Genomic DNA, 68,045 nt, shown 5'->3' on the forward strand with positions numbered 1-68,045 from the left:
CAGTTAATAACCCACCATGAGGCCCAGGTCGGATATTGGGAGCATTCAGTCGTGAAGCTCAGCTTCCACAGAGCACAGCACCGTCTGGGATGACAGGGCGGACGTCGCCCTCACTGAGTTCCTGTTCCTTCACAGCTGGGCACCTGCAAACGCTTCCCTGCCCCCTGCCTCACGCAGCAGACGGAGCATCCCTGTCAAAGAGTGTCAACAGCTGTGGCATCAGAGGCCCACCTCTGCCTCATCTGCCACCACCTACGAGTCAGCGCTGCTGACGCTGGCTCCTGTCCACGTGCCCGTCTGGTGACGTCAGCTACCATGTAGTCCCTGCTATTAATAATTAGGGGCCAATTAACACAGATGAGCCCATTGCAGCGCGTCACTCACACGCAGGCAGGCATGGAAGCACTGGGGACAGACTGGCAGGGGCAGGAGTGTCCACTGCCCAAGGGGTCCTGTCCCGGGGCAGGGGGTGTGTTGGCTGGGAGCCCCAGGTTGGCAGGAAGGCCCCTGCACCAAGGCCTCCTGATTCCTTGGGGTTCCTTCCTCATCTCCAGTCACAGCTGGCCTGCCGGGCGCCGCCTTCTCTGCTACCACCGCAGCGGCTGGCGGCCATGCTCCAGCTCAGTGGCCACGTGGCGGTCGTGCAGTTCCTTCAGACGCAGCAGCAGCTCCTCCAGGTTTTCCCCGGTGGCCGCCGACAGGGCGATGGCCTCCTGGCCCAGGCGGGCCTGCAGCTGGGGCAGCCGGGCCCTGGCCTGCGGGAGGTCGATCTTGTTTGCCACGACAGCGTAGGGTCTCTTGGACAGGCCTTCGTCGTATTGCTCCAGCTCATACCTCAGGTCATCCAGCTGAGTCCAGGGCTCTGGCACCGAGAGGTCTACCAGGAACAAGAGGAAGGGGCAGCGCTCGACGTGCCTGAGGAAGGCCAGGCCCAGGCCCCGGTTTTGGTGGGCACCCCGGATGATGCCGGGGATGTCAGCCACTGTGGAGGAGACAAGCAGACAGTCAGGAGGGGAGCCCGGGGCCTCTGAGCACTGAGACTTTCCTTCCAAGGAATATCTCATGAGGGAAGTCGTTCAATTTTCCGCCTTGCTGATTCACCAGGCCGATTCCATCTGAAGCAATGCAGCTTGCAGTCTTGCTAATGCTTTGAAATATTTGGGTGACTGGCATGACGACAGATCAGTCTAATAAGAACTACTTAACACATTCCAATCTCTCTGGCTTCAAAAGTGATTCAAAAAAGGGGAAAACGGCTTCCTGTAATCTATTAATAATTTGATTACTGATAGAAATTATGATAGAGCCCTCTGCAAATATAAAGTGCTATACAAACCACGTTGCCAGCAGGCTTACTATTTTTAATGGGTACATTATCTTCTGGAAAAAGTTTTCTCCTCTCAAAATGGTACAGGAAAAGCTTTTAAAATCACATGTAGTCCACATGACTGATGCTGCCGAATTCCCCGTAGATGGAAGAGAAGAATAGAGGCGGTGAAAAGGAGTAATTTCCTCAGGTTTGAAATTTAAACTCAAATTCCTGAACTGCCACTAACAGATGCCTGGGGGAGGGGGTGGGAAGCAAATCTAAACTGATTTTGATAAAGAACTATAATTTTTAAATGAACAAAAAACAAGTATGCATGTAAGTTACATAAGCATGGCTCTGAACTCCACCATCACCCACTCCTCTGAGAGGTCCTACCTGCTATCTGCTGGTGGTCTTCATAGTGAACAATCCCCACATGGGGGTTCAGGGTTGTGAATGGGTAGGAGGCCACAGCAGGCCTTGCATTTGAAATGGCCCGGAGAAGCGAGGACTTCCCTGCATTGGGGAATCCAACCTGGAAGACAGTGAAAACTATCACCACAGAGTCTATAACTGGCTGGGGTCAGGGTGTCTCAGGTGCGGAACAGGGGACAAGCAAGAGCAGGGCTCCTGATGAAGCCAAGAGGATCTGACAGGAGGAAGCGGGTTGCCTGGCCACCACGATGCACAGACACCCACCAGTCCAGCGTGTGCCACTGTCTTGAGCTCTAGGAAGAGGACGCGCTCCTGGCCTGGCTGTCCGGGGGTGCAAGTCGTGGGCGCACGGTTGTCGTTAGCCAGGAAGAAGCGGTTACCCTTTCCCCCTGACCCGCCCACTGCTGCGATGAACTCGTCTCCTGGGCGCGAGAGGTCAGCCAGGACTTCATTTCCCTCCTTCACCAAAGTGCCCACGGGGACCTGAAACACAACAAAGCGCTTTTAGGGGCTGGGAGGGAGCGGGGGCAGGAGGAGAACGGGACAACAGACGATGAGATGGCTGGATGGCATCACCGACTCGATGGACACGAGTTTGAGTAAACTCCGGGAGTCGGTGATGGACAGGGAGGCCTGGCGTGCTGCGAATCATGGGGTTGCAAAGAGTCGGACACTACTGAGCGACTGAACTGAGCTGAACTGAAGAGAAGGGGGTACTTCCAAGCTCCCAGAGGGAGCAGGGCCCGCAGGGGTCTGCGGGGCAGGCTGCACAATGGCTTCTCCCATTAGCACTTCTGTTGCATCAGGGTGAGCAGAGCATCTGCAAATGAGAGCGATGCTGAGGGCATGAACCCACAGCTCACATGGAGATGCCCCAGTGGGGTAGGGCAGGGGAGGCTGTGGGGCTGCGGATAGGGACTGTGGACCTCTGGGTCCCCTCGCTGGAAGACAGAATCGTCTCGTGACTGTGAACAGGTCACAGGTGCACATGGTATGAAATCGGCCAAAAAAAAAAGGAAATCAACAGAGTCCCCGTCTGGGGTTGCTCCATGGAAGACGGGCCCCTCTGGACCCCTTGAAGAACCTGGGAACCCGACGGCCCACAGGGTGGACAGGGGACTCTGTGCCTGGCCTACCCGAATGTAGAGGATGGAGCCATTCCGCCCAAAGCAGTTCTTCCTGCCGCCATCCTCGCCGTCAAACCCCTGGTACCGCGAGAGGACAGAGGACAGAGACTTGACATGCTGGTCAACTGGAAGTCAAAGCGGGAAGCGTCACCGCCCTTTGTGTTAAAGGCAGACCTGTCTCATTTCATCAAGTTTCTCTTGTTCAGATTAAGAATGCAGATGGGATAAGTTATGGCAAAAGTTACCAAACAAGCAATGAGACTTTTTGAAAAAGCTAAATTCTTATTTTCTTTTAAAAAATACTACAGTTTCCCCAAAATTCACAACTACCCATAATATCATTGTGAGTTTGAAAATAGCTGTACTTTATTATTATGTTGTAAATGGCTACTAACTCTAAGTGGACTAGTTAGCTAGGCCTTTGTGCTCCATGTGTGTAGGGGTGATCAACACCCTTTCAGCACTTGACTGAGATAGTAACAGTAACAGATTTAACCCTTGGACATATGGTACCAGAATGTGAGATTCCCTGATAGTCTTTATGTTCCTGAAATGTTAAAAAAACAACAAACCATCAAAGCTGGTTTGAAAGCTGGTTTGGGGTGAAATATCTAAATGTGAGCATCCACATAATTTAATAAAATGATGTCCACACATCGGTTTTGAATTCAAATTCCTGTTAGGGCAAGAAGGTGCAAACTCCCCATCCAGAGATAGCAGACACAGTGAACTCCCCCAGCTGCCCAAGGGCACCTGCCTCTCAGGATGACATGGCCCCCGTTGCCTCCATCACCGCCATCAGGGCCTCCAAACTCCTTCCGGGGTTCGCTGTGAAAGCAGCTCACCCCATTGCCTCCGCGTCCCCCTCGGACAAGCACTCGGCGATGATCCACAAAATGCCGTTTCTGCAGAGAGCACAGGGTGCCCTGATTGGTATTAACTCCGCAGTCCTTGCAAGGACCAAGTAGCCATTTGAAAGGTACCTTTTCTACCTAGGAAGAGCTTTAAAATTAGATGCTAATGATACTAACATTGCTAATCTCTCCTAAAATGCAAATATAAGAAAGAGTTACCAGAAGTCACTGCTATTTATAGGCAAATGGAAATCAAGGACGCAGATGTAAAGAGTGGTCAGCGTGGAATACACACCCCAGAAACAAACGCGACACTAACCACCTAAACACAGCACAGCATAGGAGACACTCCTTAAATAAAGTGTCTTCCTAGATTTTTTCAAATAGAAACACACTACTGAAATAACAGACCTTTACTAATGAAGTTTCTGTTTTTCAGCACAAGACACTGAGAGGGACACTCCCTGGACCACTGCCAGGCTTCCCGCTAAGACCAGAAGTCTTCTCTGGCCAACTGAGTAGGTCCACATTTTTAAACGTGGTGATGCAAACAGAGCTCTAATCTGTGAGCAAGTTCTTCTCCAGGTCCCCAAGGAAGCTACAACCGACCTAAAGAATTAGACTAACCAACCAGGCTAATGTTTAATAAATGTTCACTTGCACAAGATGTCCAGTTGCCCGAGGTGCCAGGGTGCAAGTTGGGGCTACCACCCCAGCCCAGCTGCCCTGTCCCAAGAAGCCTGCCTGCTTCCCACAGGAGCGCACAAGCAGATGTGGCCACCCACACAGTCCCTCCGTGGGGACCAAGGCATCTGCATTTTCATAAGCAGATCTTTTTTTAAAAAAGGAAAACACACAAATATGTTATGATGCTCTGGCACCACCACATGGAAAAACCATGAATTACTATTCAAAAACACAATGCATAATTTTGAACATGATGGAAAGCAACCTGATGGGAAAAAAGCACAACTGATGAGCACTGTACAGAAGATAAAACTCAGAGTCAATGTTTACATTCTAGGGAGGAGACATAACCAATGAAAACCTGATACATCTGAGGACACTTGCTGACTGCCAAAGTAATTTTTCCATAGGAAGTACTCTGCCCTAATGAGCCTCATGTGGAACCCTCTACCTAGGAGAAAACAAAGTGGTCTTAAACATGTACGTTCTTCACTTTGATTAAAGATCATTCATATTTTAAGTAGGTATAGAAGAACAAAAAAGTGTGAGACTTTGAGAACTATAAAACTAAACGTCTATGCGTCCCCCTCCAATGATATAAATTAAGACCTATTCACACATATTTCAGAATATGAAAGTGAAAAGTGAAAGTGCTAGTCACACAGTTGTGTCTGACTCTCTGTGACCCCATGGACTGTAGCCTGCCAGGTTCTCCTGTCCATGGAATTCTCCAGGCAAGAATACTGGAGTGGGTAGCCGTTCTCTTCTCCACGGATTTAAGAATATATATAATACTTATCTCAGACACATAGGCTAGTGATACAGGGGTCTGGGCGCCCTCCGGGTGAAGGGAGAGAACACCCAGAAGGGTCATCACTTCTAGCACACTGGGCACCACCTTGGGGCTGCCACAGTTTTGGCCAGCAAGGTACTTGGTATCCACAGGCCTTCATCTCACGTCCTCATTTCAAGGATAAATGAAGACACGGTAATGGGAGCTCAAAACTACACCCTGTGACTTCCGATGAGGAAACTGGAGGCAAATCCCTTCAGGGTTTCTAGAAGTCTCACCAGTTTTTTCTCCGAGAGTGGCTGCTTCCTGGGGGGTTCCTGGTGCTTGCTGCAGTCTGCACAGCTGACTGAGAGCAGCCTGGGAGAAGTGCGCAGCAGAAGGCGGTGGCTGGGTCCAGGAACCATGCGGGCTGCCAGCGTCCAGCACCCCACACCCTCCAACACCGCCTGGGGTCTCACTGAGAAAAGCCTCGAAGGTATCATGACTCCTTAACAAAAGGCAAACTGGCAAAATAAGACAGCTGGTTTAAACCTGAACATGAAACTAAAGAAGTGGGGGCGCCTGGGCCAGAAAAATCCTGATATATGTTTCTGAAATAAATGAGCGCACGAAAGAAGTTCTCACCTCACTCGCTACTTTCCACCCCAGTCAGGCCCTCTTAGCCCATATGCCACTTGGAAGGAGCTGCCCGGAAGCCTAGTGGTTAGAATTCTGGGCTCTTACTGCCAGAAGCCTAGGTTCACTTTGTGGCCGGCGAACTGAGAGCCCGTAAGTCTCGAGGCCAAAAAACGCTCCCCAAACAAACCCATTTGTTTCTTACAACCCTATGAGGGGTAACACCACATGTTGGATTTTTCCCATTTGCTTTTCGAGACTCTTTTCCCACCCTGCTGTTTCAAGAGAATACCCTGCAGGACCACCCTCATTGCCTTGCTGTTGGGCAGAGACTGGAGAGAGTAGCAGAACAGCTGGATACTGATTGAAGGCTGCACCGACAGCCAAGGAGCCCATGTTATGCTCCTCTGTCCTGGTCCTTCTCCTTACCCTGCGGGTGTCCAGGAGCCGAAGCAACTCCACTGTCACCAGCTCCAGATAAAAACACCAACTCTGCTGTTTCCCTGAATGCTCCCCTTCAAATGGGGGCCTTTACACCCTCCTTAAATTGTCCTCAAGAGACTGTGCCAGGATTTCGGACTCCTACATTTTGCACGCCCATTTTATTTTCTTTTTCATTTATTTTTATTAGTTGGAGACTAATTACTTTACAATATTGTAGTGGTTTTTTGTCATACATTGACATGAATCAGCCGTGGATTTACATGTATTCCCCATCCCGATCCTCCCCTCCCACCTCCCTCTCTACCCGATCCCTCTGGGTCTTCCCAGTGCACCATGCACGCCCATTTTAAAGCAGTGAAGGCTGAGACTCAAGAGAAGCTGTCATTTACCCACGTCACATAGTGTCCTCGCTGCACCAGTGATTCACAGCAGTGTTCTTCAAATGCGGGACACACACGCGACCACCGTCCAGTGCACCAAGGCAAGGGTCATTTTTAAAGAATCAATATCGTGTTCCTTAACTCTGAACGTTTCCTTTGCTAAAATCTATCTGCCTGAGAACTATTTTAAAAGCGTCTTCTCCTTTCCGCTGGTGTCTCGAGAAGGGTCCTCCACAGAAGGAAGCCCCCTCCTGATAGGCCGGCGAGCAAGACGGACCGGGGTGCCCGACCAGGACAAGTCTGGGAAGTCCAGCCTGCCCCGAGCTGCCCTCAGAGCAGGACGCTGCTTCTGCAGAACTGTTTACCACGTGTGTTCACGCTTACACTGTTCTGTACGACCGCGCCACCCCAAGTACAGAACACCACCCGTGAGGACCTCGGCCCGAGGGCGTCTCCGGGCTGCCGGAGCGCGCCCACGCGGGCTGAACGGAAGCAGCCAGCCCGTACCGGGGACTCGAGGGCGCGCTCGGTCCCACGCCCGCCCCCTACCCTCTCCCACGAGTACCCGGACGCTACCCACACTCACCACCCCGGGTGGGCACGTCACTTCCGGTGCCGCCTCCAGGGGTCACTTCCGGGACCGGCCCCGCCTGCGCAGGGTTCCCCAGCGCGCATGTGCGGGAGGGGGAAGGGCTACGGGCGTCCGGACGGAGCCGACGAGGGTTTCCAGCGAGTGGGCGGGCGTTTCCTTTGAACCCCGGGACTCCGAGATCCCGGGCCGGGCAACCCTCTCCCACCGCGGCTTCCGGCTCCCCATCACCTCACTAAAACTCAGTCTTCAGGTCGATTCTCGAAGAGCCAGTTTATTAATCACACCAAAGGCATAAAACAACTTAAGACGCCAAAGTCCGACTGAAGAGAGAAACGGCGGATGAGGACGGTTGTCCCAGGACGGCCTGTGCTCGCGAACGAGACGGGGCTATCTGCCCGGTCACGGCCGGACGGTCAGACGCCCACTTCTGGCTCCGAGGCTAAGCGGCCGCCGGCGCTCAGCGACCGCCGAGGCGAGGCTCCGGCTGGGCGCGGGAGAGATGCTCGGCCGGCCGGGCCGGGCCGGGCCGGGCCGGAGGTGCAGAGTCCAGACGCGGCCGGGGCGGAATCACCGCCCGGCCTCCCGCACCTCAGCCGGGAGACCAGGAGGCACCGACCACGCCGCGCGGACGACTCGCTTCGGCCTGAGCTTCCGCAGACAGAAGAGACACAAGAGAGTGACGAGCCGCTGGCATCACTCCCCATATTACATAAAAATGGACGGCACGTTAAATAAACATTTTGTTATTAATCATTAAATATATTAACACCAACAATCATGTATAAATTAGGAAATAAATGTACAAACTATTTCACAAAGTGCTTTTTAAAATATATACAACAACATTCAAGAAATTCTTAATGTAAGACATTTCAGATTGAAGTTTTGGGATAAGTTTTTTTCAAGTGTCCTTTTCCTTCAAAAGTATTAATACAGCACTTAAAAAAAAACACACACACGAAAGGCATATTCCCATATTGGCAAAGAATAAAAATAAACTATTTTCACAGTTCTCTGAAATGTTTTAACATTTTCAACGGGAAATTTTAATCCCCGATTGAGTCTGCAAATTACCTCTATGAAAATTGTCAGGAAAGAACAGAACAAAATGAAGGGAAATGACTCCCTAAATTGAAATTGCTAATGTCTGTGTCATTTAGCAATTAAGGGCTCTCACTTCAGTAATTTAATATAGAGGTGTATTTTTTAAGCCCTTACTAGTGTCAAGGGTTTCTAAAACCCGAAAGTCTACAAAATAAACACATATCCCACTGTCCGTGTGATTCTGTCTCCACAGAAGAGGGCAGAATGTCCTACAACAGGACTTCTACTGGATCCCAGCTGTCCCTTCAATGAGCCCTGGTGCTTCATCTGTAAAACAGCAACAGTAACTGTCTCCATGTTCCCAGTGGGGACGGAATTCATTCCGCTAGAAACACATTAAAAATGTCTTGTAGACTGCAAAGCATCCAATTATGGATAAGATACTACTTTAAAATTTTAAAACATAAGACTTCACTAAAACATCACCTTCAGTAGACTTGAGATATCAAGAATTGGATTTTTTTTTTTCTTGGTTCTTGGAAATATGTCAGCATTTACCCAAAGATGTTTTTAAAGGGGCCATAATAAATATGGGTATTATTATCCAAGTAAAGGTTGATAAAATGTCTGTATGACTTACCAGTGAAATGTAGAATTTTTCCTTTGACTTGACTTTTCCACATGAGCTATCTTTAACATTTGTGCAGAATTTAAATGGCATCTAATGTCCTAGGAATGTAAAAATGACTCAAATTTCTCTACGTAAGAGCTTTCCTTCTCTTTAAGAAGAACACAGTAAAATCAGTGGTGTTCTCTTTAAAAATAAAATGTGAATTTCAGATATTCCTAAATGAAAAGGAATGCTTGCTTGGAGATTTGAATAAGCAGGTCCCAGAAGAAGTAGTATAAAATAACTTGTCAACTCTTTGGAGAATTTGGTGTCACTATTTTAAATTATGAATTTAGAATTGAGCATATTACACATTAAAATTCCAGAAACAGCCATCTGATAAACAAGGGTCAAACCCAAAGTAATTCCAGAGGACTACCCTCTCCTTCCTTCAGTAATACAGCTTTCCCTGGGTGAGGCTGATCACAGTTGCCTTCTTGGATTCCTACTTATTTGGAACAAAGTCATTGATCCCTCTTTACTTTGTAATACAAAAATGTGTAACTTTTTGGATAAACAGAACCTGTGAGAGACACAGGTAAGGAGCCAGCTCTGGAAATAAAGGTTCACAGCCTCTCCAAGTGAAGCTTATTTATCCTTTCCATTGGGTAACAGAGACTGATGCAAACCACAGAAAATGCCTCCCCTACCTCCCCCGCATTGAGGCCCAGGAAGAGGCTGCCAGCCAGGGGCAGTGCAGCCAGTGAGAGACAAGTTTAAGACCCCCAGTACAAGCATGAGATGAGAATCAGACCTCAGGTCTGTTCATAACAGCACGCGGACTGTGGCCTCTGGTAGGTCTGTCCCATCACTGGGCACAGAAGACTCCAATGACAAAAGGACCCCTAAAGCTAGCTAGAAACATGGAGGGGGGGACAAAAAGGGACAACCTCTCCGTTGTATGAACATACAATACTATACACAGCACCAAATATGTCACACCATCAAAGCGCCATCTGGCACCAGCGTGCACGCTCGGTGTCCTACCCCGCATGAAATGTGCGCGCTTCACAAGCAGACGCTGCGTGAGGCAAGGGGCAGCCTACAGGTCACAGCCCCTCAGAACTGTCACTGGCCTGTCCATCCTGGGCGGACATGCCGCCTCAGGATTCCTCACAGATGTGGGTCCTTCACTGCTGGTAATTTCCGTACTGGCCCTGCAAGAGAGCAAGACACAGATTATACTCCAACAGGTCTGCGTGAGAGGGTCCACACCTGAGGATGAGACAGATCCCACCCCAGCCCACACCCAGGATGAGAGGTGAACGGGGCATGGTTGGCCAGCGACCAAATGCCTCAGCCTGTTTCCATGAGGCAGGTGGATAGCTGATGTTCTGGAAGCCACCATCCAGGCTGAGATGACTGACTTAGGTCAGTGTATGGAAGAGGCTGGTTCATGTGGTCACACAGTAGCTGACCACGCTGCACCTGGGCCAGGTACCCCCGACACATCCCCACCGGACCCTGCTGTGAGCAGGTTTGGGACGGGCTCCCCAGGCACACTCCCCTTGGCACCACTTCCCACACGCTCACTGGAATGTTCCAAAAGCCAATAAGGTTTGCTCCCCTAATGACTCTGCCCTGGGCTTGTTTACTTCCTGTTGAAAACTCATTCTCTACATATAACTGACTCATTCTGTATCTCTCTTTAGGGAGCAGGGTGAGAAGTATTTAAATAATGAAATACAGGACCTTACCTATTCAGGTACCAAGAGAAAAACATTCCTAATCCACACAGTGCCTTAAGGTTTTATTAGCCATGTAAACGGTCGTTAGTGCCTCTGACCTACCACATAGTCACTGATGGATAGTCACCTCTTGCCCGGGACCGTCCTCCAAGGAGACTCCAGAGTGCCCAGGACCCGTCTCCTCCCGCCTACTGCCTTGCTCCTGCCCTAGACAGGTCCGACTGTGACAGGCAAGATGCAAGCTCTACAATCTGCCCAGGTGCCATAACCTGCAGGCACGCCACAGACACTGACGCTGCCAGGCATGAGGGAAACATCCGAGGTGTGAACGGACGAGACTCCAGGTGAGTTTAGGACACAAAGAGCCAGCTGTGTCTGACCGAAGTGGCAATTTTTAAAATCCTTACAGGCTCAGAGAATTCATGTTCTGGAGGAACCTGGGGAGCCAGCCTGTCCCACTTTATTATTCCTCGTGGCCACAGGGGAAACTTTTGTCACATGTGATGCACAAGGCGGGGCGCGGGTCTGGAAACGGGCAGAAGGCTTGCCTGCTCGTAGCCATAAGGCCGCTGCTGCTGGGCGGACGGGCCCGTCTGAGATGCTCGGTAGCTTCCATACTGCTGGCCTTGTCCCTGCTGGTAGCTGGAGTACTGTGAGGGGGCGCCCTGGGCAGGCCCTGGAACACAGCAGGATCCATGAGATCACCCTCCCAACGCCCTCTCCCACAGGTCCTCCCAAGCCCCTGAGACATGCATTCGTGCTAATTCAGTCATGTCTGACTCTTTGCAACCCCATGGAATGTAGCCCGCCAGGCTCCTCTGTTCATGGGATTCTCCAGGCAAGAATATTGGAGTGGGTTGCCATGTCCTCTTCCAAGGAATCTCCCCGACCCAGGGATCCAACCTGCATCTACTGTGGCTCCTGCATTACCGGTGGATTCTTTACAGCTGAGCCACTGGGGAAGCCCCTGAGACAGCGGCACCCATTTTTCCTCCACATTAAACCTGAGCAGTGAAAGCACCACGGCTGGCGGCCATCCCTGCTACACCCCCATGGCTCCAGCTATGCCGCTCTCAGACCTGCTTCCTGGGACCAGTTTACATAGTCACAGTTATCACTGTAAACACGAGTTAAATGCACAGCAAATGGCGAAAATACATGCAAGACAGTGATGGTGCCTTGAAGCCTAAGTGGACAGTGTAGGTGGAATTGACAAAGGCTGAGGGGTTTTTCCAAAACCAGCTGCTTCAAGGGCTGGGACAGGGGAAATGCTATGGTCCCAGAAAGAAGCACATGCCCAAAGCCAAAAGCAGGCACGTCCAAGGGCCATAGGCACCAACCCAAGCTCCCGAGAGGCAGGGCTGAGACAGCTTGAACCGTAAAATAAAGAAGCTTGGATCATAACCCAATGTGTAACATCAGTACCTGTGAGCACCTACCAATAGAAATATATGATCAATAACTAAGTGAACAGGGGAGAAGACACCTATCTTCCCTGGAGAGACTTCCTGGACAATCTATGTGGATGATACCTCCTCAGGTGGGGATGGACCCACTGACACTACAGTCTGGAGGTGGGGATGGAGGGAGTTGGGCAGTGGGAAGGCCTGGCAGGTGCCATGAACCACATGACCACGGTCAGCCTCAGTAGAGGCAAGTCACACCCATGGGAGGGGATACGAAGACACTTCCCCACCATGGTCTTCTTTTCAGAATCCAGACAAAGCCAGCCTGATGAAGGGTCTACAGAATGTCTGCCTAGCCCTCTTCAAAGTGCCAACATCAGGAAAGACAAGGCAAGTCTGAGCAACTTGCAACCCAAGGAGCTGTAGGACCCCGGACAGCCCAGGACAGGAAAGGACATGAGGTAGGCCAAAGAGATCTGAAGAAACTGGGTTCAGTCCACGGCCATGCCCCAGCGCTGGTTTCTTAGCTGTGACCATGGGGTGCTAGGAACAGGAGAGGTTAGCCACGGGGAACCATCAGCTCTCCCCACAGCTTTTCTGGAAACCTATAGCTGTTCCAAAATAAGAAGTGTGCAGGCACCCATTGAATGACCACATTCCTGCAACCCCCCCCCCCCCCCCCCGCCCACCTTACCGTAGCCTTGCTGTTGTCCGGGGTAGCTCTGCTGGTTGGGGTACTGCTGTTGGGAGTACGTCTGCTGCTGGGCCGTGCCCTGCTGGTACCCTGTCTGCTGCTGGCTGTACTGTGAGTTTCCTGCAGAGGGAAGTAGACGTGAGCTTGTTTCCAGAGAGCAATGGCAGCTCCGTTGTCCCCCAAGATATGGGCTGCTTTGGGTTCTATAGATTGACTCTACTGTTCCAGTGCCTTTTCTTTTCCACAACAATACAAATTACTTTATTACACTTCTCTCTTACTAACTGATAGAAATACAAAAATACAGCCAAAATAAAAAGATTATTGCTGTTAAAACAAAGCCCGATACCAGGGCTTTGAGGTCCTGATCCTGGGGACTGGTGGCCTTATTTGGAAAGAGGGTCTTTGCAGATGTAATTGTTAACGGGAGGCCATACTGGATTAGACTGGGCCCTAATCCAGTGTCTTTATAAGAAGGAGATCTGGACACACACACAGGGAAAGGCTGTGTGACTTCCACAGTTCAAAGGGACCCCATACGTTTCAGTGCACTTTCGTTTTACAGGCAAATGTGCAAGCCAGTTCAGACCTGTAATGTGTTTTTCCTCTGACTTCATGGATGAAAAGATGCAGAAATTTACCTCTGTATTCTTCATCTATATGTGGGTATAGTCCCAGAGATGTTTTAGGTTCGTTTTTTCTTTTTTTTTCCCAAAGAAAATGCCTTAATTCTCATTTTCAAAAATCTTACCTAGCCAGCCAGCACCCATGCTAAAAGCCTCATTTTTGGAAGAAAGCTCATAGTAAAATTTGAGAGAGTGGTAAGCATATTAACAAATAGTTATCAAGGGTTAAGAGCGAATGTAAACAACTATTTAAAAATCCTACACCTACAATGGAAAAGAACCTAAAAAAAGTACATATGTAAATATATGTATGTATATATATATATATATATATATATATATATATGTAACTGAGTCACTTTGCTGTACACCTGAAACACGACACTGTCAATCAACTATATTTAAATAAAATTTTAAAAATCAATAAAAATTAAAAATATTTCTACAAAGTCTTCCTAACGCAGGTCATAAGAGTTTTAGATTGGTGCAGAGATTAAATGCCATTCAGTTTTCATAGTGCCTTTATACAAAGACCAATTTAAGCCTAGTTTCATTGTTTTCTTTCAAATAGGGCTTTGCTCTTCGACACCACAGTGCCTGCCCTTTAACTTACAGTATATCGGGTCTGACTTTGCATAAGACCCCACCCTCTAGCAGGAGCAGCTGGAGGCACGGGGCCCAGGAGTGTTTACTCCTCTGTGGCATCAGAGAGCCAGTGAACAGTCTGCCCAGAAAGGAGAGCTGTTTGTTGTTTTGTTGTTGTTCTTTAATCAAAACATATTCTGGAAGTAAGAGACAGAGGCACTGTCACAAGAGGCCAGGTTATGAACAATGGAATCCAAACAACCCATTTTTCTACATTATTTTTCCAGTTGTAAATAACTTTCCTCTTCTAGGAGTTATAAATTGTAAGTATTTAAAAACTGGGATCCTAATAATGTACATAAAACCCCACTAGGAAGTCCATTTCCAGCTGCACACAAAGAAAAGGAACATGCTCTGTAATATGGGCAAACTTTTCTCCAAGGTGGGCTCTGAGGAGCCTGCCGGGTCTTTTAAAAAAACTATTTGTTTATTATTTGGCTGAGCCAGCTCTTAGCTGTGCTGCGGCACGTGGGATCTTTAGTTGTGGCAGGTGAGATCTAGTCTCTTGACCAGGGATCGAACCCAGGTCTCCTGCACTGGGAGTGCGGAGTCTTAGGCACTGAACCACCAGGGAAGTCCCTCCTGGGTCTTTCTGATTGATCACCATCTAAGGAAACACTTTGACCCCTGCTCCCTCCTCACAACCATGGCCGGTCCCAGCAATAATGACCAACGGGACAGCCGATGGCCAAGGAGGTGTCAGCAACTGGTGGAGATGAGGGTTCACTGTCCTTGTGTCTCCTGAGACTTGGCAGGTTTCTCCAGGGCTGCAGAGTTTTGGGGCCCATCTGCACATTCTCATGTCTTACAGTCCCTCTTCTCCTCCTGTGGTAACAGGTAAAGAGGCTAATTTACAACAGCAGCCACTGAGGCCTGGACACAGCAAGTGTGCAGTGAGTAAGAATACAGCGCAGATCTCATGCACCCAGAAAAACCTTCCCTTGACCCAGGGCCAAACCCCAGCAGAAGATGGGCTGGTTTGGACAACTCTGAAACAAGAGGCAGGACTCTTTGAACATGCCTGAGGGATCCTCAAGAGGGTCTTATGGGAGCAGCAGAGCCAGGGAGCCCAGATTCTGCCCTTCCTAGAACAACCCGGGGCTTTCCCTCCACTGGGGCAGAGACGACAACTTCCCTCGTTTTTCTGCTCCTTTTCATTTGTTTCTATCTTTAAGACTATTGCGACAGTCTATGATGTGGCCATGAAAAAACGAAACACTCATTGGTGAAAGAGGAGGCTGGTGTTATTAATGTGGCAGGAATGTGGCCACAAAACAAAGGAACAAACCCATGATGGTGACTTGTCTATAAAACCTTGTCGTCAAGCACAGATGAGCCTTGGGGCCTGAGTGGCGGCTGTCTGGGGCAGAGCCACCCTGCTGTCCCGAATGCCCACCCACAGTTACCACTGCCATCGGGAGAAACTGAGAATCGACCCGAGGACTGGGGGTTGGGGGCAGATCTGCACAGCCACAGGGCTAGCGCTTTGATTTCCAACAACAGCCAATAATGTTTAATATTTCGAAGTTTGACTTCTAAATGGACAGATACATTGATGCAATTTGAAATCTAAAACCAAACCCAGTCCACCATGGAGAGGTCCAGGGCCCGCCTGCACCACCCACCTGGCCTGGCCTTATCACCCCTAAGTCACTTCCATCACTGTCCCCAGTATTTCTTGTCTGTTTTTGGTGGGTGGGTGTGCTCTTAGCACTCGTTGTTTTGCACAGAAGGCAGCATCCAGACACCCTGGTGCTGCATACCTGGTGTGACCCGGGGGACCTGCCACAGCAGTGCTCTGGACATGTCACAATGGACACTGGCTGTGTCCAGCCTCTGCTCCTGCAAACCTCATGGAGAGGAAATGCCCGTGGGACGCCAGGGTTTCCATGGAGGGCTCTGCAGTGGCCCTGACAGCAACCCTGTCCCACCCAGCTGAGTTTGCTGTGCCCAGGGCCACTTCTCGGCACCTCTCACTCCAGGGAACCTGCAGGGCACCTGCTTCCCGTGAACAATACCAGGACCAGCCACCCGTGTCTCTTAAGGTTCCTTATTCCCTTGGGGGACAAAGCTAGTTATGGCAAAGTCCTTTACGTTGGTTTCAAGCCACCCCTTATTGCCCCCGCCCAACACCCCTGCCTTTTTCAGGGCACAGACCACTCCTCTGAAAGAGACACCCCCACCTCCCAACCTAAAAAAGACCAGGCAGGCCACCCACCAAGGCGTGGCCAGTACCGTGTGTGGTCCTGTGCGGGGGTCACTAACCAGGTGGAACAAAACGTTTCCAGATGCAGGAGGAAACCATGCCGTCTGCCACACCTGCCCTAAAAGAAGTCACTGGATGTTTTAGCAAAGTCCTCATCAATTACGGAGGGTGAGCGCTTGTAACCCAAAGCGAGGGTACAAACTGCACTTGAGGCTTTGACAAGCCTGCCCTGGTGAGCAGCGTGGAAGGTGGGCAGGGGCTCCTCCTGAGGAGGAGGCTGAGCCCAGATTTCCCAGAGAGGGATGGGAGACAGGGAGGCAGTGTTCCTGGGGACAGATGGTCAGTTTAGGAAGACGAAGGCTCTGGAGATGACGCTGTGACATCACAGCGTGCACTAGTGCCACTGAAGTATGCACTTAACAATGGCTAAAACGGTAACGTTATGTGTTTCTACAATTAAAAAAAGGTCACCCCCAAAGTCACATTTTCTAGTCACTCATTCCATTTGTATCGTCTGTCTTTTCGTTCCTGGGCCACTGGCAGCCCTGATGTTGTCCCCACTCCTGACCACCAGACTGGGGGCCCTGGATCACATCGCCCATGAGCTTATTACTGGCCCCTCTCCTCTCAGGGCTTCCTGGGGGCAGCAGGAAGTCCTTTCCAGGGCCAGCTGACACCCAATCAATTTGGCGACATCACCTTGGCGACTTTATCAGCACCCGCCCCGTTTCTGCAGGCCCTGTGCACACTGGGCCTGGAGCTCACAGCCAGCTGCCTTACCACCCTCGTAGTAGTGCTGCGTGGAGTCCTCAAATGACCGGTCGTAGGTCTGCTCTGTGTAGGACGCCGGCTGGTAGGCATAGTCGCCGTGTCCTGCAAGGAAACGGGACGCCTAGCAGTCAGCGGAGGTCCTGGCTTCCCAAACCCGGGAAAGACCACATGGACTCAGCCATCAGGTAAGGATAGCCTGCCACTGGATGTGGGTCCCGTGTCCTAGACGGAGCCTGTGGGGGCGCTTCCTGCTGTCTCGCAGCCGAGGTTCCTTTAAAGTGCAGATGGCCACCTGCTCCTGGGGCCAAAAGCCAAGGCTTACAGGGCATACTTGGTGCCCCATGTCCGACACACATGTGTCCATTAGCTCTTAATGTCACTATGTGGTCACCATCCCGCCACCGGCTCCCATCGGAGTGCATGACACCTCTGGTCTTGGCCACCTCCCCACTGCCTGACATGGTCACACATCCCTGCATGGGGTCCTCCCCAAATCCCACCCGTCCTCTGTAGTCACTTTAAGCCATCTCCACAAACCCTGATTTTAAAGATGCCGGAACAGTGACATGGAAAAGGAAAATAACCTGCAGAAGTTGTAACTGAGCAGCTGGGAGGTGGGTGTTACAGGATATACAGTTGGCTCAGGTTTGTCACGTTCCTGAAGGCACTTCACCACGAGCTCGTGTCCATCCTTTGGACATTTATGTCCATCCATTCAGAGGACTGTGCCCCCAGCCCCAGGGAGCCCAGTGCCAGAAGCTTCTCTCAACAGAGGCCAGCACCTACCCTCAAAGGGAACTCTGGGTGCTTTGCTGGCAGGGGCGCTGGGGCTAAACTGTGAACAGCTGGGAAGTGGGGACAGATGCCAAGGAAGTGGGCCTCACCATCGGGGTAGTACTGCTGGCTCATGGGCTCCGAAGCGGCCTGGCCGTGGCCGTACTGCTCACCACCATAGTACTCCTCCTGTCCCAGGTACTGCTGGGACGAGCCTGGGGGAACAGTGCTGACATCACCTTCCCGAGCCCCAGAACCTCCCAGATGGTCCCACTCAGAGGACACCCCACCAGGCCCACCCAGGGGACACGGGGCCCTGCCACATGTCCAGCCCGCAGGAGCCGGGCTTCCCACAACAGCCCTCCCCCCACCGGTTCCCTGTACCGAGGGCGGCCTCACCTTGCTGGGAGGGCCGGTAGGGCGCCATGGGCCGCTGCCCCATCACGCCGCCCCCCTGCCCGCTCTGGCCCATCATGGCCATGGACTGGCCCTGGTAGTGCTGGCTCCCGCCCTGCGCCGCGCTGTAGTGAGACGAGGCTGCCTGCTGGTGCATCATGGACACTGGGGGACACGACAGACCCCAGTAACCCAAGCAGTTCCTGGGTGGTGCATCCTCCATCCCCAGACCAGCCTGCACCCTCACCCCAGGCTGAAGCTTCCACAAGGCCTCCCCCTCAGCGGGCCACGTCACCCTTCCTGCCAAACTGCCTTTGGACAACTCATAAAATGTGAAACGCAGCCCCCACTCTGGTCCCAGAGAAACCTGTTGCCCTGCCCTCCCCAGACTGTAGCCTCAAAAGGGGCTCCCCTTGCCTGTTCTTTCCTGTCCCCCTGCTCGGGACCCTCCAGGCAGCACTGTCCAGCACAAGGTATGTGAGCCACATCACAGAATGAAAAGAAACAGGTGAAAATCTATTTCAGCAACATTTTATTTGACTCAATATATCCCAAATAGGTTGTTTTCAGTATGTAATTAACAAGAAGCAAGGAGAAATTTCATACCCTCTGTTTCTGCTCTAAGCTTTCAAACTCACGGGGCACCCCAGTTTGGACGCAATGCTTCCTGAGTGCTCAAGGCTCCAAGCTGCCCAGTGGGACTCCCACCACCCCTCAGCATGCCCTGCGTGCCTCCTGCCTGTGGGAGCCCTACCCTGTCCTCCCAGCGCAGGGTGGGGCATGCCACCACCCTTCAGAGCCTCCCCTGAAGCTGTCGTGGGAGCAGCCAAGCCCCCCACCCACCCGGCCTGTACCCACCAGCCCCGCCCCTCAGGAAGCTGCCAGAGGAGGGGGCCATGGGCATAGTGGGGCGGTACCTGGGTTGGACTGCATGTTGATGTTGGCCCGGGACACATAGTTGCTGATGGCGCCCTGGCTCTGCAGGGGTACACTCTGCGAGGCAGGGCCTGAGTGGCTGTAGCCGGGCCCTGAGCCGTGGCCGCTGCCCGACATACTCATAGAGGTGGTAGGCAGCGTGCTCTGCGCTGTCTGCTGCAGGGACACGTGGTTCGGACCTGTGGGGGGTGAGGGGGTGTGAAACCCACAGAAGACCGGCTCTGAAGAACCCCCCGCCTCCCCGCCGAGCTTCCTTCAGGTGACTGTGCAGGGGTGAGGCTGACCGTGGTCAAGGACGCAACCAGTGAAAGAAATGGCCTGCTTCCCATCACGTTAATCAACCGTCCCAATGGCTGCTACCAACTCAACCCAAGAACAGGACACCTGTGCACTCAGGTGACCAGGTGACGCATGCTGATTTGCAGGGTCACAGCCAATCTGGGGCTGGAACAAGGGCCCTACCCCTCCCTGTGTCACCCGCGCACGTGTGCCTGCAGCAGGGCCTCTGGGAAGAGGGCGTCTCCACCGCAGCACCAGCCACTCGGGAGCCTAGTCGGTGACCCGGTTGTTTCCCGGAACCAACCCGAGCCCGACGCGCCGGGGCTGCTCACCGTTGCCGATTTGGGCCTGCATGAGGGAGGACGGTGGCAGGCCGGCCCCGATGGCATCGCTGAGGCTACCCTGCGAGTGCAGGCCCTGGGCCGAGCCACTCTGGGACAGCCCTCCCGGGCCCAGCGTCATACTCTGCGTTGGCGGCTGTGGCAACAGGAAGGTCACCGGGAGGAGGGTTAACACAGAGAACGGCCTCTAGACCGTCTCATCCAGGGACTCAGCCACCCCAAGACCTGGAGCCACATTTGCTGGCTGCCTGGCAAACGTCTCTAAGACAGACCACCGCTCTCATACAGCTGGACAGCTCAGATCCAAGTGTTCCCCCAGGTTATCAACACACACTTTGAGGTTCAAAGCTGGGCCCCCCTTTCCTGGGACTCAGGGAGTTGCTTCACCAGCCCCAGCTGCGTCCACGTCACCTTCTCCACCCCCTTCCCCGCCCGCCTTGGTCTCCGCTGGCCGGGGCCTCTGTGCCTGGTAGCCCCGAGCCCTTGCACAGCCTGTCCTGTGCTACAGTCAGGCTCCAGGTGCCCTGCTCCTCCTCCACTCCCAGCCCCATCTCTGATCACAGGACTAAAGATGGAGCTTCCAAGTGACCCCCACCCACCCGGGCACCCTCATCTCCCAGATCTGAACCAGACAGCCATGCAGCTTTGGACCAATGGTATCTATACCTCCCCCCCTGCCCCCCACTCCAGCCTTGGTGGGCACTCACGGCGGGCAGCAAGGACTGCATGTTCTGGTTGGAGTCTGCGATTGTGGCCAGGTAGACCAGGTTCCGGTGTAGGATCTGCTGGTATCTGCAGGCGGGGGCGTAGGTGAGGGGAGGAGCCTGCCCAGCCCTACAGCCAAGCCCTGGGGTGGGGCGAACGGGCAGGTGGCACAGCGCTCTGCAACCCAGAAAGGGCTGGGGGTGGGGAGGGATACCCCAACCTGGGACCACTGAGTCTGTTCAGAGGACGGAGGTGGGGGTGGGTCAGAGGGACTTGGGGGCCAGGGAGATGCAGGAGGGGCTGCCAGGGAGTGAGCCTCATCAGTGGAGCCTGGCACTGGGCTCACTTGATACCCCAGCCCTCGAAGAGGCAACAGCATCTATGACAGCAGCTTGTTAGCCCACTCTACACCCAGCCCTGGGCCCCACAGCGGTCCCTTCTCCCCTACACTTGCATTTCCCTCCAAACCCGCCCACCTCTCTGTGGGGAGCCACCTAAGCAGCTTAGCTGACCCTGCAGCCCCACTCGCTCAGGCCACCAAGCCCCAGAGGCGGCTGGGAGGGGTGCAGGCAGTGCGGCCACTCACTGGGTGCACTCAGCCGTCTTGCCCTTGCTCTGATAGTCCAGGATGCACTGGATCAGGTGGTGGTTCTCATCCAGCATCTGAAGGAGAAGCAGACGTGAGTGTGGGAACATAGTGTGTTTTCGGTTGGTCTTCGAGGGGGCTCAAGGGCACCATCCCACAGCTCATGAGGCCCAGTGGTGCCATCAGCAGAGCTGCCCCCTCACAGCCTGAGCCAGCAGGGCCCAGCACTTTCCACATCCCTGGGCCAAGCCCGCAGCCCTGCAGGGCCAGGGTCCATTACACCCAGCCCCACCCAGACAGGTCCCAGGTTCTCTGCAGAGGAAAACCCACAGCCTGCAGGACCTGCTTTCCAGGGTCCTTGAGGGTGGATCGGAGTCTGGAGAGCATGAGACCTGCAAGTAACAGCCATGTGGTGGGGAGGCCTAGGGGAGGCATTCTCCAGAATGGCCACTGGGGGACAGCACCTGGGGTGGCCCTGGAGACCAGGAGACGGACAGAGGCTGCAGAAAAGGTCACCACGTGGGAGTATGGGAGAGGCTCCCAGAGACCAGCCAGGAGGCCCTGCGTAGACACTTCCCATCCGGACGTGGGGTGGAGATGAGGGCCTTGCCCTACCCGCTCAGCCCCTGAGCCTTTGGGCTTGGCTTCTCTTGCTTGGTTTTTTTAGTTACAGCCTCTTCCTCTTTGCTGGGCTGTTTTCCTCACGCTGGAGATGATGCTCCAAGTTCTGCCATTCCCATGCCGGTGGCGAAGTGGACCGAGATAGGGAGCCACAAGGGGGCGCTGCGGGCCGGGGCTGCCTGCAGAGTCCAGCACAGGCAGGCTATTAGACCCACGGGGACTGGGCATCCCAGCCATTTGCCCAGGAAGTCTTTCCCAGATTAATTAAGAAAGGAAAACAACCACAGAAGGCCGTGTCCTCTCCCTCTCAGAGCCGCCCCTAAAAGGCTCCACAGGCTCTACCTCCTAGGCTCATGTTGCCAGGCCAGAATCCTCTCCCAAGGTCACATGCTTCACATGAACCATAAGTCCATTTCAGCATCCTTCCTATCTGCTCAGAAAAGGGGGGATGCTAAGTGCTCAATGTTGGGATAACTTAAGCAATGACAGAAAGACCATAGGATGAGACGTTAACCAGCTGTTAACGAACATTTTTGTAGTTCTAATAGCTACGAGAAAATGTTACACTGTTAGGATTTTTTATTTTATTTTTTGTTAGGATTTTTTAAAAACAAGGTACTATCTCACTTCATGGAAAGCAGAAGGGGAAAACGTAGCAGCAGTGGCAGATTTTATTTTCTTGGGCTCTAAAATCACTGCACACGGTGACTGCAGCCATGAAATGAAAAGACACTTTGCTCCTCGGAAGGAAAACTGACAAACCTAGACAGTGCATTAAAAAGCAGAGACATCACTTTGCTGACAAAGGTCCGTATAGTCAAAAGTATGGTTTTCCAGTAGTCATGTATGGATGTGAGAGTTAGACCATAAAGAGCGCCAAAGAACTGATGCTTTCTAACTGTGGTGCTGGAAAAGACTCATGAGAGTCCCTGTGACAGCAGGGAGATCAAACCAGTCAATCTGAAAGGAAATCAACCCTGAATATTCATTGGAAAGACTGCTGCTGAAGCTGAAGCTCCTATGCTTTGGTCACTTGATGCGAAGAGCTGACTCACTGGAAAAGACCCTGATACTGGCAAAGACTGAAGTCAAAAGAAGAGGGAGGCAGAGGATGAGATGGTTAGATAGCATCACCAACTCAATGGATATAAGTTTGAGCAAACTCCGGGATAGTGAAGGACAGGAAAGCCTGGTGCATTGCAGTCCACGGGGTTGCAAAGAAATGAGCTTCTTAACGGGGGCTGACTTCTGTTGTTGCGTCTCACAGGCTTAGCAGCTCCATCTTCCTGGATCAGGGATCAAACCCATGTCTCCTGCATTGGCAGGTGGATTCTTAGCCAGTGGCCCACCTGGGAAATCACTGAAGGAGACTTTCTGAGGAGAATAATCAGACCCTGGGAGAGACTTCCTGAGGTGGGTGACCCAGTTCTGACTGAGACGTTCTGAGGAGGGATGACCTGATCCTGAGGTGGATGACACTCCTGAGGGGAGATGGCCCAATCCTAAGGGAGACTTCCTGGAGAGGAACGCCCCAAATCAGACAGAGATTGCCTACGGAGGGACAGCCTGATCCATGGAAAGGATTTCTGAGGAGGGATTATCCAACTCCCAGGGAGACTTTCTGAAGAGAATAACCTGCTCTGAGGGAGATTTTGGAGAAGGAACGACCTGATCCTCAGGGAGACTTTGTGAGCAGGGATGACCTAACCCTGAGGGAGACTATCTGAGGACGAGTGTCAGGATCCTGAGGGAGACAGTCTCAAGAGGGATGACCCGATCCTCAGGGAGAATTTCAGAGGAGGGATGATCTGATTCAGGAGACTTTCTGATGAGGATAATCAGACCCAGGGAGAGACTTCCTGAGGCGGGATGACTCAGTTCTGACAGAGATCTTCTGAGGAGGAAAGACCTGATCTTTGAAACACTTCCTGTGGAGCGACGACCTGATCTTGGGTGAGCCTTTGGAGGAGAGACGATCTGATCCTTAGGGAGACTTGGAAGAGGAATGACCTGATCCTGTGGGAGACTTTGTGAGGAGGGATGACTGGATCCAGAGGGAGACCTTCTGGATGAGAAATGAGCCAATGGGGAGTCTTTCAAAGGAGGGGTGACTCAATCCTGAGGGAAGCACTCTCAGGAGGGATTAGCCCACCTGAAGGGAGACTTCCTGAGGGACATTATCTGAGGGAGCTTATGAGTCCTAAGAGACTCTATCAGAGGAAGAATGACCTGATCCTGAGGTATACTTTGTGAGACGGATTACCTGATCCTCAGGGAGACTTTCTAAAGAGAAGACCAATTGCCTGGGAAACTTATAGAGGTGATGACCTAATCCTGACAGTGACTGCCAGAGGAGTGACTACCTGGTCCTGAGGGGTGTCTTCTCAGGAGAGATAACTGGATCCTGAAAGGGCACTTCTGAGAAGAAATGAGGCAATCCCAAAATATCCTGGGGAGCAACAACCCGATCCCAAGGGAGACTTAACATACTTTCTTAACACAAAAAGGAAAAAGCATCTTCCACACTAATTGAGTGCAATGTGTCTGTGTTACTTGTATCCGACTCTTTGAGATCCCATGGACTGTAGCCCACCAGGCTCCTCTGTCCACAGGATTCTCCAGGCAAGAATACTGACGTGGATTGCCAGTCCCTCCTCCAGGGGATCTTCCTGACCCAGGAATTGAATCCAGGTCTCCTGCATTGCAGGTGGATTCTTTACCATCTGAGTCACCAGAGAAGCCCTATTGAGTGCAACTGACCCATAATCTTCAAAACGTCAAAGTTTTAAAGACGAAGATGGAAGACGAATTCCTTACTGGGAAACTGAATATACATGACTTGGGATTTTCTTTTTCTATGAAGCACATTTTTGGCATAAATGGGGAATTAGAATTAGGTCTACAGACCAGATAATAGTCCCGTGTCCATGTCCGTGCCCACATTCCCATCTCTGTTCTGTGGTTATGTCTTGTCTTTAGGAAAGTGATGCTTGGACATTTGGGAGTAAAAGTCAGTTTGCAAATCTCAAACAATTCTGGCAAAAATAATATTTATACACAGGGCAGGGGGGCAGAGAGAGGACGAGAGAGCAAATGAGGCAACATGTTAACTTGGGGAAATCAGGGGGAAGAGAATATGGGAATTCTTTTAAAGGTTCATGTCTCACACACCTTTTTTCAGGAATCTGTAAAATGACGTGGTCCCATAAAACAAGGGAGCAAATGGCAAAAGGGGAAAACCTCAGACCAACAAAGAGGCCTAAAGAATGGGGACCATGATGGAGGGAAACCTGGAGAGGCCCAAGAAGAGTAGCACTGAGACCATGAACCTGACAGATTACTTGAGCTGAGGCTTCCATGACTGGGAGAAAGTCTAGATAAAGTAGTGAGAAATGATTTAAAAGAGAGATTGCCAACTCCAGGGGAAAAAAAAAAGACTGGACAGGAAAAATGATCACACACAAGATCATGCATAGAACAATATTTACACTATCACAACCAGAGGCGGATCAACCACCAGGGGGCCATCCAGGGGCAATTGGAGCACTTGTGTGTGGTGGAAGAGGGAGCACGAAAACAAGCCATGAACCCCTTTGCCATCATCTTCATGTGAGAGCAAATGTTAGGGACTCAATATCTGCTGTCCCCCTAAAACTCCTGTGTTGAAGCCCTAACTCCCAATGTGATGGCGTCTGGAGGCAGTACCTTTGGGAGGTGTTCAGGTTTGGATAAAGTAATGAGGGCAGAGCCCCCATCATGAGATCACTGCCCTGGCGAGAAGAAAACACCAGAGCTTCCTCTGGGATGAAGACAGCAAGAAGGTGGCCGTCCACAAACCAGGGGGCAGGTCCTCGCTGGGAACCAAATCTGCCACCACCTTGGTCTCAGACTTTCAGCCTCCCGGCGATGAGTGGACTGAGTCAACAGACAATGCTTAAAGCTAAAATCATTCAAGAAGCAGCCACTTGGTTTAGCAATGGTGAGGGCAAGTGGTGCTGCTGGGAGGTGGAAACCAGCATGGGGGTGGAAGAATGACCCTGAATTTCTAATACAAGCCTCACAGCATGATTTGATTCTTTATGTGCAGGTGTGGTTTTAATGAGTGTAAAATCTAACCTTAAAACAAGAGGTAAATGACCAGAGGGAAACCCTGGCTCACTCCAGATTGAAGATTAGAGATTTTATTTCCTACGAAAGTCACTCAGTCGTGTCCGACTCTTTATGACCCCATGGACTACACAGTTCATGGAATTCTCCAGGCCAGAATACTGGAGTGGGAAGCCTTTCCCTTCTCCAGGGGATCTTTCCAACCCAGGGATCTAACCCAGGTCTCCCAAATTGCAGGCGGATTCTTTACCAGCTGAGCCACAAGGGAAGCCCAAGAATACTGGAGTGGGTAGCCTATCCCTTCTCCAGCAGAACTTCCCAACCCAGGAATCGAACTGCGGTCTCCTGCATTGCAGGTGGATTCTTTACCAACTGAATATCAGGGAAGCCCTGATATTTTCTGATGGACTGGAAATCCATCGGGGTCTCCCTGCGAAGGTTCATATCCTGCTAACTGCATGGTGGTTATCTGTGAGTCAGTTCCTTCTTATTTCCTATATGTGTTTATTAAAATTTCTAAGAGAGGCATTTGTTACTGTTATCATTTAAAAGATGATTCTATTATCTTTAAGCTTCTTTTTTTTAATCTTTTAAATTTTCATTTGTCTTAAAAAATTGTTTTTATTTTATATTGGAGTATAAATGATTTACAATGTTGTGTAAAAGGTGATTTTAAAGAGTCTGGGACTGCCGGGGCTGGATGGGCCCAGGGGTTCACTTGTTCTTTTTCCTACCAGTGTGTGCATGCTAAGTTGCTTCAGTTGTGTCTGACTCTTTGCGACCCTATGGACTGTTGCCCCCCCCAGGCTTCTCAGTCCATGGAATTCTCCAGGCAAGAATATTGGAATGGGTTGCCATTTCCTCCTTTGGGGGATCTTCCTGACCAGGGATCAAACGCTTGTCTCAGGCATCTCCTGCAATGGCAGGGGCATTCTTTACCACTAGTGCCACCTGGGAAGCCCCTTTCTCTACCTAGCATGTGTCTAAAAAGTGTGTATCCTTAATACAAAGTTGAAAAATAAAGACAACACTTACACTGACAGGGGGATTAACAATCAATTTCACATATTTATTGCTGTCTTCTGAGCTTTCTCACAGGAGATTCTGTGTCTTCCTGCACCAGAGGGCATGCCCCTTGCTCTCTGCCCTCTTGGGAAGCCTCGTATTCATAGGTTCAGGGGATGGTGCAGGTGATATCACAGAGAAAGGAGTTGGAGAACTGTGTAGTATAAGAGCTGAAACTCAAGTGCCAGGTGTGGACCAGGGTCTCTGGAGGTGAGAATCCTGGGGTAGACAGTAGAGAAGGTGGCAACACCATTTGAAGAAGCTGGCGCTTAGCATTGAAGGCCACGACTGCCAAGTTGATGGTGAGATCCCATCTCTGATGGCCTATCCTAGACCCAGGCAAGTGTGACAAGGAGGTGGCCAGACCCCACCCTTGCTTGCGATGGAGTGGGCAGGAGGGGGCTGGAGTCAGGGCGAGTCGGCCACGGGCACATATCTGCTTGGTGCCACAGGGCGGCTATGTGTCAACTGTGATCTTGACAGCAGGGATCCAGGAGCACTCAGCAGTGATGTCTGAGCCATGGTTGGATAGCGGACCAGGAACACACAGGTGGAGATGAAGGTAGGGCAGCCCGAGTGGCAGGGGTGGCCTAGGCAAAGGTGTGGTAGAGCAGGGCACATCCGAAAGCAGAGACAGAAGTTTCAGGAACGTGGATAAGATGATGCGGTGGAGACGGAGAACCGTGGAGCGGCTGGGGGAGAGGGAGGCTTGTGCCCAGCAGAGGGTGACCCGCTGAACCGCAGCCTGGAGGGACTGCAAAGGCCAACGGGACCAAGGTCATGGGACACAGGGCACAGCCGTTACCTGCTGCGTGTCACAAACGTCCCCATGCCCCGTGGTGAAAACAGCAGCTTCTTAGAGCTCATGATTCTGGGCCGTCAGGGCGGTCTGCCACAGGTCTCTCCTGGCCTCGGCTCTGGCATTGGTGGGGCCTCCTTGGCACTTGGTCACCCTGGTGGTCTCAGGCCCCAGTGGGCAGCCGGAGAGCACAGGTCTCATTAGGCCTCTGTTGTGCCGGCCGCTGTTTCAGCGGTCAGAGCCCCATGAAGCAAAGCCCGGGGTGGCCGTGGGGCAGGGGGAACACAGGCTCAGAGCTGGGGTGGCCCCATTCAGCTGTTGTTTCTGCGACAATCCACCACAGGCTTTACCAGGGACTGGGCCTGGCTTCGAGGGAGGTGATGACCGACCTGGCACTCTGCTGCCCATGGGCCTGCCTGGAGGTGAGGACACAGGTGATGAGGCAGGGCCGGGCTCAGGGGGCCACTGACGCCACACATGGGGTCCTGACGGGTGGGTGAGGGATTGAGGATATCTGAAATTTGGGAAGGGGAGGGACTAGGGGCCCTAGAGCCCACAAGAGAGCAGGGTATAGGGACTGGAGCCATCAGAGAACCCTGGAATAGGGGCCACAGAGGGAACTGGAGGCCCTGAAACTTGCTGCCAAGGGGGGATCGGGTCACCCCACAATGGGCAGAAAGACCCTTCACAATGTCCTTGTGGCTGTTCTTGTAATTAACAAAGGCTGTACCCTCAATGTGACTTAGCAGCAGCAGCAGTACCCTCGAAATGGGAAAAAATTCACGGATGTGCTGAAGTCCAGGGGGAGGGTAGGTCTCCCACCTCCCACCCTTGGCTGCCACTCCAGCCAACCTCAGCTGGTTTTGGAGGCATCTCCCCGTCCCCGCTGTGCACACATGGGGAACATTTCCGTCCCGCTGGTCTCCCACCATCCCTGTCTCAGAGACTGTCCCGTATCAGCCACAAAGGTCCCCCCTCGTTGTTTCCTAAGCACCAGAGAATTCCACAGAACACACGGTACTCAGGGGCTTCTGTGGCTACAATAGAGACTGCAGAGCATGCCTCCACATGTGGGGTCAACTCCATGTGAGATAATTCCTGGGAGCCACCTGAGCTGTGGGAGGGACGACTGGAGAGCTGGGTAAGCGTCCCCAGGTGGCCGACCCTCCTCCCACCATGGTTCTCAGGGCAAACGTTTTGCTAATCCATCAGGGTTCCTTCCTGCCAGCACACAGGCAGCTGCCCCGCAACCACCCTGGAGGATAACTAGGGGCCCCAGGCCAGAGACCCGGCTGATGGATGCTGACAGGACCCCTTCCAACAAACATCTGCCTGATGGGACAATCTGTGAATCAGATGTGTGGGTTTCAAAAAACCCCATCCTTACTCCTATGGTGTCCTTGGGAGGGGCTGGCCCGGCTCTGTGATCCTCCCTCTGTGGCTGACAAGTGTGTTCAGACTCTAAGGATATGGTAAGGCAAATTAACATGGTTGTGGTTGTTCAGTTACTCAGTTGTGTCAAATTCTTCGCAACCCCATGGACTGTGGCATGCCAGGTTTTCTTGTCCTTCACCATCTCCCGGAGTTTGCCCAAACTCATGTCCATTGAGTCGATGATGACATCCAATCACCTCATCCTGTCATCCCCTTCTTCTCCTGCCTTCTATCTTTCCCAGCATTAGGGTCTTTTCCAGTGAGTTGGCTCTTCACCTTAGGTGGCTAAAGTACTGGAGCTTCACCTTCAGCATCAATCCTTCCAAAGAATATTCAGAGTTGATAACCTTTAGGATTGACTGCATTGATTTTCTTGATGTCCAAGGGACTCCCAAGAGTCTTCTCCAGACTACAATTTGAAAGCAGCAATTCTTCAGTGCTCAGCCTTCTTTAAGTCCAACTCTCACATACATGACTACTGGAAAAACCATAGCTTTGATTATACTGATCTTTATTGGCAAAGTAATATTTCTGCTTTTTAATATACTGTCCAGGTTTGTCATAGCTTTTCTTCCAAGAAGCAAGCATCTTTTTACTTCATGGCTGCAGTGACTTCACTGTCCGCAGTGATTTTGGAGCCCAAGTAAATAAAGTCTGTCACTGTTTCCACTGTTTTCCCATCTATTTGCCATGAAGTGATGGGATGAATGCCATGATCTCAGTTTTTGGAGTGCTGAGTTTTAAGCCAGCTTTTTTACTCTCCTTTCACCTTCATCAAGAGGCTCTTTAGTTCCTTTTCACTTTCTGCCATAAGGCTGGTATCATCTGCATATTTGAGGTTATTGATATTTTTCCCGGAAGTCTTGATTCCAGCTTGTGCTTTATCCAGCTCATCATTTCTCATGATGTACTCTGCATATAAGTTAAATAAGCAGGGTGACAATACACAGCCTTGATGTATTCCTTTCCCAATTTGGAACCAGTCTGTTGTTCTATGTCCAGTTCTAACTGTTGCTTCTTGTCTTGCATACAGATTTCTCAGGAGGCAGGTAAGGTGGTCTGGTATTCCCATCTCTTTAAGAATTTTCCAGTTTGTTGTGATCCATGTTAATGTGCAAGCAGCTGCAAACATATGCCCATCCTCCTCAAGGACGTGGGGCCCCCACATTATTCAGTCACTGCCACTCTGCCCCTGTGAGTCTGGCTCCCTTCCCTCTTCACAGGACCCTGGACTCCTGCGATTTGGGATCACCTGCCCTTCAGAATCTACTCTTCACTTTTGCTCAATGTCAATACTACCATCAAAAGGCAGAGACCATCACTTACTTACAAGGTGGCTTGCCTTCCTGTACCAGGTGATCACGGGTTACCACAAGTGCAGATGAAAGGATCCAACCATGTCATCTTCCTTAAAACAAGGAACCCAGGGCCTGGGGGTGGAAGTGGGGGTGGGGGGTGCTGGGCTGTGAGCTGTCATAGCTCCACCCTCACTGCTGACCCCATGGCCCACTGCCCATCCATCCACCAGCCCTGCAGTCCCAGCACAATCACCCATCTGCTCAGGAGCTGTGCTGGCCAAGGGGATAGGGGCCACATTTCAGGAGCCTCGCCTGCATAAGCATCCAGCACTTTTGCCCTGGGGCCTTCTGACTCCTGTCATGTTCATGCAGCACGGCACACAGTCATGGTGCCCGCCAGAGATCAGGCAGTCCAGACTGGCCTGACATTGCTCACATCCTGCCACTTGGGGATATCAGCGCTAGGTCCCCTCACTGCAGGGGTGGGAGGGCAGCTTCGACTCAAAGCCTGGGGACCGCATGGATGCTGTCATTCAACTCCCAGCACAGGGCCCACCGGCCCAGGCAGCGGGCTGGGGCAGAGGGCCGGGGCCACGAGCAGGGCACAGTGGGGACACCTACGAGTGAGTGTCAGAGGGCCCCTGGCTGCCTCCCCCTCCTTCCACCTCCAGAGACAGCCCTGAGGAGGCATGCTTGCCGAGGGGTCGGGGGTGGGGCCTGTACTTTAGCCAGAGGCTTCCATCCTCCACCAGGGGGCTCCCAGGACAACATCTGGGTTGAGGCAGTGCCTGGGCAGAAGGGCAGAGGCCAGGCGGTGGCTGTTCCCTCCCTGAAAACACCCACAGGGGATGCACTCAGAGCCTCCACAGGGCAGGTTCAAGTGCGCTCAGGGGCAGCACCCTGCCTCCCCACCCAGGGCTGGTCCCAGAGACCACAGTGAAGGGGCACCACCACTCCCACCCCGGGAGACCCTTCCCAGGCCTCTGCTCACTGGGGAGAAAGTGCTTTCAGTAATTACTGCCTGAGATGATCAGTAGCAAAGTTCACAGGAGGCTCCGAGTCCCCAGGGCCTTCTCAGTTGTGAATTTTAAAATGGCCAATTTACCTCCCCCATGAATAGCCTACATTTTTAAGGCAAGTTTCAGGTCTGAGAGAGTACAGGGCACCCCCCCACAATGGGTCACCACTTACCCCCGTGCCCCCACCCTGCCCCTGGGCACAGAGGTCCTTGCAGCCGGGCAGCCACCCTGCTGGTCTCTCTCCCATGCCTGACCCACATCAGCAAACACGCCAGCTGCCTACCCCTCCATGAGCTCCCACGGAGCCTGTCCCGTCTGCACAAGGTGTTGGGTGCAGAGGGACAAGACGCAACCCCCGCTCTTCAGCTGAGGAAACAAGCTAAGGAAGCCAACATAAACAGTGATGATAAAACTCACATTTATTAAGCAACTACTATGTACGAAGCAGCAAGGAGGCACCTACACGTCGGTCAAGGCAAAGCAGTCAAGGGCCCCTCCAACATGCCCCAGCCCAGCCACACAGGCTGCAGAGACGGCGGCACCCCAACCCCCACCAGTGACATCCGGAGCAGCTCAGGGCGGGTCCTGGCCTATAGGTCAGCTGGCCAGGTACAGAGCCACTGGCTTTTCCTGGGGACACTGCCCACCTCCACCTCAGACCCTCTGGCCAAATCATGTCCCCTGTGGTTCTCACCTGGGTTGCACCTGCCCTCACACTACGCTTGGTCACAGCAAACAAGACCACTAAGTGCATGACTGAGGCACCCCTAATCAGGCTGGCCCTTCCAGCCCCACCAGTTTTGGTGCCTGATGTGAAGAGCCGTCTCATTGGAAAAGACCTTGATACTGGGAAAGACTGAAGGCAGGCAGAGAAGGCAGCAACAGAAGAGATGGCTGCATGGCATCATTGACTCAACAGACATGAGTTTGAGCAAACTCTGGGAGATGGTAAAGGACAGGGACGGCTGGCATGCTGCAGTCCACGGGGTCACAAAGAGCCGGACATGACTGAGCCACTGAAAAACACCTGCTCTGCTCCCTGCAGACCACAAGCGGGACCACTGGTGACTCTCAACCTTTGAGACCCTTCCTATCCCCACTCTTTGGTCCTCCTTGTCTGATACGCCCCCGCCCCATGTGTCCTCCTTTAAGAGTTGAACTGTGTCCCTCAAAATTACCTGGTCAAGTCCTAACTCCCAGTATCTGGGACCATGGCCTTATTTGGAAATAGGGGCCTTGGAAAAGTAATCAACTTATATTTGAGGTCACATGGATTAATGTGTTAGTTGCTCAGTCGCATCTGACTCTTTGTGACCCCATGAACTGTAGCCCATCAGGCTCCTCTGTCCATGGGACTCTCCAGGCAAAAATACTGGAGTGGGTAGCCATTCCCTTCTCCAGGGGATCTTCCCGACCCAGGATTGAACTCAGGTCTCCTGCATTGCTGGCGGATTCTTTACCATCTGAGCCAACAGGGAAAGATTAGGGTGGACCTTAAATCCCACACCTGGTGTCCTCATGAGAAGAGGGAGATTGGACACAGACACATAGGAAGGGGGCCAGGTGAAGATGGAGGCAGAGATCAGGATTATGCATCTACAGGCCAAGGAGCTCCAAGGACCACCAGCAATAGCCAGAAACTCAGAGAGAAGCCTGGAATAGATCCTGCCTTGGAACCCCAGAAAGGAAGCAACACCGCCAACACCATGACTTTGGATTTTCAGCCCTTCAAACTGTAAGAAAATTAATTGCAGCTGTTTTAAATGACCCTGTTTGTGGTAATCTGTTATGACAGCCGTAGGAAATGAATACAACTGCCCATCCCAAACGCTTGACTGATGGAACCAGGGTCACAGATGCTCCAGCACATGCTAGGCGCTGACTGTGCTGGACACTGTGCCAGCCTGGGGACACAACAAGAACGGGTCAGCAACACAAAACCTTGGGAGCCCAAGTGACATGTCAAAGTGCTGCACTTACCACATTACTGCCAAGGGTGCACAAGGAAGGGGCATTTCAGTGGGGCCTTGAAGGTTGAGTAGGAGTTTGTGCGGCAAGCTCCTGTCCAAACATACTCTAAGGACAAGAGTGTACTTCCTGCTGTCTCACACCAAGTAGGCTTCCAAGGAACCCCTGGCTTTTTCTCAATGCTCTGAGCATGAGCACATACTGTGGACACAGCTCATATGAGTGCAGAACATGTATTTCTGATGCCCTCTCAGAATACCAGTAAGAGAGCCCTGCGTATATATATTGAGAAAATACCAAGGTGACCACACAGACTACTAGTCCTATCAGGTCAAACCAGATGACAGCCTAAGCCGAAGACCCACCTCCAACAGTCAGCAGGCAGACATTCTGCCCTGCGATGCGGTCTTTCTGATCTGATGTTTGGGAGCAGTGCTCAAACACACACTTCTCCCTAGAGACTTGCAAAGTGCAAACAACTGGATGAATGCTGACACCAAGGCAGCTTCAGGAACCGTGGCTACACTTGTCACACTTAGCTCCAAACACCAGGGTCCTCATAGTCTCTTGGGCTGCCAACATGTGTGTCTGGGTCACATGCTTGACCCTCTGCCCCACCAAGGGTCCCACATGGGGTGTCACTGTCAGGGCAGACCCTGGAGTTGCTGTCCAGGTGTGACTCCTGGCTCCACCGTGTACCAGCAGGCACTCAGGCTCCCTATACCTGTCTCCTGATCTGTAAAATGGGGATGATAGTAACTCGAGACATTAAACGAGTTGAGACCTGCAAAGCCCTTAGAGTAAGGCCAGTAAGCTCCCCATAAGGGTTAACCAAACAAATAAGAATGCTCTGTTTTTAAACCTGTATTTCTCCTGCTAAAGTCCTCTCTTCCCCATTTAGCATTTATGAGGCTCCTCCTTTGTCAAAATCAATCACGATAAAAGTCTCAAACAGTCAAGAGGCTGAGGACAAGTCCACCAGGTCCCTGCAGGCCATCAAAGTGAATCCCTTCAGGGTAAAAACAGGCTCACAGAAACCAAGGCATACTGCAGAGGACCACAGGTAAACAAAGGTGAAACACAGGTGAAAGTAACATAGCTGTCAAAAACACCAAGAAAATTCAAGTGGGAATGACTAACACCCTATTTCTTCTAAGCTTCTCTTCTAAGGAAAAACAGTAGGAAAACTGAAATCTTCATTTTCACAACTTAAGGCTTTGTTAAAGGTGCCCCCAAACCAACTGGGAAGGTTATCTCTAGAAAACCACAAGGCCGAACTTAAAGAACGTGGGCAAGGCTGTAAAGCGAATGTGTAAAGTTTCTGTTAGGTGAGAGACTGGCTAGGTGTCACACTCAAAGACAATTTGACACGCGAATAAGGGCAGCAAGATTTGGCCGGCAGGTCGGCCCCGGGGTGTAGCGCGCTCCTTGAAGGGCTGCGGGGCCGCTGGAACTGCGTCCCACCCTCTGGATGCGCCCCTTTGTGCATCGGAGTGCACTTAAGGGGGCGGTAGGGGCCGGCTGCTGGGACCTATTCCTGTCGCCCCGTGCGCCCCTCGACCATTCAAGGTGCGCGTAGGGGCCAGGGCCGCCCACCACGCAGCGCCACCGCTTTCGCCAGCGAAGCGGATCCCTTGTGCACGCGGGGTGGCCGGCAGACACCACTCAGTGGGCGGCTGGTCCCACCGCCCTGCACCCCTGCCCACGGACCGTGGCCCCAAAGATGGTGAGTCACCACTGTGCCCGCGCGGCCCGCAGTCGATCCCGGGCTGCATCCGAGGATACCAACCCGCGAGCAGCATCTTTCGGACAACACCCCTTGGGCAGTCTGTTCCGCCACTCTGCGCCCCTGCCCGCGGCCCCTGGTCCCGAAAGCGGCGGGTCTCCACCGTGCCCGGCGTGGCCCAGGGTCGTTCCCGGCTTGGATCTGGCGACACCACCCCGCGGGCCGCCCCGCGCCCTGCTTACGGCCCACGCGCGCCCCCGCCCAAGCTGGCGCACGTCGGCGGCCAAGCGCGCGCGGGGCCCCGGCGGGGTCGCTGCGGTCGCCTGTGCCCCGGCTTTGTTCGCGCCCCGCGCCCGCCGGCTACCCTCGACCCGGCCGGGCGCCCGCCCGCACCCCGAGGCTCCCGGGCCCCGGCCCGGGGCTCCCAGCCCACCTTCTGGATGGTTTGCTGCGTGACCTCGCCTTTGCCTCTCGGCCGGGCGGACGCGAAAGCCACCGACATGGTAGCGGGCGCGGAATCAGCCCTAGATCATCGGGGCTTATTCTCTGGCTGCGATCGCCAGTCGGAGGCGCTCATTCTCCGCAGTCGCTGGGGGGCGGGGGGCTCGGGGGGAGCCGCGTTGTGGGCTCGTCCGCCCCGCCGCTGCCGCTTCGCCCTGAAGCCCGCCGCGCCCCTATCCCGTGCGCCGCCTCAGCTCGAGACGGAGCCCCGCAAGGCGCCCCCGGGCGACTGCTTCGCGCCCCGCGCCCGGCCCGCCGCCGCCGCGCCACACCCCCGCGCCCGGCCGCCGGTGGTTCGGCCGGGCCCCGCCCCGTTGCGCGCGCACGTCAGCCCGGCGCCGCCTGACGCTCAGGGACGCCGCCTTACGCCGGTAGCGTAATCGGGGGCGCCGGGGGCGCCGGGGGCGGGCGGGCGCGCGCGCGGCGCCGGCGCAGCAACGTTGTGAATCGCCGGCTGCGCGGCCGTGAGTGTGCGCTTTTCCTGGGCCCGGCCGCGTAGTCCAGCAGGCATGAGCTACGACCGCGCCATCACCGTTTTCTCGCCCGACGGCCACCTTTTCCAAGTGGAGTACGCTCAGGAGGCCGTGAAGAAGGGCTCGACTGCGGTGAGCGGGGAGGCGGGGGGCGGCAGAGGCCTGGGCGGCTGGGTGGGGCCCGGGCGCGTCTCGCCGACCCGCTTCCACGGGGGCCACGCTGACGGGCGCGCGGTGGTTCGGGGCCCAGGGAGACATGGTCGCCTGGGGCGCACACGGAAGTTGGGACTGGGGCGCCGCTGCGAGAAAGAACCGCCGCAGGAGGCGGTCGCGAGGGCAGACCGGGAGGCTCTTCGGGCGCCGGTTTCCGCGTACGGGCGAGCGGGGCTGCTGGTGCCTCGACAAGGGCTCTACTGGCTGCGGGCTTCGCTTCCCCGCGCCGTGTCCGGAGCCGAGCGCACGCCTACCGCCGACGCCATCTTGGCGGGGGCCCCCGCGCGGGCCTGGGGGGCCTGGGGCGGTGCGAGGGCGTGGGGCTTGGTGAGGCAGGGCCCGGCCCTTGCTAGTTCCGGGGCGCTCCTTGAGGGAGTAGGTGGCTGCGGTGGACTCAGTCTGGACAGCTCCCAGGTAGCCGACTCCCCCGTCCTTCTTGTCTCCCGCCCCCAGAAAGTAGTTGCCCTCCAGGCCTGGGGCGATCTCGAGAACAAAGGGCGGCCGGTGTCAGCATCGGCCCTGCACTTCCCGGGCCGCCGGCGCGGCGGGCAGGCTCCCTCCTGGGTCCGATTGCTGAGTCTTACCCCGTTGGACCCTGCCCTCGACTCGTGTCCCGTCGCACCTGAGCGGTCTGTCATTTAGGCCGCTGCTTCAGGTGTGAATACTTGTTGTCTTTACGATACCTGTCAGTTTGTTTATCGGTCAAACTGGATGATGGGTTTTTGTGGGTTTTTTTTCCCCCCAATCATTTAGTGTTTCGGAGGCCTGAGCAGGCAGAGAGAAAACACACGGTTCTGTGAATTTTGAAGTATTTTTTATTTCATGAATCTCGGAATTAAGGCCCCCAAATCCACTTTCTGACCTGCCTCAGCTCAGCTTGAAGACTACTGGGGGAATGTCAACTGACACCCTCCACCGTGGGCCAGCCAGGTGGCTGCCTTTGTTTGCCCTGACTGCTGCCTCTGGGTCTGGCCTTTGCAGACAATTTATGAGAAAGCTCCTTGAAATCTGAAACGCTGCCACCCGGTGCTTCTCTGCATGGGACACGGAGACTTCTAAACATCCAACAGGGCTCGGACCTGGCTCCCCACATTGAAGAATTAGCTGGCCCAGGTGCCTGTAGGGCCAAGGCTGAGATACCCTGTCCAAACTGAGAGAAGTTGCTTTTACAAGTGATTGTCTCGTTTGTGTCTGCTGTGCTTTGAGTGGATTAACTGGCAGCCAATGTGGTTTTCTCCCCCATGTATTTAAAACACCTTTTTCTTGTGCTATAGTGTCAGCCATAAGCAGAGAGCCATGGGCCTCCCAGTGACAGTTGATATGTTGTTCACCTGATACCATACCAGGCACTTCTCCACTGCTGTGCACATTGGTTTCAAAAGTGTAGGAGGGGGAGTTCCTTGGCAGTCCAGTAGTTAGGACTCTGCTTTCACTGCAGTGGCCCAGGTTCAGTCCCTAGTCAGGGAACTAGGATCCCTTGAGCCTGGTGGTATAATCAAAAAAGAAAAAAAAAAAAAAGTGCACAGGAGAGAGAGGGAAGGCTTTGGGTAGTTTCATAATCACAGCAACATTGCTTTTGGAACACCTGACTTCACTGTTACGGGTCTCACGCTCAAGCTTTACAGAGACTCTGATTCACTGGGTTGAAATGACGCATGTTCACAAGCACATGGATTATATAGCAGTTATTCCTTAGTTGTGTTGTAACTGAAACTACATATCAGTATTTTAAGGCACGAGGCTAGGTGCCTAGATGGTGATGCCTGGGCTAGCTCTACCAAAAGTGGATCGAGACCCACAGTTTGCAGGGTGTGCGTGCCCCCCCTCAAGGGTGTTCACAGGCCCATGTTAACATCTGCTCTTAGTGCTGTGTCTCTGGTGGCAAAACCTCTGGTCAGTTTCGTAAGTGCCCCATTGATATTTATTGAAGGTCGGTGTTCGAGGAAAAGACATTGTTGTTCTTGGTGTGGAGAAGAAGTCAGTGGCCAAACTGCAGGATGAAAGGACAGTGCGGAAGATCTGTGCTCTGGATGATAATGTCTGCATGGCGTTCGCCGGTGAGTCTGGGGCCAGCACCGTGTCTCTGTCTCTTGGAAGAACGGCCCTCTGGAGGTTAACCTGGTGAAAGGGCTGTGGGGGACATGTGATTGGGTAAACCGGAATCATTTAGAAGAAAGATTTGGCCTTTAAGAAAAGGGCTGGCCTCAGTTCAGGGGTAGCATCCTCCCCAGGAGGCTGAAGCAGAGGGGCTAAATGAATAAACAGTTCCAAAAAGAGGGGCTGTGCTGTCTCCTATATTGCTGCTATCAGGAGAAAGGTCAGCTGTCCACAGTTAACCATGTACCTATGAAGTGGGGAGAGCCGGACAGCACCCTGTTCTCGGGATGTGCCGTGTTCTTGTACTTCTGTGACTTCACTCATTTCCTCCTTCAGCAGGAAGATCCCAGTTCCCCTAGAGATTGACTTGTCAAAGACCTAGTGTGTGTGTAGCCTAGCACCCATAGCTCCTTAACCATGCAGCTTTCTTAGAGGATCTCAGAGGCTGCTGGTTCCACTGTGGGGCTCTCAGAGTAACCTTGGTGCTGCCTATCAGGACCAGTTTTAGAACCTGCCCAAGGTTACCTGCTGTCCATGCGTGTGATCTGCACCATCCTTGACAGTTGCCCAGATGAGGCATGGCTTAGGGGGCATTGTCTTTGTGATCCTTGCAGGCCTTACTGCTGATGCAAGAATAGTCATCAACAGGGCCCGGGTGGAATGCCAGAGCCACCGACTGACCGTGGAGGACCCGGTCACCGTGGAGTACATCACCCGTTATATCGCCAGTCTGAAGCAGGTGGGTGTTCCTGCTGTGGCTGGGCTCTGGTGTCGAGCTGTGTCCTGGAGCGTCCTGCCACGGGATATCACTGTGGGGAAATCAGGAAACTGCACTTGTTCCACAGGCACAGTCCTAACCTCGACTTTCTCATCTGCAGTTTTACTGTTGTTTATCCTTTTCAGTGGCATTTGTGGTGGTCTTATTTAGTGGTGTAGGGTAGTCCAGGTTCATATTTCTAGAGGGACATGATGTAGTTTTTGTCTTGTTCTGAATGACCAGTCACTAAACAGTTGTGAGGGGGCTAAAAGCCACCCCCACTCTTGGTGAAATTTTAGTCACCTGTGAACCTGGTGTGTAACCAGATTGTGTCTGCTGTCAAAGTAACTCCAAGGAACCCCAGCCACTTTCCATGATGCATTCTGGTTTTCTAAGAATGAAAATGTAGCACAGGAAGGAGGAACGCTGAGAAACCATGGGTTCGTTTCATTTTTCACTTGAATTACAAGTAACCTGAACATGGGCTTAATTTATTTTCATCCTTTTGTTAAAATCTGTGTTTGGAACATGGTGTGTGTTTTATTTGCAGTGGGTTCTGGGTGGCCTCTGTGCGGAGGCTGCGGTGTCACTGTGTCTCTTTCTCCACTAGCGCTACACGCAGAGCAACGGGCGCCGGCCATTTGGCATCTCTGCCCTCATTGTGGGTTTTGACTTTGATGGCACCCCCCGACTCTATCAGACTGACCCCTCGGGCACATACCATGCCTGGAAGGTGAGTCCCTGACAAAAAAGGGGCTTGGGGCCATTTTGTTTGTAGAAGCAGTTTTGGAGGCTGTTGGGACCTTGAGCTGGCCTCATCTTATAGAGGGATGTATGCATACACACGTTTTGTGCTCATGACACTGGTGATGTGGAAGCCGGGAAGTTGTTCAGTGTTGATGTTTGGGAGCAAAGGACAGTGAGCTGTAAGGACACGTGGTGTATGCAAGATGCCCATGTGTCTTCATTAGAGTCCCATTCTTAGTGGGCATGAGCACCAACTCCAAATAGCCCTTTGCAAAAAGAAGCCATGGGGCAGGGCCTCCCCCAGCCCGGCTGCCTCTCCACAGCACGCAGGAGCAGGGTGGCACTGGCTGGCTCTGGATCGTTGCATTCTGTGCCATGTAACACATACCCCTGTTTCAGGCCAATGCTATAGGCCGGGGTGCCAAGTCAGTGCGTGAATTCCTGGAGAAGAATTACACTGACGAAGCCATTGAAACAGATGATCTGACTATTAAGCTGGTTATCAAGGCCCTTCTGGAAGTAAGTTTGTGTTTGAAACCTGGGCAAGATGAAGACACCCATGCCATGGTGGTGGTGGTACTTGGCCTGGGGAATGGACAGCATGGGATAGAACAGCCTAATGTATAGGCAACAAGGAGAGAGGCACAGGCACTCACAGTACCACCAGGCACCACTTATAGTGCTTTGTCAGCTCCTTACACATCTGGGGCAGTCAGGGTACCAAGTGGCTAAGTTGGCCTAGAGTTCAGACTTTCTGAGGCTCAAGCTATGGCTAGAGTCAGAATTAGAAGAACTGGAAATAATGGGTGGGAGCTGTGATGTCTGACTTTGTCAAGACCTTGGAGGTGCTGGGAGTGAAGCCAAAGAGGCAGAGGGGGATTACAGTTTTAAGGCTAGGCTGGGGCTCAGGCCTCGGTGGTGGGGCAGGCTGCGAGCAGTGGGCAGGGCCCTGAGTATATGTGCTGCAGGAGGAGAAACAGACAGCAAGCCTGCCCAAACCCAGCTGCCCCAAGACAGGAGGAGTACAGATATCCCAACGGACTGCATCAGCGTGCAGCTGGGACACCCCGGTGTCCCACCCCTCCCCTTGTGCGGCAGTTCTGGGTTCAGGTTCATGGGGCACTAGGTCTAGTTGAGGTGGGTGAGGTGTCTAACACTCTTTTCTCCCCTTGAAGGTGGTTCAGTCAGGTGGCAAAAACATAGAGCTGGCTGTCATGAGGCGAGATCAACCCCTCAAGGTAATCACCAAGTTGGTTTGCTGTCCTTCTCTTTGGGTATGTTCCCAGTGGTCAGGGCAGGGGGCAGTGCACGTTCGGAACTGCTCTAGCACCAAGAAATGTTCTTTCCAGGGGGCCCCACACAAGTGGAAAAGAAAACATTCCCACATTGACCATCTACACGTTGGTTCCAGCTTGTCCCCTGGGTCAGCCACATGTGGCTTCACTCTCCTGTAGCAGCAGCCAGAGGGGGCATCTGGGACTTAGATTTGGGGGCACCTTGTGTGGCTAACCATACACTGTTCCTTTGGTAGATTTTAAATCCTGAAGAGATTGAGAAATATGTTGCTGAGATTGAAAAAGAAAAAGAAGAAAATGAAAAGAAGAAACAAAAGAAAGCATCATGATGAACTGAAATTTTGCTTGTAATGATTTTTAAATTCAAATCATGGCTGATTTCCAAAAGGATACATATGCGTTTCCATTCCATTTAATCGTACTGTCCCAAGTGTCCTACAATAAATTTGCCTATTTTTTAACCTTTCTTTCAGAGGTGAATGCATCTTTTAGGTGTACGGATAGCTCTTTAGGGAACTTGCTCACTTTGGGTCTCTGGAGCATTCCTTTCCACTCCTCCCCAGGCTCTAAGACAAGGTGATGGTTGAGTGGGATCCCTCCCTGGGATTTGTGGAAAGGCTGTATGGGGCAGTAGACAACAGGTGCCATGGAGGCAGAAACTTGAGGTTTCTCCACACAGGATGACCATTTCTTTTCATATTTTGTTGGAGTCCTTGATCAATGTATGATGTCAGGACACAAGGCCAGACTGTGCTCAGTTTAAACCAGGAGCTCACTTTGCAGCGCAGCTCTGGAACTGGTCTTGAATTTCTGGTTCTAGTAAATCAGGTCAGCATTCCTCCTGTTTTGATCCTTCAAGACTTCTGGTCCCTACCCGCTCTCCCTCTTTAGCCAGAAAGATTATCCTTCTCTTAGCTTCCAGCCCACTTACAGGGTAAGTGGTGGTCCTCAGCTTTGCCTCGGTAGGAAAACCCCAAACACTCCCTTTGCCTGCATAGCTCTTGTGGGCTCTGCCACCAGCTTTAGCGGTGGCATTGCCTTTTGGCTTCCAGTACTGCAGGAGAACCCAGAGGGCTTTCTTGAGTCTCTGGGCTGGTGGTCTCTTGTGACTGCACTGGTAGTACTCCAGGGCTCTGCTCCATCTTGTCTATGGCTTTTCAGTTCTCGGTTCAATGGGTTATATCCATCCATCAGACTTCTAAAGAGTACCGGGAATTTCCTGGTGGTCCAGGAGCAGGACTTGGCACTTGGACTGCTGAGGGCCCTGTTCATTTACTCTTTGGTCGGGAAACTAAGATCCCATAAGCCACACAGCACAGCCAAAACAAGTCAAGAGGCCTAGATACATTGTAAACTCAGCCTGAAGTGTCTAGTTGTCACAATGATTGTCAGTTTAAATTTTTAATAGCAAGGTTAGTCATAGGTGGTAAACTGTGACTTAACTATATTTAGACTCTTTAGCAGAGAATACCTGTTGAGCTTGAGTGTGGAGTCACCTACCTGGTTTAGAATTAGTGTTTAGGCTGGTTGTATCCAGCAGGTCAACTGTGGAAGGTGTTTATTTTTCATTGGCCAAAGCTGTCAGTCGCTCAAATGGAAAGTTGCCAAGAATTTGTTCAAATTCTGCAACTATCACCAAGGCTCAGGACCTGCTAGGAGTGATGGACTGTCCAGAAGAGGACGTTGGCCAGAACACAAGGCTGGGTCCACCTGCTGCCTGGCCCTGCCCCGAGACTGCCTTTGAGAAACCACCTGGATGCTCATTAACAGTGACGTGAGGCGCTTCCATCTGGAAGCAGCCAGGTCTCTGCTTTTCTCTGTGATCCAAAGGTCCAACCCTGTAACATGTTATAAAGCATCAACATGAAGTTCTGGGGGTGTGGAAGCTGCATTAAGGTAGCAAGCCTTCTGAAGCTGGTTCTTTAAATCAGTGTTCCAAGAGTAGAGATCAGGATCACTCACCCCAGAAGGGCCTGGCTGACGGCCCACATCCAGACTGACCAGGTCTTGCTCACAGCACCAGGTGTCCCCAGAGATCTGACCAGCTCAAGGCCTGAACAGCACACGCACAGCATGCATATGGGACGGGCATGTTAACCCTGATGTAATTTAGGCAACAGAGTCAACAGGACTATTTCTAGAGCGAGAGAAGCGTTTTAAAGGTTTGCGTGTTTATTTATAATTACAAGTTTACATTACTCCAACAGGGCAACCCCACCGCTATGCTCTAATTCTTAGCCATGAAGTCCTACAAAAATAAACCTAAGCCTTTACAGTAACTTAATACAGAACTAAAACCTTTATACCTACTTAAAGGGATTTAGTTACCAAGGTGCTTATGTTCACCACAATGCCCTGTCAGAGAGAACATGCTTCTACTAAAGGTCTCATGCAATGAATTTATATTCCCACCCTCCCCTCCACCTACCAGTAAAACAAAAACATGGAACTATTTACAACTGAGAAGAAATATGCTCTTGGGTCAATCGACCTCGCAAAAAAAAAAAAAAAAAAGACTGGCTCATTTCCAAGTGGATGAGACACCGAACAGTGTTCGGCCTGAGTCCAACACTGACTGGCCTGGGTCAGGGACTGGTGAGGGACAGGCACGCCACAGAGGGGCTTGTCCTGGGTGTTCACCCGACCCCAATTCTTATGAAGCCATGCTCCAAGTGACAGCTCACCTCCAGGAGCCCCCCACCCCGACCCCACCAGCCCCTACCTTGACATTGCCCTTGGGATGTCAGGGTCATCTGCTTTGCTTATACAACATGATCTGTGGGACACCGCACTTTCCCTGCCCTAGGCCCACCCGCCCCCACATGCCCCCGTGCTGGCCATACCTGGCTCTCGGGCCCCACCTGTGGCAGTGGGGGTGCCAGGCCAACAGCACCCGTGGCCAGTTGTGTTACAGAGATGCATTTGGCTGCTTCATTTGCCAAATGAAATTTGGTTCCACCTTAAAGTCAGAACTGTCCAAGAAAGGTCACAAAATGAGGATCACGCTTTCACTCTAGAATCTTTCTGCAGAACACCAAAACCTTAGAATCAGGCTGTGCACAACTAAAAAGGAAAAATAGGCTAGGACACCTCAGAACGGTTTCCCATGTACACTTCCCCAAACAAGAGGTTCTAACTCAGACCACATCCAAGTTCAGCCCAAAATTTAAGTAGTAGCGCGGAACTTTCCAAACTCAGTAAACAAAGTGACCATGTCTCCCCCAGTAAGTGCAGCGTTCTCCATCATCCTCGTAGACACGGCCTGGCACCCGTGCTGCTTCAGCAAGAGCCTTCAAGAAGACATGACACCTGTGAGTGTCTCACCAGGCAGCTCCCCAGCCCAAGCCCAGCACACTTTGGCCTCCAATGAAGAATGGGCTACTCAACCTTCCCCCGACCCCAAGTCAGCCAACACAACCTGAGGTCATTTTTTGTCCACACTGGGGGTTGGAAGGCAGCTCCAGGTCCCACCTGCAGCTCATGCACCATCCAGACCCCAAGGGGCACACGTGATTCCCCCTTGACCTAGTTAAAGATGCAGACTCAGGGGCACTGCAGGGCCAGGCTGAAGCTGAGCCCCAGCTTGTAATCATTTCTCCTGATTGACCACACTAGAGAAGGAAACATCCCACCCTTCTGTGCCTGGACCCTCATTTTGACAACCTGGGGCCTGAGTCCCACCGTCCCTGAGAGCCCCCCAAGTGATTCATTAAGATCACAGGGCCCAGTCTGGCCACGATGCTAAAGGATCACGAAGCCCCCTCACTCACCTTTGGCTGCCTCCTTACACCCTGCCGGTCCCAGCTCTGTGGGAAGTCGGGTTACGGCGGGTTGCACCGTTGCCCCTGCCCCCTCGAAATCCACCGCGGAAACTACGGCCTCGGAGGAACCTCCCTGACACCCCAAAGGTCTCCGTGTTGAGCTTCCTCTCCTCTGCCCACGTCGTCCGCCTGGAACTGAACCACAAAGAACGTGAAACTGACTGCAGCAGGCAGCTCCTCACACAGCCTGGGAAGGAAGGACAGATGGTGACTCATCACTGGAGCCATGGGGGGCGGGGGGGAAATCCAGTCAGGACCTTGGAGCCCAAGCCTCTGCACTGCAAGGGTTCCCAGGCCTGTTTCCCACTGGACGGGTCTCTCACACCTGCAATGTCTTAAGGCCAGCACAAGACCCCCATGTGCTCAGGGGGAGGGGAGACAAGAGCCTCTTCCAGCACCACTACTCCACTTGAGAACGAAAGGACCTAAGTGTCCACACCATGCTCATCCTTCAGACTCCATTTACTGTCTAGCATGTTCTTGGGCAGCACCTGGGCATCAGCTGTTGGGTACTAAAAACAAAGCACATACGAGTCCCTGGCCTCAAGCTGTCAGGTTTAAAAAAACCATGGACACCCTTGCCAGCTGCCTAGGTGGCAAGGGCCTCAAGCCGGCAAGGTCAGACCAGGAAGCAGGCCCAGGTGAGGTGGTGCAGAACTGAACATCAGCAGTACCATCAGGGAGCACTCCACCCCCGCCTTGATGGGGAAAGGGCAGCTGAACCAAGAGGAGCCTGGACCTGCGTCAGATCACTCCAGCACCAGTGACCACCAGGGCTCCCAGGCCCCCACCTCCTGCTGGAGCCACTGGGGCTACTGTATGCATGATGGTAAAACTGAATGGGGGCCCAAGAGATCTTCCCTGAACCTGAGATCTGGGTTTGGTCTCCATGGGAGCATGCCCCAGTCTCAAGAGCACAGGTACACCATCTCCACAGCAGCTCCCCGAGGCCTTGCCTTGTCCCTCAGCCCCCCAACCTGGTCTTGAGTTCAGAGGAGATGTTGTCAAAGAAGGACTTGGACTTGTCGTAGTAGCAGTTGGGTCCCAAGTGGTCCTCCTCAGCAGGGGCCTCGTCACTCTGGGTCACCACGGCCAGGTCCTTCTCTTCCCCCTTCTCAGCTTTGTCATCTGCACAGAGAAACAGAGCACCGAGATACCAGGGAGCAAAGCAAGCCCCTTCCGCCAGGACAGGCCCCACTGGGCCGCTCTGCCTGAGGCTTTGGGAAACACCCAGGAGTGTTCTGCACTGAGTGGAAGCTCTTCTGCCCCTCAGGGCTGGTCTCGGTCCCCCTGCACTGCCCCAGGCCCTGCAGCCTGCCCTTGTCCCCCCCTCCAGATGCCTCTCCTTGCCGGGACTTCCTTACATGGCAGCATGCTCTCCCACTGACCACCATTCCCAGCTGCCCCCCACCCCCAGCTGTCTTTCCTTGACCCACTCTATGGACACTCCTGGGGTGAGGGCAAGTTTTCAGACCTTTAAAATTCAGTTTCTTCTTAAATTCCTTGTCCAGCTCTTCTCGGTTGAACTGGGCATTTGCACTCTCAAAATCAAAGTCACCTTCAAACTTGATTGTGTTTTCTTTGATGTTAGTTGGACGGCTTTGCCCTCTGGAGCGGTTCCTTGTTCGTCTGTTCCCTGTGAGAAGAAAGGGTGGCCCTGGCTGTTAAACCACTAACCCAACATTGCTCAGCGTGGGACAGCAGAGCAAGAGGGACAGAATACATGGAAGCCACTGCTGAACCCAGCCCCCCAAAACTGTCACCCACGAGAAGCAGGCAGGAGCCATGAGCAGAGCACGGCTCCCCAGAACTCTAAATGGCAACACCTGTTACCTGAGCGCCTCCTCTGAGGTCTTCTGTTCTCGTCGTTCACCTGCCCTTGAGTTTGCACAGCTGCCGGCTGAGCTACATCTAAGGCACAAAAGGGAAGAGTTTAAGGCCAGCACCTGCAGAAGCAGAGCCCGGCGAGGGATGGGGGCGGCACCCCCAGGGGACATGCGGCAAGAGGCTGCCCTGCAAAGCCTATAGGGCTTGTGAGGTGTGGGGCTGGGGGGGTCTAGTTAAAAAATATAGAGACCCCCCAGGAAGCGCTGTGCCTGAGAACATGAATAAAGACCAGGGGAGAGAGCAGTTAAGTACCGGGGGTGGCCTTGCTGCCGGGTGGGGCCGGGCGGCCATTGAGCTGCATGCCCACGGTGCCCTTGCCAGGTAACAGCTTCTTGGAGTTCAAGTTATCAAGAGATCCAGTCTGGACAGCCTGCTCCACCATGGGGCTCTTGCCAACTGAGACAGATGGAAAGCTGGCTCCTGAGTTGAGGAGAAGAGGATTTAAAAATGGAGAAAAGGAGCAAGCCTCACACCCCACACCCCGATACTTGTCTCCCAGCTGGCGAGTGAGGCAGAAGAGGAAGGCAACCGCCTTGAGAAATTCTACCAAACGCAGCACAGCCCCGACCCGTGCCATCCCCTGCATTGAGCCTAGGCAGCAACAAAGCCAGCAGGCTCCCCTAGTTAGGGCACCCCGAGGAGGGAAACCCCTACCACCACGAACACCTCTCAAGTGCCTTAGAAAACGCTTCCCCCAACCACACAGGCTCTAACCCCATGAGGGCTCGACAGTAATGAGATGCTGGTGAATTCACGGTCTGAGAATGTGTTTCACTCTCCCTGCTGGACAAGAACCATCTCAATCTGGCATCTTCCAAAAAATGCAGTGGTCAGCCTTTGAAGTTAAAAATGCTAGAACATGGTCATTTTTGCTTAAGGTACAATAAAATCAAAAAGGATGAAGTGATGAAAGCTGACTACAGAGAAGTGACAGCCTGCGCTCTTCCTGTGAAGGCTCGTTTTAAGAGCCCAGGGTTCCCAGGCTGCCCCAGGAGCAGGCACCACAGGAGTCTTTCCCCGCCCCTGGCATCCCTAGGCCTGAGGGCAGGAGAGAAGCCTCGGAAGCCAGTCTTGGCAGAATTCCCAGCTCACAGGAGGGGCTCAGCCACAAGAAGAGGCCAGACAGGGAGGTCAGGCCATCTCCCCTCCCACGTTCCTGTGGGCACTGTTGCAACGGACAGCTGAAGACTAGGTGGAGGTGCACAGACTTCTGAGACAAAGAACAATGAATCCTAACTATGGAGTAACTATGTTCGGAGGAGCAGCCCAGCACACAACAACTAAAGTCTACCTTAGTTCCACACACAACAGAAACAACTGTGAGAAATTCCTTGTAAAGATCAGTACTCAGAAGCCAGACCCTGCACACAGGTACTTTTTTTTACTTTGGCTACACCACAAACCATGCAAGATCTTAGTTTCCTTACCAGGGATCGAACCTGTGCCTCCTTCAGGGGAAGCTCGAATTTTTAACCATTGGACTACCAGGGAAGTCCCCACACTGGTACTTCTAAGTGTTCTCTGTGATGGCATTAATTAACCTAGACCACTTTCTCTGACAATTGTGTTGCTGAACACGGCCTTCCCGCAACAAGACAGAGCTGCGTCCTACTCACACTGTAACCAGACTGGGTAAGAACCTTGGGCTTGTTTGCTTTTCACAAAAACAGACCAAACTATCTTGCCCTTAGAGCAGTTCTACATAAAGAGCCCCGAGAACAACCAACTATTTTGGGCAATTTTTAAGTGGGGGAAAACCACCGCAGCCATGCCAGATCCTCTGGCATCCATGCAGGAAAGCAACAGAAGCAGGTTAACAGACTGACAGTAGTCGTGGGCTCTAACGGAAGCCCCAGGTACCATCTTGGACCGAGTCTCTGCAATGGTGAGGGCAGCACACAGAGCGCTCTTGGGTCAGATTGCTGGTGAAAGGAGAAGACCCAGAAAGGTCAAGAAACTCCCACAAGTGCAGGAGCCTGGCAGACAGGTGGCACAAACCAGCATTAACAAGCCAGGGATCAGGCCCACTATTCACCTGGTCCACAGCTCAGGCTGGCCTCCCAATTTTAATAGTGCTTCTTTTCCCAAAGATATCTGAGGCCCCCGATTACTCATGCCCTGGGGGGTGAGGAAAGTGCCACACGGATCCCAGAGCAGCAGGCAATCGCCCTGCAGTCTTCCCTACCAGAAACCCCAGAAAAGGGCCTTCTGAGCAGAGGTAATTATGGTAGAGGTGAAAACAAGCCCTGGACTCAGGATGAGTAAACAAAGCACACTGCCGGTTCTTTCTAATCAGTCGTTTAAAACTGTGGGAGTCATTACTCCAGGACTGCCTGCAAAACCACACAGATCACTTGAACTGATCATGGGCTCAGCAAGTTATCTGCTACAGCTACTGTCATTCTGGGCTACTGGTTTACCCCTCGCTCTTAGCTCGCAACACGGCATGCAGTTCTCCAAAACTGCTGTTACCCTTGGAAGTGAGCTGGTGTGGCTCTGAGGACATGTCAAGCTCTGAAACAGGTTGTGGAGATGGAGAAGAGCTAGGGCTGGAAGCCGCGGCTGAGGCTGGAGGGCTTACCAACTTCTCTAAAAGAAGATAAAGGAGACAAGAGCAAACAAGAAAGCACACAGGTGAGTAAGGACAGACCCCGCTCGCACCCAGCAGGCTCTCTCACGGGGCACTCTGTTCACACAGGCCTCATCTAGGAGGCGGGAGCCAGGTGAGAAGGCCTCCTGCACTGCGGGAGCAGCGGTCAAGATGGCAGGAGTCTTAAAGCACAACTCATGAGCCAAGTGGGCAATGCCTGCAACTGAATACACTGCAAACCTATGGCCAGGTAACTCTCAGTCTATGCGTGTAGAGGAGAATTTACTGAGCCATGGGGGAAATTTCATTTTTTGAGCAAAGCGCTGACAGGAGAATGATAAAAGGATAGAATAGGTGGGTGTTGCATTTAACTTTTATATTTATAGGCTGACAAATGTGTAAGTGGTTAGAACTCATCTGTAATTACACATATCAGTTATTTCTTCCTTGAAGCAGACGTACCACTTCCACCCAGACACAGGCTATTTTAAAGGAATGCTGATTCGATTCATCTGTTTTAAAACTCATACTGCTACCTCTCTCACTCATTTGAGGAATTACTAATTTCTCACTAGCTGAAGGGGCACTGAGAAAGGTACATTACGCAGTGTGCACTACAATCTAGATGTGACAAGAATGCAGTGTCCCCACCACCAAGGTCTGTGCCCATCTCCTGGATGTCACAGCACAGGCAGTTCACAGGTGGCAAAGGTTACTCACCTAAACCCAAGGAAGCGGCATACTGCTGGCTAAGCAGGGAGCTGGCGGCCAGCTGGCTGTAGGGCGGCATCCCTCGGAAGGGGCTGTAAGGCACGTGTGGCTGGAAGGAGGAGGCCGAGCCCGAGCCCAGGGAAGACTGAGCAACGAGACACACAGGTGAGAGCAGCGCAAGGCCTCCCGTCACCCTGCCTGGAGAGCGCCGTGCAGACCAGCAAAGGCAGCCAGGCTGCCAGCCTGTGTTCGCAGAGGCTGAGGCGGCGTGGAGGCGCTAGAGCCTCCAAGACGACCTCAGAACCACCAATTCCACACTTCATCCCCGCTCCACCAGTGTACGAAAGTCTAACACAATCTTCTCCTAACTCTATGAACCCCTCTGATGGCCCCCCGCTGCCTGTGACCAGAAACTCAGAGAACCGGGGGCATCAACTAGGCCCTTCCGCCAACATTCAGGGGCCCAGCTGTGCCACTAGGAAACTGTCTCCACGCGTCTCCTCTCTGGCTGCCCACCTTCAGGCAGACTGGTGCCTGGGCCCCGCTGTCTCTCAAGGACTTGCTCAGGTACTTCCTTCTTCTCAGCTTCCTAGGGACACTCATTCCAAACCTTTCCGAAGTCTGGCCTGGGGCTTCTTTATGGGCTCCACAGCCCAGAGTGCAAGCTCCTACCTCCCAGGAGGCACGCTCAGCCTCAGAGCCTCCTGCAGTGTGAACCCCAGAAGAGTCAGTGACTGTCGAAGTTTACAAGTAAAGAAAGTATCAGCCTGGGCTCCCTAGTAATCCAAGGCAAATGCCCTAATGCAGCAGGCAGGCATGTGGTATGAGACCTGTAACATCAACGTCCCGCAACTCTGAATGCAATGCCTGGACAGTGTAGAGAGAGCAAGTTCCGCTGACCCAAGTCCCTCCAAGCATCTCTGCTGCTCATAGCATGCCACTGGGGCTCCAGGCTTACCCAACCAGACACTAAGGACAAGGCCCCCAGGTGCATATCAGTAATTTCCCCTAGAAGCATCTCGCCCCCACCCCTCCCAGCACACCCACCTCCCTCTTCAGTACAACCCACAGTGTTGGAGGAGGTTAAGACCTCCCACAGAACACCAACTGCCTAGACAAAAATTCAACTACTTTTCATGAAAAGGTCATTCGTTGAGTTGAGCACTCTGGCCATGGCCAGATGACACCAAGTTCCACTTGGAAACCAGCAGCTCTTAGAAACAATGCCCACAACAGAAACACAGCAAGGCACTTACTTGAACGATAGCAGGATCCTGGGGGAGCGTGTGCTGAGCTTTCGGAGGTTCACACACAGTAATATCTTTGATATCACTTCCCCGGAAGATGATGTACTCATAAATCTCCTCTCTAGGGGGGGCAGGCCTATCTGTGGGACGGTCTTCAGTACCAAAGGACCTCACTTAGGGGTTGAGAAAAAGAAGGGTTAATTTGTTGTCCTCAACCAAGTGCATTCAATCAGTCCCCTCCTAGGAGCCAGTTTCCACGTTTCAACTACTGCCCACCCCCAATTATCAATGGAGAAGACCCCATTATCAACCGACAAGTCCCCGGCTGTCAAAGCTCCAAAAAGTTCTAGGTCACAAAGGACAAGGAAAGATTCATGAAGCTCAATATTCTCATTTTCAAACACAAACCAGCACTCTCGCAAAATGAGTCGTCTGATTTACAGAACCCCCGTTCACATCTGACTTAGCAGATTAAACAGCCCCAAAGCTGCTTTTTGATTGAAACTTCACAACACATCAGCCCTGGGGAGTCTTGTTTTCAACAGAGAAAAGCCGTGGGTTGAGTGCTATCCCCACCCTTCTGTCCACAAGCAGCCTGGGAGGAGCTGGTAGAGAAACAATGGGAGAGGGGTGCCCTGAACATGGACCCCCACCAGCAGTGTCACTGTTTCCATGCGGAACTTCCTAGGGGGTTAACCCATAATGGCAGGGTTCAAGGAGCCCAAGCAAGTGTCTCCTCCTGGGATCTCTGAGGCACAGATGGGCTTGAGACTGCCTCTTAACTAATTTGAGCACAGTGAGGACCAGGGACTACTCTGGGCCTCAGGTTTTCCAACCAGGGTCTCAGGCCAAATGCTGTCAAAAGTCAAGAGTACAAATGACGATATAATCTTATAATACTAATACTAGTCAGTACTAATACAAATTAGTACTTATACTAACACAATACTAATAGTACTTGTATCAACACCTCCCGGAGCAACGCGTCCATCCAAAAACCTAACTACTAGTCTTTAGAGGAACTATTCTCAGAGCTGGGAACTGACTGCGATCTAAAGCCTGGGGCTCTAACACAAGAGAGTGGGCGCTGCGCCTTGACCCTTGAAGCCCAGTACAATGTCCCTAGCCTAATAAGACTCACCAACCACATGGGGCTTCTATAGACCTGGCTGCACGAAGCACTTCTACGAGGCAGAGGAACGACACTAGTTACCTTCCCGGAGGATGAAGACAAAGGAACTTTGGGGCCACCTCCTGCCTCAACACACTCAGAAAGACTCTGAGCTCCAGCAGAGGGACAATGCAGCCATCTTTCCCTAAGTCTCCCAGGACTTCAGTGGGGTTACCAACGCCCGCAGGGAGAGATCTGTCACCAAAGAATAAACCCACAGACCGAACGTCTGAATTAAGAGTAGAAGGCGCTTTCAAACGGAGCACCTAGCCGCCAGCCGATGCTCTTATCCTAGCAGGAGAATCCATTAGGACGTGGTATTTGTTCAAGCTCAAGGCCCCAGCTGCTTAATAGGTTCCAGAAGGGCTTGCAGGAGTCGTTTTCTCACCCCCCGCCCCCCCAGCGGCCTGGAGAGGCCCGGGGAGACTCGGGTCTGCGCGCTCCCCCTACCCCTCCCTTTCCCTCCCCTCCCCCCAGGGACCGGGTTTTCTCGGCGTCCGCGGCCCCCTCGGCCCTAGGGCAGGTGGGGAGAAGACAGCCCAGCAACGCCGAGCCCCCACCTGCAGAGGTGGGTCACGCCACCACAGAGAACGGGGGGCGGCGCCGCGGGAGCTGGACCCGCCCCCACCTCCCCACCCCAACTCCGGGCAGAGCCGGGCGGCCGCTCACAATTACGCCGCCTCCGGGGCCGGGAGAGCCCATTGTGCGGGTCGAGCCCCGGAGGGCTGCGACGGGAGAGGGGCGGAGGCCAGGGACGCCCCGGGGGGCGCGGACCGGATGCGGGGGTGCGCCGGGGGGCGGGGGAGGGGCGCCCCGGGGGGTGAGGCGGGACTGGGGAGGGGGCGCGCTGGCGAGATGGGGGTAGGGCGGGGGCGCGGGCCCGGCTGTTGGCGGGGGCGGGGGCCGGACGGTTGGGGCGGCCGCGGGGCGCTACCTTTGGCTAGCGCCACGGTGGAGTTGTCCGTGTCGATGGTGTAGAGGATGCCCTCGTAGCGGATCTGCGCCTTGGAGATGAGGCTGATCTTGCTGCCCAGGTACGGGGTGCCCGAGGAGCCGCTCATGGCGGCGGCCGCCCGGCCGGGCCTGGCCCGCTCGCCTCCGCGCGGTCGCCTCGTCGCCCTCTCCTCGGCCTCGGCGCCGCCTTACCGCCGCGCGAGGGCCTGCGCGGGGACCAGCGAGTGAGCGGCGGCGGTGCGCGGCCGGGGGCTCTGAGGGGAGCGCGGGGGAGGAGGGGCCACAGCAGCCACATCCGGGGCCTGCGCCGCCACGCCCCGCCCCCACACGCTCGTCGCCCATTGGCTCGCCTCTCCAGCCTCCCTTTAAATATGGCCGTGCCGCCGGCCTGGAGGCGGGTCCGCGATCTGCGCCTGCGCAGCCAGCACCGCCAGCCCGGGCGGGCTTTCCCCTGCTCTCCGCCCCACTTCTCGGCTGGCTCCCGGCGGGCCCCGCGCTGGGTGGTAGCACGGGACGCGACGGGCAGGACTGGGGGAGGGGTGGGAATCGGCCGGGGCGGAGCGCGCGTGCGCGGGAGGGGCGGGGCACACGTGTGGCGAAGGGGCGGGGCGCCAAGCTCTGCCTGCAGCGCGTGCTAATCTTCTCGCCACCCAGGGACAGGGAGCCAGTGGACAGTGTTAACGGCTCTCTGTTTCCCCTTTTTCAGCAGCTTGCCGGACATCTTTCTCCGGCCCTGGGCGGGAAGGCCAGCGTGCGCCCCAACTCTCCCGTTCCCAAGGGGCAAAGATTGGGGGCTCCCTTCGTCGGGGAGTGACGGGGGGCCGAGGTCACTGCCCACGGAGGTCGGGGTCACTGCCCGTGGGGTGAAGGTGGGGGGCCGGGGAGGTCTCTTCCTTAAGAGTAGAAGGTAGGAGGCCGGGCCATAGTCATTGCCTGCGGGGTGGAGGCGGAGGGTCCGGGGGCAGGGTCTCTTCCCCTGGGGCACGAAGACGGGATCAAGGTCACTGCCCAGTAGGTTAGGGTGGGGGCCGCCCCTCGCGCGTGGGGCGCCGTAGTAACTGCGGGTAACGAGTGCTTCCGGCGCGTTGGCCGCTAAATATAACATGCTGAGCGCATCTCCTTTAATCCCGCCCCTCCCCCTCCCCTGCGGTGGCGTTCCGCGTCCCTTAAAATAAATCCCCGCCGCGCCACCAGGGCCTCCGAGCCCCGCCTGACCTGGCCTGCTTGCCGCCTTGTCCGGCTCCGGCTGGAGGCCTCGCAGTGAACTGGGAAACGGGTCGCCCCTCCTGTTCGCCAGACTTCTCTTCCCTGCACAGCCCTGTACTCCAGGGGTGGTTACGTCTGCACTTGCTTTTTTATTTTTCTTGGTCTGTCTCTCTTGACATCAGATCAGAGGCCAATATTGGGTCATGTAAAAGCTTAATGAGTGGTGACCAGCATTTTATAAAAACGAGACAGAATGAGGCGGAGAGCGTCTCAGGGAGAGTGCTCTGGCTCTGGGAACCGTTTATTTCAGGTACACGTATTTAAGTGGGTACTTGACCAAGATGTAAACGGCGTTGCTTGCAGTAAGTGCCCAGTGAAAACGCAAGAGCCACCGCAGTGAACCCCTTACCACACCATGCACTTTGGCTCTGACTCCCCAGTTTACAGAAGAACCCCAGCATGGGAGGGTCACCCGGCCCACAGGTTGCAGATACCACAGACTCCTGCAGCCTGCCACAGACTCCTGCCCTTGTGAACCCCCTAGCCCCACAGGCACCCCGCAACAGAACAGTACTGGGTTGGAGAAAAGGGAGCAGAGAAGGAGCAGAAGACAAGATGAAAAAGTCTTTCTAAAGTTTAACTGTGGAGATTTAGCTGTGCTTCTCTGCTCCTGGAGGTACACTGGTGAGATGGCCCCTGGGTTAGCCCAGCTCCAGTAAGAAAGGTCACCAGGCCTGGGGGCATCTGCCCATAGGCGTGACACAGGGCTCCCCCTCAGCACAGTACAGTCTTCCCCAGGGTGTGCCTATGTGCTATCAGTGCCCCCCCCCAGGTCTCCTGAGCACCTCAGTGACGATCTGGGCTGGGGTCCCCCGTGCAGCTGATGCCCCCCCACCCACTATCCAGGTCCAGAACATGACTTGCCCCAGGTCACAGGTTTTGTGGCTCACACATCTCGCCCCAGCCGTGTGTGCGTGGCAGGGGTGGGGGACTGGGGGTGCATTCTTCGCCAGCAGGAGCTGACTCAGCCATGGACAGGGACGCTGGGTCGTGAGCTCCAGAGTCAGGGCAGCAGCAGTGCCCGAGACCTTGGAGAGACCACTGGACTCCCGGTGTGCAGCCGGCTGGTTCCCTGAAAATGTCAGTTGCTGCAAATGGCAGGGCAGAGGCTAAAAATACACGTGGCGCACAGGTCCAGGAAGGCTGGCTGTGTCATTCATTCCTTGGCATCCTGCCCACAGTGGAGGGCGCTTGCAAAAGGACAGAGGGGGGGGCAGTTGTGTGGGGCCTACATGTATCCCAGGAGTCCATTAGTGTGGTCTGTTTCCCAGGAGAGGACACACCCCTCCAGCCCCACCACCCTAAATAGCCATTCACAGTGCCCACCTGCTCAGTCATCACCAAGCCTTAGGCTCCCAAGCCTGGGGATGTAGTGTGTGCTAAGTCGCTTCAGTCATGTCCGACTCTTTGCAACCCCATGGACTATCCCGCGAGGCTCCTCTGTCCATGGGATTCTCTGGGCAGGAATACTGGAGTGGGTTGCTATTTCCTCTTCCAGGGGATCTTCCCAACCCAGGGATTGAACCCACATCTCTTATGTCTCCTGCATTGGCTGGTGGGTTCTTTACCATTCCGGCTACCTGGGAAGCCTGGGATGTAGAGAGAGGAGCTAAGAACCCAGAAGATTTTGGGTAGGTTGGATTCCCTGCCTCAGTTTCTCCTTTTGCCAGATGGAGATGACAGCTGTCCTGCCTCTGTCACTGGGAGCATGTGAGGACCCCAGAATATAATGCTTGTGATGGGCTTTTGATAGGTGCTGGGGCTCTGCATGGGGGGGGGGCATGCAGAGGACCACAGAAACGGCTGGCTAGGTTTCCACTGCACCCACGAGCCACACACTAAGCCCTGGTGTTTGGAGGAGAGTGTCCTTTCTTAAGGGCTTCCCAGGTGGCGCTAGTGGTAGAGAACCTGCTTGCCAATGCCCAAGAGACGCAGGTTTGATCCCTGGGTCAGGAAGATCTGGAGAAGGGCGTGGCAACCCGCTCCAGTATTCTTGCCTAGAGAATCCCATGGACAGAGGAACCTGGTAGGCTACAGTTCATAGGATTGCAAAGAATCAGACACGACTGAGGAGACTCAGCACGCTCACGCACATGTCTCTTACTAGGGACGAGTGTGAAGATACACAGAATCCTGCCCAGGGTTTCACTGCCGCCCGTGTCCTGCAGCAGGTGAGGGGCAAGTTGCCACAGAAAACCACTTTGTGACTGATACGCAGCTGAGAAGGAATGCCTGGCCTGGCCACTGACCTCATAGGTATTATGGCTTAGTAGGGGCTTCCCCGGTGGCTTAGTGGTAAAGAAGCTGCCTTCAGTATAGGAATCACAGGAGACGCAAGTTCAATCCCTGGTTGGGATGATTCCCCTGAGGAGGTCATGGCAACCCACTCCAGCATTCTTGCCTGGAGAATCCCATGGAGAGAGAAGCCTGGAGGGCAACTGTCCATGGAGTCACAAAAGAGTCAGATAGGACTGAAGCGACTTAGCATGCATGCACATGGCTTGGTAGCAGCAAAACAGAACAGTGAGTTGTTAGTAATAGGTGGTCACAGATAAAGCAGGAAGCGAGTCTATGGTCTGAACCTGGGAACAGGCCAGCAAGGCAGGACCTTGCCTGTCCCCTGCTCTCCTCCAGGACCTGATGCACACATGGGAGGGGTAGATGCCCACCCTTTGGGAGGGAGACATTGCCCATAGAGAGTGAGGGGCCAGGAGGGGGCTGAGGACTTACAGGTGGGCTGGGTCGGGGGCAGGGGGCTGGCTTTGGGAGTCTTCCAGGCAGTCTTCCAGGGGTTGGGAGGCCCCGGACAGGTGTGCTCAGGGCTTCAGTGGTCTGGGAGTAAAGACAAGACGAGCAGGGTTGATCCTGCACAGCCAGGCATCCTCCCCAAGTTCTCATCTCTGCGAATCCACTGGAAGTGCATTCCCTGCCCCAGGGCTTGCAGGGCTGTGTTCCCTGGAGGCTCCCAGAGCTCCAGCGGGTTGAAGTTCATGCATCTTTGGAACCCCCCCTGCCTTCCTTTCTCTTCTCCTTCATCCCTTCCTTCCTCTTCCATCTCTTTCTCCTTCTCTCCCCCCACCCCCCCGCCCCTTCCTCATCTCCTCTCCTCCTCTTGCAGCCCACCATCTACCCAGCTGAGCCTCCTGGTGATGAGGCATGCTGTGGGGAGTAAACAGAAGTGTATTTGGGGACTTCTCTTGTGGTTCAGTGGCTGAGATGCTGTGCTCCCAATGCAGGAGGCAGAGGTTCAATTCCTGGTCAAGAAATTATATTCCACAAGCTGCAACTTAGAGTTCACATAACCCAGTGAAGGTTGAAGATCCCTCATGCTGCAACTAAGACCCAGTGCAGTCAAATAAGTGTGTTAAGAAACAGACCTAGCTAAGCAGCCTTGGCCTGACTTTCCAGGTCCAGCTGGGTGGGACAGTGAGCAGAGTTGATGGGACCCTGGCAGAACCAGATACTTGGTCCCTGAGTATCAGGGGGCTTCCCTGGTGGCCCAGTGGTTGGGAGTCTGCCTGCCAGTGCAGGGGATATGGATTCGATTCCTGGTCTGAGAGGATTCAACATGCCTCAGGGAAACTAAGCCCGTGTGGCACAGCTGCTGAAGCCTGCGTGCCTGGAGCCTCTTCTCGGTCATAAAAGAAGTCCTCACGCACTGCAACTAAAGCGCACACGAAGCAATGAAAACTCAGTGCAACCAAAAATAAATCTCAAAAAAAAAAGAAAAAAGACAGCAAACTTGAAAAAAAATAAAAGAGCCCAGGAACAACTTAGGGGGCACATCCTGGGACCCCTTAGCCACCCTCACCACCCAGGGCCAGTCAGGCAGACCTGGCTGTGTTCTCCTAACCTCTCCTACTCCAGCATTCTAGAGAAAAGTGGGGACCAGGTTGTGGCTCATGTTCTGAGGATGGAAAGCGTGAGCACCAGGCCAGCAAGCAGCAGGGACTCTCGTAACACGTCATCCTGGGTCACTCCCATCTGCTCGCATGCTCAGAGCCTCCCTGAGAAGGGTGATAGGAAGGGTCATTAGGGACCAGGGCCCACCATGCATAGAGGGAGGGTGGAAGGAGGTTGAGGTCCCCGGGGTCCCCCGCATCAGCAGCTGGGCCCACCCTACCCATCCCACAAGGCCCCCACACCCCTTCCATACACCTGGGCTCCCTCACAACCTCAAGGAAGAAGTGTCCAGGCCGGAGAAGTCAGTGGTGAGCATTTGACTCCTGAGAGCAGGGTGGAAGGAAGACAGGTTTCAGAGAGGAGAAGGAAATTGCCCAGAAGCAGAGCCCTGGGACACCATTCCTGGTACCTCCCACCTCACCCCCTGCCGTGTGCCCTGGGCATCTCCTGCCCACATTCTTCTGGGGTAGTGAGCCGCCGTCCACGGTGATGGGCAGGCCCACAGTTCAGGTGACCTGTCCCCACCCCCTAAGAACCTCCATGCCATGCTCTGGGTTTGGCACCAGGCACATGCACCATCGCTGTTTATCCAGCTCAGCTCGTAGGGGGCTTGCCAGCGCTCCATGCCAGCCACCCAGCTCTGGCCTCCTGGTGGTTCCCAAGGGGAGCTCAGAAAAGGGATGTGGGCAGTGGGGCAGGGGGCTATAGGGAGAGTCCCCTGTGTTCCCCTGAGCACATGGCAAGTGTTTTTATTTATCAGTAGAAGGTCGCTCTAAGGGCCCAGTGGTGATGCATGTGTCTGTCTAGCAGCAGATGCAGTGGAGCGATCTCACAGCAGAGCTGGAGACACCCATGAACCATGACTACTGGCAGGAGATTGGGTCAGTCTGGGCACCACACATAAGCAGACCATGGTCGTATAGACGGGGCTGTGAGGGAAAGAAACTCAAAGAACCCACACTCTGATCCCCTGTATGGAGTCACAGGCCTGCACTGCACGATGCACCCAGGATGTTGGAGATCAGGATGGGGCCCCCCAGCCTGGGGGCGCCTAATGATGATGAACCCAGCCTGAGCTAAATGCTCATCCAGGGTCACACAGCTAGTGAGTGGCCGGGCTGGGATTCCGATCTGAGCCTCCGGCTTCTGACCATACATCCTGCCTCCTGGCGTTCCTTGTTCAGCCCCCAGGGGAAAGACCAGATGCCTACTCCTCACTCAAGGAACCCCCACTGTGCCTGTGCCCAGGGCAGGCTGTCCTGAGCTGAAGCTTGGCTGGGGGACATTCCTTCTTCCTTCTCTTGACCCCATGCAGAGAGTGCAGGATGCGTCCCAGGACGTTGCCACAGTAACCCAGAGACCTCCCGGGAGCGTCCTAGAATGTGAACGCCCTGTCAGCTCCAAGGCTGGACGCCTGCTTGTCTTTGCACCTGCTGATGATACACGAGCACAGACCTGACACAATCGCAGCTCCAGGAATGAAGTCGTGTAAATAAGCAGTAGAGGGCTTCCCAGGTGGCTCAGGGGTAAAGAATCCACCTGCCAATGCAGAAGATGGGGGTGGGGTTCCATCCCTGGGCTGGAAGATCCCCTGGAGAAGGGAATGACAATCTACTCCAGTATTCTTGCCTGGAGAATCCCACGGACAGAGGCGCCTGGCAAGCTAGAGTCCATGGGGTTGCCAAGAGTCAAGACTAGACAGAGCAACTGAGCACATGTGCAGAGACGGTCCAGCCCCTGAAGCCTGTGGTCACTGCAGTGCTTGGGAGCCAAGCCGAGGGCTTCTCGGCTGCGTGCTGACACCCTCACCCAGCGAGAGGCTGGAATGTGGATGGGGAGCATCCTGCCGGGCCCATGGGTGCTTTGGCTCGTGAAGGTCCAGTTTGTTAACACTACAAACCTTCTCTTCTGTGACTGCCGGAAGCTCTCTGAACACCAAGCATTGGCAGCAAGGAGCCAGGTTCGTGGAGAGCCTGGGCCCTGAGGCAGACACTCTTTGTGCTGCACGCGAGCCAGGCGGGCACGTGTATGGTGGGAGGGGCAGCCTGTGGGCCGAGCTGAGGAGGGGGCTCTCCTCCAGGAAGATGCCTCCGCCCAGAGCTGCTTCTGGGTTTTCCAGGAGGTCTCAGCAGCTGGATGGGGTGGGTGGGGGTGGGCAGCGCCAAAAACACACCCCCATGGCTGGAGTTGCTCACACAAGCCACCGCAGACGTCCACAAGTGTGTATTTGTCTTTCCCAAGCAGCAAGCATGAGAAATGTTTGCCTTGGGAGTCTCCCTGGGTTTGGGGAAGTGTTTTCACAAATAGTGTTCACCATGCTCCCTGGAACCTCAGGGCCAGCTGTCCAGATCTGGTTTCTCTCCACACTGGGCTATACCGAACTCACATCTGTTTATTCATTTCTTTGTTTAGCAACATTTTTGAGGTATTATTTACACACCATAATATTAACCCATTTAAGGCGTTCAATTCAGAGATGTTTAGTGTAGTCACAGAGTGATGCAGCCATCACCAATGTATAATTCCAGAACATTCCAACCCTCCAAACCGGGGTTTCCCTGGTGGTCCAGTGGTTAGGATGCCGATCTTCCACTGCAGGGGCAGGGGTTCGATCTCTGGTTGGGGAACCCCGCATGCTGTGAGGTGCAGTCAAAGGGGAAAAAGAAAGGTCAACACAGCGCCCCCAAACTCACTAGCCATTAGGGCTCACTCCCCACTGCACTGTCCCCCCCAAGGTGCAGGCAACCACTGTGGATTTGCCTGTTCTGGACATTTCCCATCCATGGAATCATACCCTGTGTAGGTTTCTGTGACTGGTTGTTTTCACTATGCAAACGTTTTTAAGTATCTTCAAGGCTCATCCAGGTTGCAGTGTGTATGAGTACTTATTTCTTTCTGTAACTGAATAACATTCTGTTGTAGGACAGTGCTTATGTGTTCATCAGTTGATGGATATTTGGGTTGTGTCCACCTTTGAGCTACTGTGAATGATGCTGCTATAAACACTGTGTAGAGGGCTTTGTGTGGACATATGTTTTCATTTCCCGTAGTATATACCTCAGTAGAATTGCCTGCTCATATGGTGAGTCTATGTTTAACATTGTGAGAAGCCACCAGACGTTCTTCCAGAGTGGCTGCACACCTTTCTGTTCCCACAGCAACGTGTGAGGGCAGCTGGTCCTCGTATGATGCTATCTGGGGACAGGGTGTCCATGTCTCAGCAGGGCTACTCCTTCCATTTGGGGATGAAAGGCAGTTCCCTGCTCAGATGAGTGCCCCAGCACTGAGTGTCCACCCTTCTGTCAGCAGTCGCCGAAGGGGCAGATTCGTGCTCAGCTGGGCAGGACAGATAGAGGTTTCTTTTAGGACAGGCCTTGGGAGGGGACTGACAGCCTGCTTCTGGGAGAGCTGCCCTGGGGTTGCTGTGTATGCAGCCTGCCTTTCATCCCAGTCAGTCAGGTAGCGCACGAGTCATAGGCCTTCGGCCCAAAGTCCCCAGACCTTACAGCTCCAGGTCTTCAGGCCTGTGGGTCATCATCCTGACCTTGGATACAAGCAGACCTCAGAGGTATTGTGGGTTCCCTGCCATGCCACTGCAATAAAGTGGACATCAGAATATAGGGAGTCGTGAATTTTTTTTGGTTTCCTAAAACTTATGTTTAGGGTCGTGAATTGTTTTTTTTTGGTTTCCTAAAACTTATGTTTAGGGACTTTTCAGGACTGATGCCGAAGCTCCAATACTTTGGCCACCTGATGCAAAGAGGCAACTCATAACACCAGGAGAAAACAAAGGACACAGAAGCCTGGCGTGCTGCAGTCCATGGGGTCACAAAGAGTTGGACATGTCTCAGTGACTGGATAACAACAACTAGTAGTCTAGCAGCTAAGACTCCATGCTCCCAGTGCAGGGGGCCTAGGTTTGATCCCTAGTCAGGGAACTAGATCCCACATGCCACAACTAAGACCTGGTGTAGCCAAATAAATATTTTAAAAGTTATGTTTACACTATAGTCTATGAAGTGTGCAATAGCATAATGTCTAAAGGATAATGTATATACCTTAATTTTAAAATAATGCTGTTGGAAAAATGTGTGCTGATAGACTTGCTAGATGCAGGGTTTCCACAAAACTTCAGTTGGTGAAAAATGCAGTATCTGTGAAATGCAATAAAGCAAAGCATAATTAAACAAGGTATGCTTGCAGGATGCAGACTGTGTGTTCTGATTTCTGCAGAGAAAAATAAGGTCCATGGAGCAAACACTTTGAAGGAGTGCTCAGAAAAAGGACAGCAGCTGAAGTTCACAGTTGCTGAGTGTGTGCTGGCCAGTGTACCAAGCAGTTTCCATCTACACGTTTGATGTTAGAAGCAGTGCTCTGGGGTGGGGGTGGGGGGTGGAGTGCTCTACAATTATCCCATTTTATAGACAGGAGAGCAAGGATGAGGGCAGTTATGGAATGTACCTACCGTTCTAGCTATGTGTTAGTTGCTCAGTCCTGTCCAACTCTTTGTGACCCCATGGATTGTAACCCACCAGGCTCCTCTGTCCATGGGACTGTCCAGGCAAGAATACTGGACTAGGTTTCCATTTCCTTCTCCAGGGGATCTTCCTGACCAAGGGATCGAACCTGAGTCTCCTGCATTGCAGACAGATTCTTGCTGAGCCAGGTGCAAACCCCAAACATTTGCTGAGTGAATAAACCAACCCTCCCCGGTCATCCTGCCTGTCATCACATAATGGCCAGGTGAGAGGGTCTCCGGGAAGCAGATGCTGAGATTTGTGAGGGTTCAAAGGGTATGACTGGGTGGGGGCGGGTGGTAACACCTCTGAGGGGAGAAGTGGAGGAAGTTGGCATAGGCTGGGACCTGACAAAGTCTCCCTGCTGATCAGAACTCTGGAGTCCAAGTGAGGAGTCCCATGTGGGCAGAAGTGACCAGACCCTAGGAACACAGCCTCGCTCGGGGGCTGACTGTGGCCACCCTGAGAAGGGCACCATCTCCGTGAAATCTGAGGCAGACCCTAAGCCTCTAATGGCTGTGGGCAATCAGCCAGCCCTGCTCCTATATGGGGCAGTGCGTCTCTTTGGGAAGCGAGATCTGTGTGACCACAGTCCACACCCTTGGGCGAACAGGTTCGCTCCCTGGCACGTGGGGGCTCCTCCAGGGGTTCTCCAGCCTCTCTTCCTGGGGATACTTAGATGAGAGAGGGAGGTGGATGTGCCCTCACTGGTCTCGGGGCCTCAGCTGGTGCTCAGTCCCTCTGGTCTCCACTCTTCACTCTCCAGTCCACACCCTCCTCGTTGTCACCTCTGCAGGTCTTAGGGGTCTTCATCAGGGAGTGACCCTCATCCTCATTCCAGAGGATCTGAGCCCCAGTTTCTGTTCGTTCTCAGGTTGGGGGCCCTGCTCTGTCCATTCACGGTAATGGTCATATGGGGAGCACCATGGTGCCAGGGACACTCTCAGAATTCACTCCCTACCCCGCAGACTTCACATGTCAGCCAAACCTTGAAGTCCCTTTTCTCCAGTATCGTCCCAGCTACATTTGTGACTTACTTCTCGCTACAGGCCTGGAGACCCAGAAAGCATGTGGGACAGGCATCCGCTGTCTTGTGGGGGAGAGTTCCACATCACTGCTGGAGAGGGGGCCGCGTCTGCAGGCTCAGGTGGCAGAAGGCCTCTGTGAAGTCAAATTCTGCATGCACACATTCAGGTCCCCACCCCCTGGGGGTGCCCGGGGTCCCAACCAGGGTCCTGATGTAGGCAGAACAGTCCTGCCTCAGCTGAGCACTCAACCATCTGAAGTATAGCCTCTCTGGCCACCACATTTGAACTTGAGTGTTTTCTGCTCTGGGACCTGAGATGGGAATTGCTTTGAAGTTGCTAATGAGATTGCTGGCCCTCACACCCTGTTCTCAATTATTTAACTGCCCCCAGCCTGTCATTATCACCTTAATGTCAATGTCTGTAAGTCAGCAACTTAGTTAAGGAAGGTTCCATTATCTCCTCCCTCCTCCAGATGAGCCAGTGGAGATCCCTCCACCAGCCTCTTTCCCAGCCCCTTCCCCAAACCATCCCTGGGGAAAGTGTCCACAGCTGGGCCCCAGGCCAGGGATAGAGTTCTCCTCATTGCCCCGACAGTGAGTGGTCCCATTCACAAGTGCACCCTGCTGCCTTCTTTCCTGGACAGCTCCACTCCCAGTCCCAACTTCTCCAGGAAGCAGACAGTGAAGTGGAGTTGGGAGTGCAAAGGTTTCTTGGAAAGAAATACCTGCAGAGGGGAAAAGGGAGGTGGCAGGGCTGAGCAGGAGGGACCACCAATAGTGATGTGTCAGCCCAGGGGGGTAGCTCAGGAGCACTGGCCCATTGTAGGAGTCCCACACTGAGCAGAAATAGCTGACAGGGCCTGGGATCACCCAAGTAGAGAGTGACCTGGGTTTGCAGCTAATGGCTGGAGGTTCTAGGGTCACCCTGCTCCTTGCAGCTGGGCTGTGGTCCTTTCCCAGAGGGCTGTGAGCAGTGCATCTCTGCACCTGCACAAAGAGGATGTCAAGAATCCATCCCTTCCCGGGAAAGCCCTCAGCCTTGTCACTTTGGGCTGGCTTGTCAAGAGTGCCATATTCCCTTTGGGAGACTGGCATGGTCCTGGCTCTTTTCTGTGAAATGCAGCCCCACCCAGATGTTTAGCATCTTTTCATCTTCTTATCGGTCTTTTGTGTATCTCCTTTGGAGAAATGTCTATTCACATCCTTTGCTTGTTTTAAAATTGGGTTATTTGTCTTTTTATTATTGAGTTGTGATAGTTCTTTATATATTCTAGATAACATTCTCCTCTAAGTGTGATTTAAACTTTTTCTGTCATTTTCCCCCCATTTTCTTGATGTCTTTTGAAGTGCAAAAGTTTAAAAATTTGATGATGTCAAATTTATCTTTTTTTGTTGTTATTGTATGTGCTTTTGCTGTCATATATATATATATATATATCACCTAATCCAAGGTCTGTATGTGTACTTCGCTCTAACTAAGAGTTTTACAGTTTTTGCCTTCACATTTAGGTGGCTCAGATAGTAAAGAATCTGCTTGCAATGCAGGAGACTTGGGTTTGATCCCTGGGTCAGGAAGATCCCCTGGAGAAGGGAATGGCTACCACTCCTGTATTCTTGCCTGGAGAATCCCAGGGACAGAGGAGCCTGGTGGGTTACAATCCATGGGGTCACAGAGAGTCAGACTTGACTGAGCAACTAACACTTTCACTTTTTTTTTAGGTCTTTGATCAATTTTTAGTTCATTTTTGTGTGTAGGGTGAGAGAAGGGTTTATTCCTTTGCCTTGCATGTGGTATGCAGTTTTCCCAGTACATTTGTTAAAAAGACTGTCCTTTCCTCAGTGAATCGTCATGGCAGCCTTCTCAAAAATCATTAGATCGTTCATGTGAGGGCTTATTTCTGGGCTCTCTTTTCTGCTCCACTGGTCTCTATCTCTCCATGCCCTAGTTCTGCTCTGTCTTGATTACTGTGGTTTTGTAATACATTTGAAATTAGGAAGTGTGAGTCCTTCAACTTTGTTCTTCTTTTCCAAGACATCTCTTGAATTTCCATATGAATTTAAGGATTCCTTTGTCGATTTCTGAAAAGAAGTCACCGTGAGTTTGATAAGGATTGTATTGCATCAGATATACCCGTGGTATCAGGGCAATGCAAATAAAAATCAATTTGGGGAGAGACTTCCCCGGTGGTCCACTGGTTAAGGCTCTGTGTTTCCACTGCAGGGTGCACAGGTACGATAGCTGGTTGGGAAACTAGGATCTTGCATGCTGCATGGCACAGCCTAAAAATTAATAAATACAATAAAAGATGCTGAGTGAAGGAAGACAGACACAAAGGAAGACATGTATTGTATGACCCCATTTATGTGAGATGTCTAGAATAGGTAAATTCATAGGGAGAGAATCTGGATTAGTGGTTGCCAGAGGCTGAGGAAATAGGAGATGGAACTGACTGCTTACAGTTTTCCTTTGGGTTGAAGAAAATATTCTGGAACTGGGTAAGGGTGATGGTTGTACAACACTTTGAATGCACGGAATGCCACTAAATTTTACACTGTAACAAAGTTGAAATAGTGAGTTTTATGTTATGTGAATTTTGCTACAATAAAAAAAATTAACCTTTACACACAAAATAAAACATTGAGTCCCCAACTTGGCTGCAGGAGTGCATGCTATGAGAACTCAGGTGGTGGTCACTTGGGGGAGGGGAGCCTGGGAGGGGGGTCTCTGGGGTGGTGGGCACCGTTCTGCTCCTTGATTTGCTGCTGGTGATGTGGGCGTGTCAGTGTGAGAAGTCACTGAGTTGTGCATTTTTTTAAAAGTGTGTGTCTTTTTCTTCAAGCACAAGTTAAATGATGAAAAATCAAGCGATGCTTCTCTTTTGTTTCTCTCTTTTTTTTTTGCTTCGCTTTCTTTTTTAATGATAGAAGAACAACACATCCATTCGAGAAAATGTGGAAGCTCCAGAAAAAGCACAGAGGAGAAGGGAAGCAACCTTGAGCTCCCCGTCACCTTTCCAGTCTTTTCACAGACAGCCCTGGGGAGCGGACAGTCCAGCAGCTGGAAAATGGTGAAAAACAGCCCTCTGTGATTTCTGGCGGATGGATCAAGCCCACTTGGACCTGGTCAGCTGTGTCCAGAGTTGGGGGCAGGCCTTCTCTCCTGGTCTCCAGGTCATGTCTTTTAGGTTTATGTTCCTGCTTTGATTCTTTCTCATGCTTTCAGGTTCATCAGGGAGAGCCCATGGGGCATCAGGCTCCTAATGAAAAGATTCGCCCTTTTGCACTCAAGAGTTAGGCTATGTTTTTGCTTTATAAGGTTTTAAAAAAAATAGCATGTGGGTTCTTGGGGCAAGACATTCATTTTGCAAATGGTTTCTGAATGACACAGTACATTTTGATAAAAAAAAATATGACTGGCAAAATAAATGCATCGTCATCTTTTAGTGGCTAAGTTGTGTCCGATTCTTTGTGACCCCATGGACTGTAGCCCGCCAGACTCCTCTGACCATGGGATTTCCCAGGCATGAATACTGGAGTGGGTTGTTATTTCCTTCTCCAGGAGATCTTCCTGACCCAGGGATTGAACTCAGGTCTCCTGCATTGCAGGCGGATTCTTTACCAGCTGAGCCACCAGGGAAGCCCAAATAAATGCATATTGGCATGAATTTGGGAAAGGCTTTAATGTGTGAACCTCTCTCAAAGATGCGATTCACTGGCTTGTTCTTGACCACTAACCTCATTCTGCACGTGCGACTCCCTTTTGTTCTCCCCAGAAAGGAGCCAGTGACTCATTTCGCTTATTCCCCGTTTTAGGGAATCTGGGGGCAA

The 68,045-nt window shown here is 53.0% G+C and overlaps 4 protein-coding genes and 1 long non-coding RNA gene across 10 annotated transcripts; 2 read left to right on the forward strand and 3 right to left on the reverse strand.

Moving 5' to 3' along the window:
• Positions 1–497: 497 nt before the first annotated feature.
• Positions 498–7,391, reverse strand: MTG2 (mitochondrial ribosome associated GTPase 2). 5 transcript variants are annotated; one of them, XM_070472444.1, is made up of 7 exons: positions 7,231–7,391; positions 5,484–5,708; positions 3,629–3,776; positions 2,881–2,996; positions 2,009–2,227; positions 1,706–1,844; positions 498–982 (listed from the first exon to the last, which is right to left on the reverse strand). In XM_070472444.1, the coding sequence occupies exons 2-7, from the start codon at positions 5,685–5,687 to the stop codon at positions 588–590; spliced, it is 1,221 nt and encodes a 406-aa protein (XP_070328545.1). In that variant the 5' UTR covers positions 5,688–5,708; positions 7,231–7,391; the 3' UTR covers positions 498–587. The 5 variants fall into 5 exon arrangements, with proteins under 5 accessions (XP_070328545.1, XP_020756780.1, XP_020756781.1 ...); XM_020901121.2 differs by lacking the exon at positions 7,231–7,391 and adding an exon at positions 6,658–7,224; XM_020901122.2 differs by lacking the exon at positions 7,231–7,391 and adding an exon at positions 6,654–7,224 and having other exon boundaries at positions 5,484–5,692.
• A 96-nt stretch (positions 7,392–7,487) lies between these two features.
• Positions 7,488–35,799, reverse strand: SS18L1 (SS18L1 subunit of BAF chromatin remodeling complex). Its single transcript, XM_020901123.2, has 11 exons — positions 35,474–35,799; positions 21,004–21,080; positions 20,420–20,504; positions 19,704–19,848; positions 19,074–19,271; positions 18,160–18,321; positions 17,871–17,975; positions 16,996–17,088; positions 12,739–12,858; positions 11,187–11,314; positions 7,488–10,107 (listed from the first exon to the last, which is right to left on the reverse strand). Exons 1-11 carry the CDS (start codon positions 35,540–35,542, stop codon positions 10,081–10,083), a joined length of 1,209 nt encoding a protein of 402 aa, XP_020756782.1. The 5' UTR covers positions 35,543–35,799; the 3' UTR covers positions 7,488–10,080.
• A 161-nt stretch (positions 35,800–35,960) lies between these two features.
• Positions 35,961–41,589, forward strand: PSMA7 (proteasome 20S subunit alpha 7). Its single transcript, XM_020901127.2, has 7 exons — positions 35,961–36,146; positions 38,158–38,284; positions 38,939–39,063; positions 39,692–39,814; positions 40,228–40,347; positions 41,004–41,066; positions 41,360–41,589. Exons 1-7 carry the CDS (start codon positions 36,051–36,053, stop codon positions 41,450–41,452), a joined length of 747 nt encoding a protein of 248 aa, XP_020756786.1. The 5' UTR covers positions 35,961–36,050; the 3' UTR covers positions 41,453–41,589.
• Positions 41,590–43,273: 1,684 nt separating this feature from the next.
• Positions 43,274–53,798, reverse strand: LSM14B (LSM family member 14B). 2 transcript variants are annotated; one of them, XM_020901124.2, is made up of 10 exons: positions 53,485–53,798; positions 51,389–51,552; positions 50,142–50,277; positions 49,304–49,420; positions 47,084–47,251; positions 46,778–46,855; positions 46,419–46,580; positions 45,922–46,072; positions 44,894–45,079; positions 43,274–44,413 (listed from the first exon to the last, which is right to left on the reverse strand). In XM_020901124.2, exons 1-9 carry the CDS (start codon positions 53,609–53,611, stop codon positions 44,908–44,910), a joined length of 1,275 nt encoding a protein of 424 aa, XP_020756783.1. In that variant the 5' UTR covers positions 53,612–53,798; the 3' UTR covers positions 43,274–44,413; positions 44,894–44,907. The 2 variants fall into 2 exon arrangements, with proteins under 2 accessions (XP_020756783.1, XP_020756784.1); XM_020901125.2 differs by lacking the exon at positions 49,304–49,420.
• A 9,404-nt stretch (positions 53,799–63,202) lies between these two features.
• On the forward strand, positions 63,203–66,867 carry LOC139036722 (uncharacterized). Its single transcript, XR_011489555.1, has 2 exons — positions 63,203–63,416; positions 64,240–66,867. It is a non-coding gene; the product is annotated as an uncharacterized lncRNA (long non-coding RNA).
• Positions 66,868–68,045: the final 1,178 nt, after the last annotated feature.

This window comes from Odocoileus virginianus, chromosome 9, assembly GCF_023699985.2.
Source record: "Odocoileus virginianus isolate 20LAN1187 ecotype Illinois chromosome 9, Ovbor_1.2, whole genome shotgun sequence".
NCBI classification, from domain to species: Eukaryota; Metazoa; Chordata; class Mammalia; order Artiodactyla; family Cervidae; genus Odocoileus; species Odocoileus virginianus.

What these genes read in the sequence shown, in the direction of transcription:
- MTG2 (XM_070472444.1), bottom strand. Translation starts at nt 5,687, where the DNA reads ATGATACCTTCGAGGCTTTTCTCAGTGAGACCCCAGGCGGTGTTGGAG. An exon ending in CAGTGGCACACGCTGGACTG is followed by an intron (nt 1,845 to 2,008) that starts GTGGGTGTCTGT and finishes ACTGTCTTCCAG; the next exon opens with GTTGGATTCCCCAATGCAGG. An exon ending in AGACCACCAGCAGATAGCAG is followed by an intron (nt 983 to 1,705) that starts GTAGGACCTCTC and finishes TCTCCTCCACAG; the next exon opens with TGGCTGACATCCCCGGCATC.
- PSMA7 (XM_020901127.2), top strand. Translation starts at nt 36,051, where the DNA reads ATGAGCTACGACCGCGCCATCACCGTTTTCTCGCCCGACGGCCACCTT. An exon ending in GCACATACCATGCCTGGAAG is followed by an intron (nt 39,815 to 40,227) that starts GTGAGTCCCTGA and finishes CCCCTGTTTCAG; the next exon opens with GCCAATGCTATAGGCCGGGG. An exon ending in TTATCAAGGCCCTTCTGGAA is followed by an intron (nt 40,348 to 41,003) that starts GTAAGTTTGTGT and finishes CTCCCCTTGAAG; the next exon opens with GTGGTTCAGTCAGGTGGCAA.
- LSM14B (XM_020901124.2), bottom strand. Translation starts at nt 53,611, where the DNA reads ATGAGCGGCTCCTCGGGCACCCCGTACCTGGGCAGCAAGATCAGCCTC. An exon ending in ACACCAGCTCACTTCCAAGG is followed by an intron (nt 47,252 to 49,303) that starts GTAACAGCAGTT and finishes TCCTCAACTCAG; the next exon opens with GAGCCAGCTTTCCATCTGTC. An exon ending in GAAGAAACTGAATTTTAAAG is followed by an intron (nt 46,073 to 46,418) that starts GTCTGAAAACTT and finishes TTCTCTGTGCAG; the next exon opens with ATGACAAAGCTGAGAAGGGG.
- SS18L1 (XM_020901123.2), bottom strand. Translation starts at nt 35,542, where the DNA reads ATGTCGGTGGCTTTCGCGTCCGCCCGGCCGAGAGGCAAAGGCGAGGTC. An exon ending in TGCAGTCCTTGCTGCCCGCC is followed by an intron (nt 19,849 to 20,419) that starts GTGAGTGCCCAC and finishes CTGTTGCCACAG; the next exon opens with CCGCCAACGCAGAGTATGAC. An exon ending in GCAGCACTACTACGAGGGTG is followed by an intron (nt 12,859 to 16,995) that starts GTAAGGCAGCTG and finishes TTCCCTCTGCAG; the next exon opens with GAAACTCACAGTACAGCCAG.